The sequence below is a fragment of the Cupressus sempervirens genome, chromosome 9, assembly GCF_028749045.1.
Source record: "Cupressus sempervirens isolate cs-2001-9-10 chromosome 9, ASM2874904v1, whole genome shotgun sequence".
NCBI lineage: Eukaryota > Viridiplantae > Streptophyta > Pinopsida > Cupressales > Cupressaceae > Cupressus > Cupressus sempervirens.
The window spans coordinates 13,877,055-13,949,143 of NC_143126.1; the positions used below are offsets into that span (position 1 = coordinate 13,877,055).

Below are 72,089 nucleotides of genomic sequence, written 5' to 3' on the forward strand. Positions count from 1 at the left end.
TTGATCTAGCGAATCTTTGACTTAACAAATAATATAGCAACTTGGCATCATTGGATTACTAATGCTTGGCTCCTTCTGTGTTACTCGATTTCTATTGTTATTTTACTGGCACTCGGTACCTATAGCATTTTTTACTTGCTCGACACTTGAAGACTCGGCTCTTGTATCTTGCTCGGCACCTGTATCTTGCTTAGCACTTGTATCTTGCTCGGCACTTGATCTTCACTCGACACCTGAAGGCTGCTTGGCACACACTAAATTTTAACTTGCTCGACTTCAACTAAGAATCTGCTTGGCTCTAACTAGCTTGCTCGGCTCTCTCCAATGAACTTAGTTAGGCTTTACAAATGACTTAGTTAAACCTTACATATTTGATGTGTCTCAGTGTGTCCATCCTCTATGTCTTAGAGTATGTCATCAATACACTATTTCATCAATGGCTTAGTTGATCCTTATACTTCATTACAACATCATAACTTCAACCTTTCTCTAGGTACTCTAGTTACATCTTATTGATTGCCACCTCCTTGTCAATCAACCAATTGATAGTACTTGGATCACTTAAGCAATTGTCATTTTTGCAAGTAGCAAGTTTGACATCAATGACTAAACAATGATTGAAAACATTCTTTACCAGTTCCATTATTCATGATCTTTTCAATCATTTCCAATATTTCTTTAATTGGATCCTTTGATTTTTGGGAAAGAAATTTTTGAAGAAAATCTATACTAGACTAGGTAGGGAGAAAACCCTCAAAGAAAATCATTATTATAAAAAAAATTATTACCATGCCGCTTATTGTTGATCTTGTTGCCTTTATAATAATAAATTACAATTATTAGTTTTTGTGTTCAAAGAAAATCTATATTGTAAACAAATACAAAGAACAATATTGACGATGGATGTTTTTTCCTTCATGATAGAAAATCACAATCTTTTTTGGTTTATACAATAAATTATAGTCTTAAAATAATTCTTTTTATAATATAATATTTTCAAAGAAAATCATCTGTCCAGCTTAAGTTTTTATTATTTTTAAAGTCATCATACAACCCAATTACAGGGATTAAATGGAAAACCCATTGATCTTTATCTTTATTATGTTGATAGGCATCCTACAATGGAAGAAGGATCATGAGATATTTTGTGTCCATGATCTTTCTCTGCCTACTTTGAATCCTGCTCAAACACCCAAACAAAGTTGCCGCCATAATCAGAGCTACATTCAACTACAACGAGTTATTTTGATGACAAAAGTAATGGTGGGAAATCCACTGTAGAGGCAAAAATCAGATACAACTACAGTTTTTTGTCTTTAGTTTGATGTCTTCATGTGACCCTATCAACCAGCCGCACATCAAGTTGGATCCACCTAATTGCACAATTTTTGGCATTAATGATTATGTGATAAATATCATAGTTATTCAGTGAGAAATACTTACCGATGAAAACTGTAGTTTGACCTTTGCATTGATCTCTCTATGATAAATATCATTTATAGTTTGACAGTTTGTAATGATCACTTCAGGATGACAACTGTAGTTCTCTATTTTAACCCTCCATAAACTTGCACTATGTCATCATTTTTCAACTACAACTACAGATCAAAATTAAATACTTGTGGCTAACAAGTCCAGTTCTCCATTTTAACCCTTCAACTACTTGTAGTGCATCATCATTTTTCCACAAAATTATAGATGTCATTACTGAAAAAATCTTATAAATGTTAAATCTACCATTAACTCTTCACACACAATAGCCTCACAGAAATCGAGCGCACAACTTAGTGAATTTGTTCTTTCTTTTTATTAGTTGGAATAATTTTTGTTGAAATGTATCATTTTACAATATTTCCTTTCAAGAATCAAATCATCTTGTTATTTTATTTTATGCTCTGTTATATATGTATATAACTTTAAAAACTTTATCATATAAGTTGATTTGCTAATTTATTCTATTCTCCTTCATTTGCAATTCTTTTCCCAAATAAAATTCAAAGCACAACTGATGAGAATATGGATTGCATGATTGAATCAATTTGGCCATTGTTCTCTTTAAAACTATTTTTTTATTGTAAGACCTATGATTTTGGAAAGAAGGATTTCTGCATAAAAATATGTAGAAGATCAATCATATCAGATTTTTACACCTCATAAAATTAGATTGAAATATTTTTGGATTACTCTATTTGATACCTTTGTTAGTGGGTCTACTTTCATAGGTTGTGTCACCGCAAAATGCTTTTGAATGTGACTCCATGAATTTTCCTTTAATAAATTTAAAGAATATTTTGATTTTGTAATGTTTTATATTATCTGAGTAATCATTAATTTTTCTGTGTTTAATTCATTCCAATAAACGGATTGTTAAGTATGATCTGAAGTTGAAACTAGAAGATATCTTATAATCAAAAGCAAATCATAAAATTAGATTGAAATATTTCTGGATTCCTCTATTCGATACCTATTTTCATAGGTTGTGTTAGCGCAAAATGCTTTTGAATGTGACTCCATGAAATTTTCTTTGACAAATTTAATGAAGATTTTGATTTTGTAATGTTTTAAATTGTATGAGTAATCATTTTTTAAAAAAATTTATATTATTGTGATTGACAGATTGCTGAGTATGATCTCAAGTTGAAAGTATAGGATATTTTATAATCAAAATCAAAACTTATTATCATATCAAGATATGTTTAGTTTTTAATATCTTACATAAGATTGATCATATCTTTTCAAAGTTTATTATTATTTATTAATTGAAAATTAATTTTTAGTCATATGTGATGTAGATACAAAATAAATTTAAGATTAATTTTTATTCTTTCTTTTATTATATTTAGTTTGCTAATACTTAGCTTTATTTTGTATCTATTATCGTAAATGGTTTAGGATTTCATAAATCATACTATTTTAAAATTTAACCATTAAATTTTAAATATTTTAAAAATATTTTTGAATTTGTTAATTTAATATAAATGTTTTATTATAAATAAAGCAAATGCACAAAATCACATTATCTTCAGGACTAATACTATATTATTTTCTTTCAAATTGTAGGTATCTAATATATTGGTCATACAACTCATTTGACTACTTTGAAGGTTATTATCTAGGTCCTTTATATCTATTGACTTACTTCAATAATATTTTCAGTTATTATTTAATAAATAAATTTCTTACATTGTATTGCATTTTTGTGTGATTATATAGATATTTGAATTATGAAGTTGACATTATACATGATATACATTTCCATTATATTCATAGGTTAGATATACAATGGACTTGTGCTGCAATGAAAAGATAGTATCATACAAATATCAGATACATAAGACATCATAAATGGGCCACCTCCATCGAGTCCTACAATTTTCATAGGTTCAAATGGGTACATAGAAAAATCCATTAAAAATGTAATGAAATACATTTGTCATCATTTCCAAGAGATGGTAACTGATATTGAGAACCTAGTAGTACATATACATGATGTTGACAAGACTGATGTCAACGTATCAAGAGAAATAACATCCTTCATTAGAAAAGTAGCTTGCAAAATAGGAAGCATTGAAGTATTTGTCAAAGAGATGTTTTATGATAAACATTATGATTTAGGTAAACTTCAAATATTACGTGATGATTTCTTATATTACTTGAACAAGTAGATATTGTAATAGGGTTCTTTGAGTTCATGTAGTTACAAAAACCACAACTAAATAAATTGTTCAACTCTCAAATGTTATGTGATGATTTCTTACATTGCTTGAACAAGGAGATATTAACACCAAGGCTTCTTTGAATTCATGTACTTGCAAAAACTACAAATAAATAAATTATTGATAATGTTTGTCCCACCAAATCAATGTAAATGTACTTTTATATTCTTATTCATTATTTTTGCATGAGTATTACTTAATCAATTAAAAAGTAAACATGTCTTTGATAAGTAAGCATCTATTCTATAGATACAAACACAATATTAAAATAGATAAATGAATTACTTAGTCATGAATTATATAGAAGTATATATTTAATCATATTTTTATCAATCATATTGAAATATACTTTGTTTTTTGATATTATATTTTTTCAATATTAGCTATGGTATGTCCGAACTGAAATTTTGAATCAGAAGACCAACGAAAACTATATATAAGAGAATACCAAAGAGAGTATCATAGAAACTATTGTAGAGAAAGAAGAGAACAACAAATAGGATCTCAAATAGAAAAGCAAAAAGGGAAGAGAACTCAAGCTGATAGAAAATGATATGCCAAAAAAAAAGGAAAATCAAAGTGTAAAACATATGGAAGTTGGCAATAGTGAGGATACAACTCTGCAAATAAATGTTCATCAAACGACACTTGCCCAAATGTCTAATTCTCAATGTCAAGAAAGACAAGAGGATCATGTCAAACCAAATGAGACTGTCTATCCTTACTTGAATGGAAATATTCAGTTTAATAATGAATATGAAAATTCAGTCTCAATAGATTGTGTTCCAGAAACACCTCAACATGGAAATTCATTACAAATGAATTTAGGTGTTCAATGTAGTGTCCACAATGTACACAATTCTAATGGTTCAGTTCAATTTGATTTGAAAAGATTCCAAATGCAGTTTAGATCTCAACTGGATAGTTTTAGAACCCCAAAGATGTGTTATGTTTGTCAAGAATCATATATTGGAACCAAAGTATCCTAAAATTTTGAAGGTCCTATATGCAATAGATGTAGACAAGAAAGATGAATTCATAGATTTTCATCTTCAAATAATATGGATCCTGGACCACAAGCAAAGTATTTTTCAAATTGACATAAGTAGAGGAAATTTTGATTGCACGTGTAAGCCCAATACTGTAAGTGGCCCATGCAAAAGGTGGTCAATATAAATACAAAGGTCACACCATAAGTTTTCCTCAAAATGTATAGTAAGTTTCAAAAATATTGCCATACACAATACAAAATTTGCCCATTATTATTGTTAGAAGAAGGAATCAATGTGACACAAATTATAATTTCACTATCAATAGAGATCATGTTTACAAAGCACCAAAATGTAAAATAGAGCATGACAAATTTTATTTAGATGTTATTATTGATGAAAATGCTCTTAATGACCTACCAAGGAATACAGATGAAAATATATTTAGTGGATTAACTATAGTACAAATGGAATTTGACTTAGATACCAATGAAGTCGCATATGTCGATCTTATATTGGAGATTGATGAAGGTAATACAATAGAGCACACTACATCAATGGCTTTAAAACCACCAAATGCTCAAACAAAAATGGAATTAATCCAAATGTGGATTAATAACCCTGATGCAAAACCAATAGCATTGATTGATTGGCTTGGTATTGGTTCTTCTCCTATCAATGAGTATGTAACATCAGGTTTACTAGAATTGCATTTCCAATACTATTCCCTGATGGAAGTTGTGACTAGTTAGAACCACGAATGAGGCATGTGCATCTACATGAATTTATCAAACATTTATTATGGTATAGGGATCATAGTTTTGGTAAACATCCATGATTTAGATATTTTATGATGAACATGATAATGAGACACTGAGCATATAATTCATCTATCATGTTTGTGAAAAGAAATATGCAAGACATGTCCATTACTATCAATGTGCTACATGAGCATATGGAACTAATGCCACAATCTCATTTAGCTTATAATTTGATTTGGTTTGGAATAATGTTAAGGAGAACATAGTGATACTGGACTAAACATCGTGCAAAATTGACAGACATGCTTCACCAAATTGGCACTCCAACAATATTTTTCACCTTAAGTGCAACAGATATGCAATGGCCTAGTCTACATGCTCTCATGCCCAGAACATGCCCAACTAATATGTTAGAAGCTCAAAATTGGAGAAAACAAAATGTTATCAGCTATCCTCATATAGTTGCACATTACATGCATTTAAGACATACAATATTCAGAAAAGAAATTCTAGAGAATGGAATGGATGTCAAAGATTTTTGGTGTAGGTATGAATGGCAACATAGAGGTTCTCACATGCACATGGATTTTTATGGATCAATGGTGCTCCCAATATGGACATTATTGATTGGTCAAATGAGGAGGAATGAAGAACAACTGAGCAATATTTTCTTCACATTATTCATGCAAGGAATCCCATAGAAGATCCACATCAAAGAAATATATAGGTGTTTTCAAATTGTTTTTCTGTAAAATATCTTGTTATTATATAACATATTCTTTCAAAACTATATTTATATAATGAACATATCTCAAATATCTTTATTTTCTTGTAGGCATTCCAAAAATTTGGTCGAAATCCATGTCTCAAAAATACAACACAACTTACCAATATGGATATTGACAATGACTATGAACAAATACTAAATTGTGTTGAGCATCACACAGTTTGTAGAGTGGGTGCATGTCTATGCAAAAAGCAAGGAAAGATGGTTTGCAAGTAACTATTATAGTTATTAGTATTTTTATAGTATAACATATTATTTATTTAATGAAATAATTAATCATTCACCTTCTTATAGTGTTTTCAGATATCATGCTCCTTGGCTATTGAATCTTACTAGATCTAAATTAGACAAAGACATAGGAATAGGTGAAAAAAAATTGAGTCAGCAAGAAATGATGATAGAATGAACTCACATATTGCAATTATGGAGAGCAAATATAGATTGGCAACTTGTTTTTTCCAAACATGCAGTCATTAAACCCATAGAAAAAGTATGCATCAAAAGATGAGAACATGTCTGAAACATACCACCAGATGTTGATGTGTCTTTCAAACATGGAAAATCTTGATGTTTTAGCTACACATGCATATAGAAGGCTTCTAATAGAAACTGTGATAGAAAGGGACATTGGAGCTCAAAAAACATGTCACATGTTGTTAGAGCTTCTGCTCATGGACTAGTAGAAGATTTGTCAATCTAAATGTCTCACATGAAGTGTTCAAATCTATAACTCTAAGTAATGAGGAGAACAATGATGACAAATAAAAATGTTTCATTGATGGATATAAACAAAGGCCTCTTTGCATGGAAGGCATCACACTAATTGATGCAACCAAATCATGGATAGACAATTCTAAAAGAAAAAGAGAAAATAAATGGGAGTCAAGAGAAAAAGCAACTATAGTTAGAGTTTTTCCAAGATTTACATCCATTCCTCCACATGCTTCACAGAAATGGTCAGAATTCTGTTTTACAAAGTTATTACTATACAAACCATTTCATGACATAGAAAGGGATATTGGTGTGGATATTGACTCCATAGTAGAAAAGTGGGACTCATTTAGTTATAATGCTTGGCATGTACAAAGAAAAGCAATTATAGAGGAAAATGAAAATTTTAATGGTTCAGATATTGAAGAAGATGAAGCTATTGCAAGTAATACTATAGAGAATGAATGGGAAATCATATCTAGACTTCACAATGGTCAAAATATGCAAGTATTAGAAACAAATATGTTAGGAAGAAGAGATATTGATAACAATACAAATTGGTCTACTGAATATCAAGGTGAGGAGTGTACAATGAGAGCAGTCAATTTCATAAAAATATGAAGGAAAATGGATGTCTTGTATATGATGATATTCCTCAATGCTTCAATTATACAACCCTTAGCAATAAACAACAAAGACAATAAACATATTTATGACACGCTACCATACAAATGAAGATAGAGACCCATTGTTCATGATAATTCAAGGAAGAACAGGAATAGGAAAGTCATATTGGATTGGTGTCATTCATGAAGCCCTTCAAAATGCATGTTTTTTGAGTCCTTCTCCCCTTTTTTAACTAGCACCAATAGGAGTTGCAACATTTAATATTGGATCTTTCACTATTCACTCAAAGCTAAGAATACCAGTAAGAGATTTTTCACAACTAGAAGTATCACGTCTTACAAGTTTCCAAGAGGAAATGAAACATATCTTGAATACATATTGATTGATGAAATGAGCTTCATTGGTTAGACTATGTTGGAAAACATAGATTCAAGATTAAGGAAAACATTTCCACAAAGTTCTAAACAAAGATTTGCAAGTATATTTTCAATTCTATTAGTACATGTTATCATATTATGCCATATTTAGTACAATATATAAATAGTAAACACATTATAAATTCAGAACAACTTATAAAAAAAATTATTTTAAATTTGTTTAGGTATATCTATGACTTTTGTCTGAGACTTGGGTCAATTGCCTCCAGTGAGTGACAAATCTGCATATGATAGCAAAAGATGAGCAAAATTATTGTGGAAGGAATTGAAAACTCTAGTAACTTTAGATAAGAGGGGGGAAACATTGAACAAAAAAGATTTTGTCAACTTCTAACAAATCTTAAGAGATGCTAACCCACAAATTGAAGACTAGAAATTACTTATGATGAGAACTCCTATCAATTTAAATGCTTCAACAAATGATGAGTTTCAAAATTGCGTCCATTTGTTCTCCACAAATGACAATGTTTATAACCATAACAAAGATAATGTTACATTCATTGAAGCATCTTTTTGCATGAAGTCTTGCAACAAAAGTAGGAAGTTTGAATGCAATAGAAGATTGCTCAAATGGAGAGCTTGAGATTGAATTATTAATTAGTAACAATTCAAGAGTGATATTGACCATAAATCTTTGGGTAGAGGTAGGTCTTGTAAATGGAGCATTAGGGTATATTAGAAAGATTATCTACAAGCCAAAAAGTAAACCACTAGAGCCACCAACATATGTATTGGTTGAATTTGATAATTGCTCTAGATTACCTTTTCAATATTATCAACCATATATAGTCCCAATAATACCAATACAAAGGGGTGGAACTCTTCAACTACCTTTAAGATTGGCATGGGCATTGACCATTCATAAATCACAAGGACTAACTCTCTCAAAAGCTACAATTGATATAGGTCCAAGAGAGAGAATAGATTTGACATTTGTGGCAATATCTCGTGTGAAGTCTTTACAAAGTCTTAGAATAACACCACCATTCACATATGACCGTTATGAGAAAATGAAAAAAAGGCATACAACTTTCCAAAAGAAAAGCTAAAGAAAATAGACTCAAATGTTTAGAAGAATATTAAGGTATTCATTTTATTTTTGATATTGCTTTAATTACAATATATTGGTCCATTATATATGTTCAAATAATAATGACTTTAAAATGGTTGCATCCATATAAACTTGCATGTATATATAAGTACACAAAATTGAAAAACTACAAATTATTTTTTCCTATTGATGTTCAAATTTAAATTATCTTAAATTATATATACTAACATTGATTTGATTTTGTTTGATTCTTAGGTAACACTTTTCTCTATGGATCTATCAGACAATGAATTTGAAATTTTTGATGCAAGTCCAAACATCTTAGTCAACTCTACTCCATTTGATGAAACACCTATTGATAAATGCACAATGTCAACTTTACAGTGTTGCACTCTAAAATTCTTCAAGCTATTGAAAACACTGCATTATCCATTGATTACGTTAAAGAGATAGAAATAATGAGGATGAAAGATGTTGCACACAAGGTTAAGGAAACATATACAAAGGTGGTTGCCTTCACAAGTTTTATGGAAGAAGTATATCATGATCAATTGCATAATAAAGGTCGTGATACTATTCTAATCACTAAAGAATGTGCAATGTATTTGCACCATTACAATGAAGTGCTCTTTATGTAATTTCCACTTTGTCAGCAAAAACCTTTTAAATGAGAGTTATTTCAACCATTTCTAAACTCTTCAATTGTGATATAAACTACAAGGTTTGACCTATGATTTGTTATGCTCTATAATTTATATGCTTATGGTTGTAGAACTTTTTCAACTATTTTGAATCAAATAATTAGTATGCCTTAAACTCCAAGCTTTTTGTAATGGTTTAGATTGATCATTGTGACTTGTAATATCACCAAACTTCTAAATAACAATTATTTGAAACATTTATAAACTCCTAAATTGTATCAATAAGCTACATAGTTTGACCTATGAAATTTGTTATGGTTTATAATTGATATGGTAATGGTTGTATGACTATTCCAAATTTTTTGAATCAAACAATTCATATGGTTAATTATGAACTATTGCATATGTTATTTTAATTATTTTTGCTTCAACTTCAATCCTTGCATAATATTTTAGATTGATGAATGTGATTTGTGTAGATGCTTTAATATTATATTCTTAAAAATGATCAATAATTATAGATTTAGTTTATATTTCAGATAATAATATGGAAAAATATTTCAATTTTACTTATATATGTCCTCCAAAATATACTCTATTATAAAATATATAAATATTTGTAATTAGCAAAAAGAGGGGTAAAAATTTATTAAGACAAAAAGGAATACAACAAGGAGCTCGATCCTGAGCAACAAGATCATCAAATTCTTGCACCATCTCAAAGGACAGTTGCCTCCTATCCCTAATATTCCAACCCAGATCATGAGGAGATGCCCATTTGGCTAAACAATCAGCAGTTCTATTCCATTCACGAGGAATATACGTGAACCTAATGAACTGAAAAGAGGAAGAGAAGAAAAGCATCTGGTTAATAATAGTAGCCAGCTGCCAACTAACATCCTCAAGCTCTTGCAAAGAAAGCATGTTCACCACTACTTGGGAATCAAACTCACAGATAATCTTACTCCATCCCCGCAAGCAACATTGTTCCGCAGCATATAAAATAGCCTGAGCTTCCATGAAATTTTTAGTATAATCACCCTTATGAACTGAGAAGAAAAATTTAACATCCCCAGAACTACAACGAGCCACTCCACCAATACCAGCCAGACTAGGATTCCCATGGGAAGAACCATCAGTGTTAATTTTCAGAACTCCACAGGGAGGAGGAGTCCAGTGCCCATCCCGATTAACCCGACCCTTCCTCTGATGATGAAGCTGCCTGGACATAGAAGGAAACCTATGAGCTGCAGCCCCATCCTGCAGATGAAAATTGAGGCGATTAGAGATAGCAAGATCAACCGGATCGATACCCCCATCAAGCTCACACTTCATAAGAATAGTTTCCTGAAGAGAATGTGATATTTTCCACCAAAGATGCAAAACACCAAACCAAACATCTTGGAATATGCGACGATTCCTCTCCAACCAAATATGCCAAAGCATGAAAGATGGGCCAGAAATCCAAGCAGCATGGAGAAAAGAAGACTTGGAGGGAGCAGTATCCAAGCAGGCCCATAACTCAGGCAAAGAGGAAGCATGCCGACAAGAGCAACCCCAAGCGCGCCACCAAAGGTGCCATATCTGAGTAGAATAGGAGCAATGGAAGAATAGATGGGAGACAGACTCCTCTCCATTACCACACAAAAAACAATAAGAGGGACCCTGAAATCCACGTTTACAAAGATTATCCCAGGTAAGACAACTGTTGTGAGCCACTAGCCACATGAAAAAATTGCACTTGGACCAAGAAACTTTATTCCAAACTTTCTTCCACCAAGGGACCTCAGCATCCCCAAATAATTGTCTAGTTATCTCCTGATACCTAGCAAAGACATGATATTTACCAGACAAGGTACCGCCCCAAGCCTAAACATCTAGACCAAGCAAAGAAGAACACTCTCTAGAGGCCAGAATTTGAGAAAGCTCCTGACGATCCATGTCTGTACCTCCAGGAGACCAATCAGAAGAATGCTTCCATCTGTAACCAACAACAGGTCCCAATTGATAAGGAGTCTTCTAATGAGCCACTTTATCCCATCCAATGGCAAGAAAAGAGTCACAAAGAGGCTGAAGATGAGGGTATATGGATAAAATGGAAGGGAATCCATCCCAAGCATCAGACCAAAACAAAGCCTGAGAACCTCTTTTACATATCCAAAACAAACCCCTCTTTACCAACATCACACTTGTCTTCAAAGTATGCCAAACCATTGAGCCACGACCTTCAAGAGGAAGTGCAGAAACAGAGCAAGGATCAGCACCATGAAAATATTTATGAGTGATAATACAAGCCCAAAGTTGATGTTGTCCAAAGCACCATCGCCAATAAAGTTTAGTAGCCAAAGCTTGACTACTCAATAGAGCAGATCAAAGACCAAGACCACCCTCCTTTTTAGGCCTACAAATAGTTGCCCAATTAACCAAGCTCCATTTAGTACTACAAAAATTACCACTCCAAAGGAATTGTCAAGAAAGAGCATCAAACTCCTTGAGAAAGTAAATAGGTGCAGCGTGAACCATGCTTCGATAAGTAGGAAGAGCTTGGATAACAGCTTGAAGAAGAATAACCTGGGCAGCAGTAGAAAGCCATCTATGAGTCCAATGATTTACCTTGTCCTGAAGCTTGGTAATCAAATTTTGCCAAAAGAGACATGGCTGCCTGGAAACAACAATAGGGATGCCAAGATAAGTCAAAGGAAGTGATCCTATCTGAAACCGTAGGATACCAACAATCCTGTGCTAAATAGAATCAAGAGTGTTAAAAAAGTAAATGGAAGATTTGTGCTCATTAACATTCTGGCCTGAAGCTGCCAAATAAATGTCCAAAGCATGTTGAAAGGCTTTAGCTTCCTTGATCCTAGCAATACCAATAAGAGCAGAATCATCAACAAATTGAAGATGGGAAAGAGAAGGTAAGCCATTACCCCACCGCCAGCCTTGAATAGAATTCTGGGACATCTGATGCTTAATGAATCTGCCCAAGCCTTCAACCATGATGATGAATAGATATGGGGAGAGAGGGTCACCCCTGTGAAGGCCTCTAGAAGCACCAAATAGTTGAGAAGGTTGACCATTAATAAGAACAGAAAAAGAGGCAGAAGTAACACAACTCATAATCCAACTCACCCAGTTAGAGCTAAATCCAAAAGAAAGAAGAATACTCCTTAGGAAACTCCATTTAACTCTATCGTAGGCCTTAGCCATATCCAGCTTAAAAAATATGGCTCTCTCCCTTGAAGTAGCCATAGAGTGAATAGCCTCAGTAGCAATAACCACCCCATCCAAAATTTGTCTACCAGCAACAAAACCACCTTGTTCTTTTGAGATAATAATGGGAAGCCACCTTTTCAATCTTTTAGCAATCAACTTAGTAATAACTTTGTAAACCACATTACATAAGGCAATTGGTCTAAAAAACTCCAATTGATTAGCACCCTCTCTCTTAGGAATAAGAGTCAAGAATGTAGAGTTCAAAGCTCGAAGCATCTGCTTGCTACTATAGGATTCTTTAACCACCTCCAACAAATCATGATTAATGATGTCCCAAAATTCCTGAAAGAATTCAACTAGAAATCCATTAGGACCAGGAGCCTTCCCTTTAGGCATGCTAAAGACCACCTCCTCCAGCTCTTCCAAAGAAATAGGACGCATGAGATAATCATTCATTTCTTGAGTGATAAGGGAAGGAATACAGGACAAAATAAGATCTTCTTCATTATCAGCAGGAGGAGAGTCCTCAGAGAAGAGGGTAGAGAAGTACCAAATAACCTCCTAGAACAAATCTAGCAAGGAATTCAGTTGGATACCTTGAGAATTAACCAAAGAAGAGATAGTGCTCTGATTTCGGCGAGATTGCACTGTTTTATGGAAAAAGGCAGTGTTACGATCACCTTCCTGGAGCCAATCAACTCTAGCCTTTTGCTTCCAAAAAATTTCCTCTCAAAGTCCCCATTCTTCTAGAGCTCTAGAAGCAAGGGATTCAGCCTTGCCAAGATCCTCTGAGAAACCTCGATCTCTAATCTCCCTTGTGATGACATCAAGATCTTCTTGAGAAAGCCTCTTCATAAAGTGAAGGTTCCCAAAGCATTCCCTATTCCATATCTTGAGCTGCCTTTTAACATATTGAAGCCTTTTAGAAAATGAGAATGTTGCAGTACCATATGCAGGAGCACCATCTTTCCACCAACAGAAAACACAATAATGAAGAGAGGAGTCCCGAAGCCACATCAACTGGAACTTAAAAGGAGGATGCTTCAGAACATAAGCCCCTATAGTGGAAAATTTGATTGGCCAATGATCTGAACCCCTCCAATCAAGGATTTTTGAAGAGATAGTAAGGGTGCCACTAACCTAGAAGCAAGAAACAAGAAATCTATCCAGACATTCTGAGATAGCAGCAACACCAGTCCTACGATTATTCCAAGTATAGAGACCATTAGAAGGCTTAGCATCAGAGAGATGCAAAAGAGATATATGTTGCCAAAATAGAGCAGAAGAAGGCCCCAATCTAGCTAAACCACCATGCTTCTCCTCCAAACTTAAAACTGAATTGAAGTCCCCTGCTAACACCCAAGGATGATAAGGATGACAATTTCTAACATATTGGATATGTTCCCAAAGTTCCTCCTTTCCCACAAGATCAACAGGTGCATACACATTAGTAACCATGATTACCTCTCCTAAGTCTAGAGTAGAAGCTACCATAGAGAGAGCTAAGCGAGAAGACATCTAGCCAAGAGGAGAAAGTGTTTGAGGATCCCAAAATATAGCTAAACCACCCGCACTGCCTGTTGCCCCAACACACTAGCATTGGCCATGAGACCAAATACTAGAGGCATGTTGGACCATAGACTCCATAGAGAGCTTAGTCTCTTAGATACAAAAAACATCAGGGCTATGATCAACCACCAAGTTATGAATAGCCTTTTGTCTAGGGATGCTATTCAACCCCCTTACATTCCATGAGAGAATAATCATCATTGGGTAGAATTGGAAAAATGAGAATCCAAAGGTTTCACTGAACTAGACTCAATCAATATATCTCCTGTGAGTTTAATCTTCTCTTGGTCTATTTTGCGCCCACTCCTTGGAGGAGGAGTAGAAGAAGCTCACTTAAAGGGTCAAGACATCAACCCCAAGGGGAGAGGAGAACCCTTGCCCTTACCTGATGGTGCCACATCCTTAACCAAATCAGCTAAAACAACATCATTATCCTCCAACACTACAGGAGTCACAAGAGCCTCTATCACAGGAGCTACAGGGACCTCACAGTTTTGATATACTGCAACTTGGGATGCCCCACAAGCATCATTAGGAATAGATCTCTCATCTGGGCAAACTGGATCAGAAGAGATAGGAGGAGGAATACCCTCCTCTAGAACCATACTATCCAACACCTCAAAGTGGTTAAAACTTGAATCAGATAATCTTTCATTAGCACGAGGGCGAATAGGGGTAAATCCATCCTTATCCTGCATTTGAGCCTTACCCTTACCTGTAGCATCTTGCGGATTCATCCCCTTGGTAGTATTAGCCATTTGAGATTGTCCTTTCCCTGTAGTATCTACCAAACCACCAGTATTGCCAGCTGTAGAACCATCCACTCCTTTGAAACTTGAGTTACGGGGGCACTAACGCAGTAAATGACCATACTCATGACAAATCCAGCAACGAAAAGGGAGAGATTCATAATCTAACTGTTGCACCCAAGAAAAATCCCCCATACAAATTTCCAAAGAATCTGGTAATGGGTTATTCAAATTAATTTCAACACAAATTCTAGCATAAGAAATAACCTTTTTATCGAGGGATTATGTGTGATCGCAGCCGGCTTCCCCGACAAAGTAGCAATTTGTCGAAGGATGTCTTCATGCCAAAATTCATAGGGAAGATGAGGCAAGCGAACCCAAACTGGCACTGTTGAAAGGAGATCCTCAGCAGAATTAAAACCTAAATGCCAAGGTTTGACAAATAACCCCACATGGTTGTAGAAATAAGGGCCTCCTTCAAAAACACGATCCCGATCAGACATGCAAGAGAATACAACAAAAAAATAACTATTCCCCGCCAACATGATCTCCATATCGCCTTCCACCTACCATGAGCGGCGGATCCATGCTTCAAGAGAGGATAGGAAAATCCAAATTCCAAGAAATTTTCATATCAAAGCATGCTTGGTCCAATAATCAATGTCCTCCATTATAGTCGTTGGAGGAATAACCAGAACAGGGCGATCATAGCTACGCGGAAAACAACCATTAACTTTTTTCAGCTTGGAGCTCTCCCCTGAATAAAATGATTCAGATCGCATTGCATGCATAGTTGGAGAAGAACCATCTGTTCTCACCAACGAAGAAGAAATCCCAGGCCCTGTCATGCAAACAATAAAACCCCAATCCAAAATTGATTGCAGAAGATTTCCAAAAACACCGATGCAAATTATGTCCAGTAGCTAGCAATCCAAACAGAATAGAAAAATAGTAAAGATCAAACACCAAGAACAGGCTAGGGGAAAAACCCTAGCCCAGCCAATAGCCAACACTTCTCCACATTCAATATTTATCAAAAATATTTGTAATTAAAATGTAAATGAAAATTTGAATTATACTATTGTAAAATGTTATAATTTTACTTATCATATATGTCTTCAAAGTAATACTCAATTATACCTAAATATGCATTTTGTTAGTATAATTATCATATACTATGTTTCCAATTAATTTAAACAAAATTAAAATATTGTTCAAATGCTTTTATTTTTATTCATATGTATTTATTTTTACCAATGACGAAAAATAAATATTGTTTAAATACATTTATTTTTATTAAGATGTATTTCACCAAAATATTGTCTAAAATCTTATATATAGAAATTATAGTTATCATCCATTTATGTCATGTATGATTGCTACTAGCTTATATATTTATTCAGATAATATCTATATTAAATACATCCATCAATATCTTGATTGACATATTTAATATAGATATTATCTGAATAAATATATAAACTGTTTCATACATTTTGTTACATATCTTCTATTAACACGTTATTTAGTTTATTCTAAGTACTACCCATTTAGACAAATTATTTATTTAACAAGCATAAATTCATATTTCTTACTCGTCCTGGTAGCTTCCGCATATTATTGCGCTGAGACGGGCTAAACCTTCTGTCTTCTTCAACTCAAAGGCCACTTTCAGGAATTCCAATCCTCTTCATCTTTTAATGATATTATTTAAGAGATAAGAATGAGCAATCAATGCTGCAACATCTCGATATGGATGGCTGAATCTAAGCAGCTTAAATCCCTGAAATCTTGAAAATTATATTTTATCAGTTTTCTTCTGTTAGTGAATCTTGGAAAAAGAGTCTGCGTCATAGTGCACACCAACTTCCAACTAAAGCTCAGTGCATCAATGTTGGAATATTTTGATATGAATAGCTGAACCTAAACAGCTTAAATCCAAAAATATGTGAATGTTATATTTATTCAGTTATCTTCGGTAAATAATCCTGTAGTAGAATATCACATTTTGCTATCCAATCCATATCTGTAATAATTGAGGTAGCTTACTAATTACGGATATCTGATTTATGAGAGCACCACTTCAATTCATTACGAAGCTTACAACAATAGCAACATCTTATTTGTTGCCTCAACATCATGCCCACATCTATGCACAATTAGATATATTTTGGGAAATGAGATTATCCAACTAAAAATGGAACCACTTATGACTGAGAAGAGGAGATACGTATTCTAAACTTGCAAAAAGAGTGTACGACATATTGCAATTTTAAATTATTCAGGGAATTAATATTAAAGTATTGTGAAAGGGATGGTTCAACCAAAAAACCCTAATATCTAAAATACAGTTACGAGTTTAACCTGAGAATAGTTCCATACTGAACTCTACTGAGATCAGGTACTTAGTGCTCAATGTGCACATATATAACACTGCAAAACCTAAAATTTTATGATCCCCCACCTCACCCCCCAAATTGATTTATGAATTGTTTTAGCAATTAGAAACATAACACTTAAAAGTACTCACTAAAATTATAAATAGAGAAAATTAATGATTGACCAATACAAATTGGCACTACAAACTTCTATATCAGCTCAGACACACCCCCTAGCAAATAGCAAATAGCACATAGCATTTATAAGTACTCACTAAAATTATAAAGAGAGAAAATTACTGATGAACCAATATAAATTGGCACTAGAAATTGCTATATCAGCTCAAATAATTACAGAATGATAAACCTACAAAAACATGAAAACAATTAGTAAGCTCCCACTAAACTGCTCCTGAATAGTTGAGGACACACCTTACCATTATATATTGACCTGAGCATATGAACACGTATTGCATAGTTCCTGAGAACTACAACAATCATGAATAAAAATGGATTGGGTATTAATGTGGGAGCTATAGATTCATATTTCAACAAGCAATGAATTGGAAGCTTGCCACGTCTAGAGACAAAGCTTCTTGACTTAATACAAAATAGCATTTCCTTGAAGGATGCTGGAAACTTTAGATTGGTTTGGCTATAATATATGCATTAACATAAAACCAAAAAATTTGTCATTGAATTTCTACTCTTATTAATATTGACTGCTTTTGTTAATGCTGTCAAAAATCAAATTTCAAAAGTTAGGACTGCAAAGTCGCCTAGTTACAAATTTAGCAGATTTAGTAAAGATACAAATTGGAAGAATCATAAGTGGAATGTTTTTTTTGAACAAGTACTAGAGTTGAATTTGGAATTCAAAGGTGAATAGACTCACTCAATTGTTACACAAATTGATTTATCATGGAGAAGGAAAATACATCTAAGCATCTACAAAAAAATTTAATTCCAAGTCAGTTTCGCACATAATAACACGGAGACGCATCACCCCCCCCCCCCACTCTTGTCCCACATCCTAGAGACTTCAATGCGTAGGGGACTTGGGGACTCCAACCCCCTATCCACAGCAGCGACACCAAATTCCACCACCTCCACTGAGGATGGGGGACATCCCGGTGTTGACTATTTGCAAATTCGATTATTTATGTTAAATTTTTTATGTTCCAATTCAATGCAATGTTCAATTATTTACTTTTTTACATCTTTATATCTTATATTGCAATACATATTTTCATAGCTAGCATTTTAAGTACCATATGCATATATATACCCCCTCTCCTATCCCCCGCCGCCGTCCCCCCACCATCCCCAAAGTAAGGTCCCTCTATCCCCCATCCCGAAAACTTGTCCCCCCATCCTCCAGGGTGGTGTAACTATGGAACTTTCGCATGAAATTTGGCCTGAAATTGAACCAGTCAAATAGAAAATATACAGTACATGACTTCTGAGCACGGGCCAGAAGAATCCATTACACAAATTGTGAGATTTTAGCCTATAAACAACCTGAGTTTAAATGCATGCAGCTTGTAAGAGATGGCCATATCAAAAATCATGAACATCCTTTTTTTATGACAGAGAATGAATGTACTATCCCCTTTGCCTCTTGATCTTGTTTGAAAACATTGATCAGGAAGGAACTCTCATCATAAGCTTTGACTTAGAAAAAAAATTCTTGTACAGGTCACAGCCAAGTCCGGTGCAGTAACAATTTTCTACTTAGAACAGAAGTAGTTCCTGTGATGGCTAAAACCAACTTTGCTCCCAACCAGGAGATCTTCAATAACAATTAACTTTTCTAATGTAATTCAAGTATCTGAAACAAAGATAACTTGTGTTATTGATCAGCTTCTGACAAGTGCTTCTTTTGACAGCTTCAAGTTTTAAGTCATACACTATAGTAGCTCCATCTTGTTCTTGGAATATGTTTAGGTCTGCTAGATTTTCCATTGGTATAGCAAGACCCATAAGATCACTGGAAGCATCTGGCAAGTCATCATCCTCAAGGTTCAACCAAGCACTCGAATCTTAGCCTCCCATATCAAAGTTTTCCAAACTTGGTTGTTGCATATGCGACAAATCTGGAGGGCTATTATCATGGGCTCCATCATCAGCAATGGAATATGTTCAGGTCTACTAGATCATCCACTAGAACAGCAAGACCTATAAGATCATTGGCAGCATCTGGGAAGCCATCATCCTCAAAATTCATCAAAGAACTCAGATCTTGGTCTCCAAACTCCAAATCAAAGTCCTCCATATAAGGTACTAAATGTGACAAAGGTACAGGGGAATTATCATGAAATCCATCATCTTCAACAATGGAGATCTATGATGAAGGCAAATCATCTTTCAATTTAACAATTTTATCACTAGTTTTTTCACAATTATTTACAGGTGACATTAGGTTTTTGGCTTCAGCTGACTTCCCAAGAAGGCTATTCCTACAAGCTGACAACTGAGAAGTCTTTTGCAGTAGTTCAAGTTTGGTTTCCCTCTCAACCTTGGGCTTTTGTACTTCAGTCGTCTTATAAAGAAAGTCATTTTCTGCAGCTGACAACTAAGCAGTCTTTTGCCATGGTTTAAGTTTTCTTTTCCTCTCAATCTTGGCTTTTCCTAGATTAGGTCGACCACTCCGAGTGGAACCAAATCTGGTTAAGATCACTTTGGTCTACACCTAGTCTTCTATGTCTATTTTAATGTGTTTTCTTTTAGCCCCCACAAGTAGAGTAGCTTCAAGAGTGGTTGTCTCCCTTAGAATGCCACTACCATTAATTTCTTCAAGTGGCAGTGCTCTCTTTCTACAAAATGTTGACTGCACCTTATCTTTCACAACAGTTTTCTCTGGATAAGAAGCCGCCCTTTGCATTGGGTTACATAATTTCCTATCTTGATTCTTCAGCTTCTCTGTATGTTGGTCAACAAAATGTGCAACTTGCTCTGACAGGATGGTAGGATTAACTGTAAAGACAACAATGATAGAATGCATTTATGTTACTCATAAAAGTTAGAAATGTCACACTTGATCCACAGTCTATGGCCATTTAAAAAATATGATTTCACAGAATGGTAACAAGACTCGGAGAGCTTTTAATGCATAATAACTATAATTAAATATTTATTCATAACATATGTATACATTAATCATTTTTATGCCATTAATAATAAGATAGCAACTACAAGAATTGGTAGAGAATATCCCCCTTATTCTAGAATGAAATGGAAAAATTTAGGACACATGTACAACACCTGATGCTTTGATATCTGAGAGAGCATAAGCATTTTCAGCAAGCATATTTAAAGTGTTTCCTTTGACAGCATACCCACATAATTTTTTAGCCATCTTCTTTGAGGATATTGAAAACATTCTTTTTTCTAAAGGTGTATCTGAAAAGTAGGTCTTGCCAGTGTCTTCAAACATTCTACACTTAGACAGTGCTCGTTTGACAAAATCCACAGTAGCTTTCTTTGTAACTTTTTTTCTTCCATGCTTACCACCAGATGCATTGGTGCCTCGCAATCCCTGTGAAAAAAACATCTCTCGTATGAAGACCTAATAATAAATATAGATAATCATTTCTCCATGATAATTTTCTGAAATCTTTTATGCTACTACAAGTAGCAATTAAAAGTAATTTTGTAGTACCTAACACAGTCACATTTAATATATCTACATGACATTACATTTAGTTTTAATTTAAGAATGTTTTCTTGAAATTTGAAACCCTGTCCAGTCTCCACATGATGCCCACTTAATATACACAATTTTCCTAAACAAAAATATGAAATATAGAAACATCAATAAATAAAAGCACACCATAAAGATCAATTGATTTGCAATTGAATAAGATAGACCACAATTGAGTTCTAAATATGTAAAAAAAGTGTATATTAAAGTTGGAAGAAAATTTGAATTTGGAAAAATTTACTAATACACTGTGAACATCAATTTAACTATTTTATTGATTATCAAATTATTCCACGTAACTGATGATAGCAACCAACCATTTCACTGCTGAGCTCACCAGGCTAAAACCTAGGATACAAAATTTGAAGCTGAACAACAGACGAAGTTAATGGAAATAAGTAAAACTACCCTTCTAGGATTCCACAGTGAAAGTGCCATACGTCAAAATAGTGTCCGACTTGGCTGTCGCATCTAACATACAAGCAATTATTTCTGAGATTACATTGAATGAGAAAGCATTCTGATTTGAGGAAGCAAGCAGAAATAATATTAGGCACCAGTGATTCCATCAGCACATAAAATAAAGTCTTATCATCAGTGGGTAGCATTCAGGTCAACTTGAGCACAACAGGCTTATACTCATTTCAGATCGGTTTTACCAAGCATTTAATAATCTTAACAACTTCTCTTATGGTATATATTTAGCTTATGCATTGTTGATCAATAATTATCCCTTAATTATGATTGAATGTGAAATTTATGTCATGATGAAACTGTTTGAAACCACCAAATGATATGGAAGGTAGGAGGTGAAAGAGGGGAATTATAAGATTGCTATCTAAGTAGGCCACCCTAGGGATGTCCATTTTACCTTCCCTTGGGGCCAAGAGGGCAAAGATCTTCTATTAGATAGGACAGTCAAAAAATCCCTTTACAACCTCCTCTCTATTTCTATAATGATGGCCATTGACCTTGGAAGGATGAGGCATATGTAGAGAAAGCAATTACAAGCATCCGACTAAGTAGGCCACCTCGATGGATGTTCATGTTGTCTACCTGTTAGGACCAAGAGAGTGGGTGTCCACTCTTGTGCTTAGTGTAGAGATCGCTTTGGGCAGACCTATCATGTACCTTCCCTCCAAACCCCAATACGTTTAAACAATAATATAGATATTATAAGAATAATGTGTTATTACCTAACCCTAATACTTGGAAGTATGCGTATGTGTGTTCCTTGGTTATGATTGCAGGATCCAAAGCTAGGACCGTATGATTCAAGAAGATATTTTACTTGGTAAAGATGTAACCTAACCCTAACCCTAACTTGTAATTGTGATTCTAGGAAAGAAGCAAACATCACATAATGATAAATTTGGTGAGAGCCCTTGTAAAATTGTGGAGGGTTTAATATTTTATTATCTATGGCTATCATTGACTTGGTGGTAAGAACATACATGCATATATGTATATGTTTTCTATAGCCAAACATAAAAAAAAATGACGCTAACCCACAAAAAAAATTTGTCTCTTCAATGGATCGAATCTGTGAACACAAAGCAAGATTCAAACCTGAACTGACAACTAATGCTAAATACTACAGTCATTTGAAGATGGTATGTTTAAGTATCACTACTGGTCCCATAGTTTATAAAGAAGTGTCATTAAGTGTTACTTCATTCATTAAGTAAAGCACACATAAAGAGGTAGTGCTAAGTCATCTATATATTATACGTGCTTTCTGGAATTTTTCCAAGTCATTATAGCATAAATGTGCCTATTATATGCTGATTCCACCAGCTTGTTCATGCACAGAGCTTCATGCTCTCTGAAAACATCATTAATAAACTAGAAAATACACTTAAGGTGTAGGGCAATGAAATCAATTATACTAATATTGAAAAGTACCCTTTATCTAAAGGACTCTTTCATTTCTCATGGATATATATATCCACTTTCTCATCACTGTTTATAACTTATATTTATCAACTTTGAGGAAAGCAAGAAATAAGAGAGGATATTGATGTACTTTTAACGAATTTGATGAAAATTACTTGTTGCTGGAGCTCATCTTCAAGCTTGCAAATATATGCTTTTATTTCCTCATCTTCCTTCTGTGCTAGATCTGGCTAAACAAGGGATATTGTAATGTATCAAAAGAATATCATAGAGAAAACTAAAAACCTAAGGCAAGTATTTTTTACGTATAAAATAATCCAAAAAATTTCACACGCAATGATAGAGATAGTGTTAGATTAGAAATGATACCAATGGTTCTAGACTTAATCCAATGCTTTGGAGTTCCAATAAAATTTGCTCATCCAGATCCATATCTTGGTATTGAATGTCAGATGCAGCATTTCTTGAAATTAATCTTAATGTCTCACAATTGGATTGCAAATCAAATTTTCCTTTTTTCACTACATGTCTATATTGTTTGTCCAAGCCTCTAAACTCTTTATTAAAACCTAAAACCTCTGAGTGCACTACAATATCATCTTGCCTGAAACCATGACTGTAAATATTTTCTGCCATATTATCCTGATGCTCATTAACAAAATGACTGTTGTCATTACAACAATCCAACATGTGATGTTTCCCATTTTTCATCTTAATGCCTTGCTCTATCTCTGATTCGTGTTTCCCTGCATTTTTAGTCTCACTTTTAATATGACTACAATTGCCACAAGAAGAACCATTATTTGTGTACTGAATGCAGTCAGCTTGTGGTCCATCATAGAAACTTCTTTTTACTTCCCCAAAATCTTCTTCAGCAATTAAAGCTGAAAGGAGTCTTTGAGAAAGTGGAAGCATCCTATCAAAACATCTAAATTTTTCAAGTCTCTCAATTTCTTCTATTGCACTCAATTTTTGAGAAAGCCTCAAGGACTCACTATCTAAACACTCATTCACAAAACTTATTTTCTTAGTCAAAACCTATATTAACAAATCAAAGGCAATTGCAAACTTGCAAAACCTCTACAACTATGAACAGCATTCACCCTCAACCTTGACACTTAATAAACAATATTTAATGAAGTAAATGAGTCATTTTCAAGACTCGAAATTGTCTCCTAAACTCAGAATCTCATGTATAATAAAATTAAAATGTTACATGAATTAAGTTGTCTTGCACCTTTCCAGTTTGATTACTACCAAGACCCACCACTGTTGCATCTACACCCTCTACCTCTCTGACCTGCATGAACCAATCACATATATATCATGCACATTAGCCAAAAAAAGAATCCAATCAAAGGAAACAATATAATTATGTGACTTTTCAAAATGTAACCCTTGAATATATGTATTGGCAGCAGTTACCAGTTGATTGAGAAAATCTAGGTCATCCTAAATGAGAAATGCAAAAAAGGGTTCCACTTGCTTCCAAAAGGTTCCCTGCAATGCAACATCTGCCACAAGTACTAATAGGTCAAACAGAAAATTGCAAATAGAATTATCCTAAACAGCAGATTTGACTTTCAGAAACTTAGTCAAATTATGACTGTATTAACCTCAGAGACCATGTTACAATAATTAGATGAAACTTCCTCAAAATTTTTGATGAAACTAACTCTATTGAGAAAATTAGGAATTGAAACATAATCTCATATAAGGCTTTTACTTTCTTCTTGATGAAAGAAAATTTTGACAAAATCTTGGATCATGACAATTAACATTTTCAAATTCAATCTAGCTATGTATCAAAAATTTTGAGTTCTGAGCTATTGCCAATTTTCTGATCCTAATCCAACAATACTAGAAATCATACCACTTATATTAATAGCAGCATTTGCAGCTGCCAGTAGTTCCTCATGATCATCAATCAATTCTACTACAATATTGTCAGCCAAATGTTAACATCACATTCCACCATACAGAAATGATTCTGAAGATCCACAGAAAGAAAATATTCAATTTTTAGGGTATAAAAACAGCATGCCTGTACAGTCTGAAAATCTATCATTCACACGATTGCTTGGTCGTGTAACAAGCTTTTGATCCAAAGGAGATTTCTTGGTTGGATGTCGACCTATCTTACTGAAGAAACCAATAGGTTACAATCACTCATACTCATATAATAGGCATTTCTTTTCAATGATTCTTGATCATTTAATCATGAAAAACTAGAATTCTATATGTATAACACTGTTCACCATGCCCATTTTTCAATGTCAGATTTTGTCTTTTTCAGATGATTTGTTGTTGCAAGATTTTCAAGCTTTTCATTTGTAGGACCATTCACTCTAAGGCAAGTGCAAGACCTCCCACTTTCTTCTTTAGTGACAGTTTTTGTCTTCTTTGGAAGCAATGCCAACAATTCAACATTTTGATAAAGAGGTGCATTTTTTTCATCTGCATCTACTTGTCTCTTATTCTTGTCCTTAAACTTATCACCAACTCCTGATTCCTCAATTTCACAAAATGCAGCCAAAGAAGAGATCTTTTTAGATGTCAATCTGCTCTATTGGAGAACATCATTTGCAAAAGAGTGTCTTAGAAAACCTTGACCTCTCCTTACGATTGAATTGGGTTTAGCAACTAACTTAGGATTTAAAAACCTCTCCAATAAATTATAGCCATTTGAAACTAGTGGTACTAAGTTTGTTCTTTTTGACCGTTGATGCTTTGGTGGCTTTTTCTTACCCCACTGGGCAAGAGGAATTGATGAAGATACTGTTGAAAAAAGGAGCTTGTGACAATTAGAGACACCAACAATCTGACTATTTAGATTTGAAGTCTATTCCAGCTATCTTAAGCATAGTGGCTATGCAAAGTAGTTTTAGTTGAGACCCAAAATGTACCTGACCCTAAGGGAGGTGCACAAGAAGAATTTCCCTTTGTAATTGTGGCTGGTCTTACTACATGATTTTGGTCATGAACTTTTGACCTACGCATAAAATAACATAAAGTTATTGAATTCTAAGATAGTAACAAGATAAGCTCAAATTTTAGCAATAATTATGGACATTTACAAAGGAATTGGTAAATTATATCGTTAGCTATTGCATATATTATATGTATGCATACATGACCTAGGCTTTGTGAAGATATGCAGGAATTCAGTTTCAAAATGGAATGAAGTTATAAAACTTGACCAAAGTAGACCACTAAAGAAAAATAAGAAAGGATAACAGCTTAAGAATCAAAATGAAAATTGCTCTTACTAATGGTTTGATCCTTCTCTGAACCAATAAAACAATACCACTTCTCATTTGCAGAAAGTGCACAATCAAATCTATATCTAGTCATGGCATGCAGACTTAGAGATAGAACTTGTTCATTTTATTCTAGCATTCACTTATCCAAGAGCCAGTATTCTCTCAAAAGGAATATTACTTCAAGAAATATCAAAATAGAGTGTCTCAAGTATAGATATTTCCAAACAAAGAACAAAATAAAGCTTAAAAGATGAGGAAAATATTTTTTTAATTCTAAATTTTGACAACCCAACTTCAAGAAGGCAATTCTAAGAAAGCGTAAGTCTAAAGATATGATTTTCCTCAGCCACAATTTTTAACAGAGCAAGTTGTTCATGCAAGTTTTCTTAATTTTTCCAACAATACAAAGTAATGCAGATAATCAAGCTAGCTTGTTCCAAAAGTTGGCAGATCATAGATGTGAGTCAACTACAAATAGATTGATTTGCAGAAAAATGAATCATTTTTTGAATTCAATGTCTCTCTGTTCTCCTTGATTACCACATGCTACAATCCTCTTATCATAATTCTGCATTATTTCAAGTTTTTTCCTCTATTTTTCTAGATCTTTATTGTAATAGCTTAACGATGAAAACAAGTCATGAATTGTACTCACAGCTCGTTGTAATTTGAGATGTTGGAGATTAGTAATGATCCAAAACTATTCTTCTAACCATATTGTCCTGCTTTATTTGTGAGAACCGGTTGACATAACTATCATATTTTAGGTGTTCTCCTTTCCTTGTTTGGGATTTTCTCATTTCAAATTGCTTATATATATGGATGCAAATATATATCTTTTTTTGCTTACATTTATATATTCTATGATGCTCTCCTAAAATGCTTTTTCCACCAACCATTTTATAAACATGGTTTACGGCTCCCTTATTTATATCAAAGGTCCATTTTCTCTATTTTGTCATGCCAGCAACGAGATTGAATAGATGCCCAAGGCATTAAACTGTGTGGACTAAACACATCTGTTAGTAACGCCCTTTAAATTCTCTCAAGATCTTTGCATATCTATTGTGAAATCTGAGAAAATTGCACGGTTCCACAGTTTGACTGGAAATATTCTAAGAAGATCCAAAAAGGATGCCATCTCAACCAGCCTCAACCCTTGATCCAAGAAGTAACATGGCCCCACTATTGAGGATTCATCTCCATTGCAAACAAGTATTCCATTAGGTCAAGTGTAATATTTATTTCAAATGCCTCAAAACTTCAAAGCGGTTTCCCTTCCTCAATCCATGAAAATCAAAAATATTAAAACAAAAGAAATCAATTGATTTCTAAGAGATGAAGATGATAAAATTTGGTAGGAAAACATAATTTTCTTTTATGGGGTAGCAACATGTGTAAGTGTGAGAACCTCTCTGTTGCTACTGCAGAAATCTGTATTGCATAGTAAATTATTGCTAAGGGGAATTCTATTTAAGTCTAATTTGATCTCTTTCTTTGTTTAAGCCTTCATTAATAATTTTTAAAATGGTACAAACTTACAAACATTAATCAATAATCAGCTTGGGTTGTAACAGAATGTTCAAACAGATATTCTTTTAAATAAGTTGAAACCATGGTTTGAGTTTGCTTATAGCCTTATAGCATACTATCCATATTAAAAGATAAAATCATTCAAGTGAATTGGCCTGGTGGACATTAGCAAGTGATTTCTATGCTCGAAGAGGTTTGAAATTTGAACAATTAATAGAAATATAATGTCCTTATTTTTGTTCCATTTTGGGTCAACAAATGTGAAGGGATGAGATTAAACAAAGTTGCTAGTTCTGGTTCGAGTTCAAATCAATGGTTCAGATTTGGGGGTTCAATTACTGCTGAGAAGAATTCTATTTAAGACACATAGGATCTCTTTTTCTATTTAAGCCTTCATTAATAATTATAAACTAAGTTGCTGGTTCGGATTCTGATATGGATGTGATTTCGAGATTAGGGTTCGAAATTTGTCCTAATTTTTTAGGGGTTGGGTTTGGATTCATTTTGGGTTCATTCGTACAAAAACATAAGTATTAAAAATATATATGTATGTGTATATATATACAAAAACAAATAAGTCCATACATCACTATGCTAATAGTAAAGTAACATAACAAAATTTAAAAATATGTGTGTGTATATATATGCAACAACAAATAAGTCCATACATCACTATGCTAATAGTAAAGTAACATAACAAAATACACCACCATATCCATGTTTCAATTCAACAAGATATTGATTGCAGCATTTAGCCATACATACAACATGGTACACTTGCTTGGTCACATGCATGGAACATATTTCCATATCAAGGGGACAGGTGAGAATGAAAGTAACTGTCAAAAGATAAGTGCAGTTATCTGAATTTTTATTTTGTATTGGTCAGAGGATTTCTAACCAGGCTAGATCAAAAGTTGAGATTCAAATTTTAAGCCCTGGATTCAAAGATATCATATCTTTTTAAAAGACATTCCTCTATAATTGTCGATTTGGATGTCACCTATTATCAATTTGGATTTCCTCTATAAGCAAGTTTTCATTTTCATTCACAAATGCATAAATAAAATAGAAAGTGTCTTTTTTGGTTTTTTTAGTGGTCACTTTAGGGTTGGGAGAATTGAATAGACCAAATTATGCAAAAAAATTAAAAACACTTTAAAAATGTCCAAAAAAATGTTTTGAGATCAAATTCAGCCCAGGTCTGGCCACTGGGCAGCAATTTCTTCAAAGTTCGCTGCAAATTCTACCAAGGTTCCTCTCACATAATTCGCAGCAAATTTGTAGCTCTACAAGAGAATTTGGACAGAATTTGACAAGGACCAGACTTTGTATAGAATCGAACCAGACTTTGAGGATTGCCAGAGAGAATCTGGTAACTTAGATTATAAAAATGCTATAAACATACAAACATTAACTGATTATTAGTTTGGGTTGTAACTGAATGTTCACAGTACATGTGGACGTTCTTTTTTATAAATTGTAACCATGTTTTGAGTTGGCTTATAAAGCATATTATTCATATTTTTAGATAAAATCATCCAAAGGAACTGGCCTGTTGGACACAAGCAAGTGATTGTAGTGCTCATAGAGGTTTGAATTCTGAACAGTTACTAAAATTTTAGTGTCCTTATTTTTGTTCCATTTTGAGTCAACAAATGTGAAGGGATGAGATTAAACTAAGGTGCCAATTTTAGCTCAGTTCAAAATTGGGGGTTCAATTCGGGGGTTCCATTTGGGTTTGTTCTGTACGAAATACATATAAATATATACAAGAATATCATGATAAATATAAATATGATAAAATATTCGTTACTCAAACTTCAACGTAGAAATATATTGTCAAGTTCAACGACCAGCTTCTAGATCAAACATCATCATCAACATTAGATATGTAAGATTATTTAAAGAATCACAAGTAGTGTCATTTCACTCACACTGATAGTGTGCTTGCTATCTAGCTTCTCCAAATTATTAGGGTTGTGGATTCATTTTAGTCTATTTTAATCAGTCAAACACTGAAAATTATTAGAAAAATAAATAAAAAGAATTAGAATTTCTATCAAAAAGATTGGGTTCTAGCTTGCACTACTGAAGCTGCTTGAATTTTGTCTAGGTTCACTTGGGTTTATTTAGGAGAAACCCAGTCATATTTCCACAATGCCATAATCAGAAACTGCACTGAATCAAAAAATGGCTACAGGGTCAAAATCAGCATTTTCAGTAACTTAAATAATTAAGTAAAAGTAAATGAGGAAAATTTAGAATCTATCTTAACATAATGATTCTTCTATGAGTAATTCAATGCTTAATTGTATTAATTTGTTAAAACTACAGAAAATTTTGATTCTTGTATTATTTGTGCCCATTCCAATGAAATTTATGTCATGCAAAACATATGCATCTTTTTTTTCGGCAATCATTTGAAATGCAACCTCACCATGAATTTTAATTTATTATTAGATCTTTCCAAATCAACTATCAGATGCATATAAGTTTATCTTAGGAGTGGGACTGGTAAAATCTCCTCCAACAAAGGAGTTGTTTCAATCTTTCAAGATTCTCAAAGAGTAATATGAGAATATTATGGAATACATCTGCTAGTGAGCTTTATGCAAGTACTTAAGAAATTAAAAACATTTGATAAAATTATATGGAAATCAAAACAATATAGGTGATGTAGCCATATCTGATTATGGATTGGAAGCAATATAAAAATCAAACTAAAAATTAAAATGTGTCAATCATAAGTCCTACCTGAAGCCATAGCCTTCAGTTGGCCTTGAGTGGCACTCTCTGCTGGCCCTTTACTCCATACCATTCATAAAATTATTGGTACACCCTTCTACCTGAGACCATTCATCAAGTATTAAGCAATATATCAAAAATTCAATGTACATATTGCTTTTAGTATAGCCTTTCCATTGATGGCAACATGGGCCCATTCACTGCACTATTAAGAATAATATTCAATTATTAAATTGCAAGTAGAAATCCCTATCACAAACACTAGAAATTTCAAGAGAATATCATTATCTATGACATGAATGAAAATACAAAAGAAAAAATTGAAAACCAAGTCAATCAAAATTGTTGTTTACTGAAATTTCTAAACCTTCTAACCAAATTTTTGATCTCCTACAATCAATAGATAAGTAAAACTAGTACAATTGAACAAGGGAAAATAGAAAAGAAGTGAAACAAAAAATATAACTACCAAAAAGTATTATTTTGGAGAGGCAGTTATGATACAAACCTCCATATCCATTCTGGATGTGCAGACTCATTTATTTGAAACAACAAATTCCCTCTTGTCTGGTTCATGGGAACCAAGATCTGCACAATCTGAAGTTGTGTGATTATGATGCCCATCTTTTATCAAATATCCATCCTCAGTAGATCGATCAACTAAAAATAATAGATTGGGTGATGATAATTCTGTCTAAGACCTCTTTCTTGGCAACAGTGGTCTATGATATTTATCTAATTTGTATATGGCTTCATTCAAAAAAACTATTCGCTCTCTGCATCATAGAAGATTCACATTAAGTATGATGAACAAAAATGTAGACCAATGCCGTTAACAACCAAACCATGATAAACATTTTGCATGGCATCTAGGACAAAAACAAATGCACTAAACACTTCTATATTATGCTTGAAAATGTTTAACATATAACAAATGGAAATCACTACAAATTTTAAAAAACAACCTTGCTATAATCATCCATAATGTAATATTGTTGTCTTTGGAGGGTATATTACCTCGCCCTATGAGAATTTTCAGCGACACTACTCCTTAATCACTTCAGCTCTTCTACTCCAAGAGAAGAAAGAGGCTTAGACTGCACTGAACCCAATGATGGGTCTTCTACTACAATTCCTGCTACAGCATTAGTTGCCCTTTTCAATTTTGGATGATGACAATGTTTCTTATCTCCCAGTGACAATATATCCAGAAGTAAAATCTATGACAGAGCCAAATTTTCTCCATGTAATGATGAACTAGCCCTGGGAGAAATCGCTTTGCTTGTTAAAGTTTGACTTTTAAGGTTTTCCTGAGAGCTGCTTGATCTTTCCAAGTTTGAAGCAGTTAACTTTCTATGCTGCCCATTCCAATTAACAAGAGATTTTGATCCATCTCAGCTACTAGAGGATATTTGAAACCTTGGATTCCTGTCATTTTTCTCTGCTCTGTTCAAGAACTCAATATCTTCAAATTTTAATCTACACCATATAAAAGCTCCCACATATTTTTAGTTAATTAAATGTCAAAGAAACATTATAATGATTAAATCATCCACCAAAAGCAATGAAATACATAGACAAGCAATCAATATCAATTTCTTCTTTTGTAAATGTGTAAAGAAAAACATATCAAGGAACTACTATCAATCACCTCACTTGAATTATTGCCATATAAAGTGGTTTCCCCACAGTAGAAGGTATAACTATCAAACGAGACCTTAAGTAAATTGCTTAATAAATAATACAACAATCCATCCCTTCCTTACTTTATGCATTTCAGAGTCTGAGGCAAACAAATGCCTGTTTCACAAGCTTGTAAGCCTACGTGTGAACTTAAATGTCAATGATTCCAAGATCTTTGATTAGTAGCCTCATATCTCTCTATCTAATAAAAAAATTTAATGAAGCATAAATGAGTAACATATGGACATATGGGTAGCTACATTTATTCCCAAAAGGAGCTAAAAATATCCAAAAGCCAATGTATCCAATCATACAAGCGTTTAACATAAATTACAATTGATCAAAATGACAATTCAGGCATAAACCTCATAGGCACCAAAGACCTTTTCTAATCAAAACAACAAGCTATGCCAGCTATTGAATACTCTAGGCATAAACCAGGATCAGAGAAGGAAAATAGTTGTTGATGAGCTTCGAGAAAATAGAGGAATCATTAAAAAGAGCTTCCCTTAATAAGCTACAGGAGCTGCTAAAGAGTTCCTACCCTTAAAAAGTAGTTGATGAAAAAATAAATTATAGTGACGATTCTTTTGGAAAAATGGCTGTTAACATGTAAGGTGTTGTCAATGATTGAACATAACTCAAATTGGTCATAAAGCAGCCACATTGTACCTGTTAATAAGGACATGAAAAATATCGAAGACAAATTATCAAAACTAAGAATAGCAGCAGCCACTGCATGTTGTAAGTAGTAGCCGAGCTCAATTACTAAGAAAGATTCAGTTCAACTCATAAAATTGGGAATCAGTATTTTAGTGACTTCCATCTTAGCCAGTTATATTGGGGATATTTACTCTGTTTATTGGATTGATAGGAGTTCCCTTTTTTCGAAGCAGAATGAGTTATGACATATTATCTGAATGGTTTACTTCATCGATGACCCCTTTTGATAAGAAACATCTGGAAAATTGGCCCGAATTTTTACTAGACGCAATCCCCTCAGTTGGTATAGCATTTTTCGGTATATTGATTTCCTTTATTTTCTATATACCTATTTACTTCTTATCAAAGGATGTATATCATAAAAAAAATCCTAATATGAAGATTATTATGGACCAATCGATTAATATTTTCTATAATTGTTCTTTTTATCGAGCTTATATAGACATATATTATGACATAATCTTGATTAAAGGTATACGAGGATTAGCTGAAACAAGTAATTCATTTGATCAATGGGCAATTGATGGATTCCCAAATGGAATAGGTTTTTTAGGCCTTTTTGTAGGAGAGGAAATCAGATGCTTAGGGGGGGGATGTATATCTTCCTATATATTCTTTTCTATATTTTGTATATTAATATATTTATTTATTTTCATAATATAAATAATGAAAATTATAAAAATAGAAAACTAGAATGTTATATTGAAGTTGTGCTCTTTATCAGCATTGATGTTTATAACATCATCCTATTTCAATATCGTTCCCTAAATAATATTTTTTATAGATTGTTAAAATTCAGTTATTTCATCAACTCGTTTACGTTTACATAGAACAATATAGAGATAGATAAAAAAGAAATGAAAGATTATGAAATAATTGATTGAAATGCTTGCTTAAAAATGAAAGACTATGATCGCTAATATGAAGTCCATTTTCATACTTTACCACTTCCTGATAATTCATTTCAAATCCTCGAGCAGATCGAATAAGATTTCACATATCCTATCAACTAGCCCATGATTCAAAGGTTATACAGTCTGCATAAGGTATAAAGATGAAAAGGCCAAGGACCTTCTCTTGATCGAAATCAATTCTCTCGAATTGATGAATATAGCTCGCTCATAATTTGAAATAATTGAGCGGGCTAACCCTAGGTTTTAGATTATTCCCAATCTACACAAAGATGTTGGTAACATTGCTAAAATTATCAATGAAGTTCTAATTAATAGTTCAAAAAAAGAATGTGTCAGAGCGAAGAGAGGTTTACTCCAATTCAGCTAAATTGGGCAAATTTTGAACTCTTTTTATGGTGGACCTTACTTATAATTATGGAACCAAGTACGAATACTATACCTTATATAAGTTAAATGAGTTATTTCTGTACCTTATATGATAAGTCAAAGATTCGCTAGATCAGTGATGATATGTTTGTTACATCAAATTTTGTGAATTAGTTGGATGATAAGGATGACAAGTAGATGTCACAAAATTCTTTGTAAACTATGCAAACCAATTCAAGGTGAAGGCTGGTGGACTTATCGTGAAGTTTCTAGAAGAAATAATTTGGAGGGAAAACAATACCATTTTCCCAAGATCAAATTAAGATTTGAGCAAGAAATGAAGAACAAAACTTCTTTATAAGGAGTTACAAGTTAGAGATCAAGTGCGCATGCATTAGAGGGAGTTGGTCTTAAGTTTGGCCATGCGAAGAAGCCAAGAAGAGTAAGAATGGAGCATCAAGGCTCTGAATTGATCAAGTGACCATAGAGAGTATTTTCATAACAAGTGGAAGAACTCAACGAGACAGATCTTGAAGGGTGAACAAGCTGTGAGCACTACAAGGGAGGAAAGCCAAGTAAAGAAAAAGACTAAATAGCGATCTTAAACCTACAACTAAGAGTATTTGATATTCTAATCTAGTATCCATCTGGCTTCCATTGGTGATTTAGAATTGAAATATCTTAATGAAGCATATGTAACTCCTTCTGGTACACTATCTATCAATGATATTACTAAGAAGAAGACTCATAACAGCATGATGATAGACATTGCATCTGCCCTAAGCTATGAAGAATTTGATGATGTCAAGGACTGCAAAACTACCTTTGAAATGTGGAACAAGCAGAAAGATATCTATGGAGGTGATGATAATGTGAGAAGAGCCAAAGTAGAAAGTCTAAGAGGACAACTTGATCAGATGACGATGAGAGAGGATGAAAACATTGCCAAATATGTTGAAAAGTCAAAGTAGTTATTAGTGCAATCAAGGCTTGTGGAGGAGACATTGAGGAGGAAATAGTTGTAAGTAAAGTTCTGATAACATTACTTCCCATTTATGCAATTAGAGTTTCTGCAATTCACAAAAGAAGATGTGAAGAAAATCATAAGATAAATTTAGAAGCAATAGTAGGAAAATTGATTGCATTTGAGCTAGATAACTATGACAACTATGTTCCAACTTCCAAGAACATTGAATCAACATTTGAAGCCAAGCTTTCACTCAAAGAAAGGGGCAAGAAGATAAAGGAATCTCAGTTAGAAAGTGAAGAAGAATTAGAACAAAGTTCTAATAGTGATCTTGATGTGGTTGAAGCTCTTCTAGCAAGGAAATATTCTAGAGGCAAAGGTAAATACAAAGGTAAAGTTCCTCTAATCTATTTTTCATGTGAGGAAATTGGACATATTACTGCTAGGTGTCCAAATAAGAAAAATAAAGATGAGAAGAAAGGTCACAAGTGAAATGGCAAGAAAGATTTCAAATCATTCAAGAAAAAAGGTAAGAAAACATGTTTCATGGCTAAGAATTCTAATAATTCTGATGATGGTGAAGATGAAATTGTTTACATTGCTATGAAAGATGAATCTGATAATGATGAGGAAGATTAAATGACACTTATCTCTCATATCAGCAAAAATGATACATGGAAAATGGATAGTGGTTGCTCTCATCATATGACTAGTGACAAAACAAAGTTTGAATATTTTGAAGACTATGATGGTGGTAGTGTGAGATTTCGTAAAAATGAACCTTGTTGCATGAAAGGAAGAGGAAGAATCTCACTAACCAAAGAGCTTGCATGTGATAATGCCTATTGGGTTGAAGGACTAAAACACAATCTTTTGAGTGTGGCACAACTAATCAATATTGGATTCAAAGTGGAATTCATGCACGAAAAAGTAAGAGTGTTGAATGACAAAGGAAAGCTGATTGGATTAGGCATACAAACAAAAGGTAACTTGTTCTATCTTGAACTTGGTGAATGTTCATGCTTTATTGCTCAAGTTGAAGAAAGTTGGTTATGGCACAAAAGGTTATGGTGAAAATAAGCAAATTTAGGAGTAAGAGGCATTCCTAGTATAAAGAAACTTGATGTTGGTCTATGCAAGAATTGTTAGATTGATAAGATTGAAAAGACTAGCTTTAAAAGTAAGAACTATTATTCTAAAGAAGTTTTAGAAATTGTACATACTAATTTGTGTGGACTTATTAGAATTGAAAGCTATACGAGGGAAAAAAAATTCATTTTTTTTTTATGATTACTCTAGAATGATGACTATCATGTATTTGAGAGAGAAATTAGAAGCATTTGAGAAGGTCAAATGGTATTTGGCTAGAGTAGAGACGGAAACATGGAAAAGACTAAAATGTTTGAGGTCAAATAGAGGTGGTGAATTCATCTCCCATGAGTTCAATAAATTTTTCATTAAAAGAGGAATCAAAAGACATATATTAGAACTTGGAACTCCTTAGCAAAATGGAATAACTAAAAGGAGGAATAGATCTATCATGGATTGTGCAAGAACTTTAATGATTGAAAAGAATATTACTATCAAATACTAGAAGGAACCTATCAGCACTACAATTCATACGTTGAACCGAGTACAGCTGAAGAAAGACTCATTCAAAACCCCCTATGAGTTATAGTATGGCTATAAACCCAATGTAAATTAACAAAAATTATTTAGAAGTAAATGTTATATTTTGAAAGAATCTAGAAAAGTTAAATTTGATGTGAAGGGTGATGAAGGAATATTTTTGGGATATTCTTGCAAAAGTAAAGCATATAGATGTTTGAATTTGTCTTTTCACAAAGTCATAGAAAGTGCAAATGTGAAAGTTGATGAGTTTACAGAAAGGACTAAAGAAGAAAGCAAAAAGGAATCAGAAGATTACAAGAGATTTATTTTCATTGAACCTGATACAGTGCCAGATACATTTGTCAATGAAGAAACTTCTACTCCCAAGTCTTCAATCACTCAGTTGTAAGAAGTTCAAATTGAGCTATAAGAACCTGAGTCGCATTCAGATGCTACTAAGCCAATGCCTACCAAGTCTGAAGAACTCGAGTAGTAGACAGGGTAGCCAAAACCTGAAGTTGAAATACAAGAGGATGACAATGCAATTCATTAAAAAGGCAAGGAACCTATATTAGCCAAGTATGTAAGGAGACATCATGCTCCAGATCAGATCATTGGAAATAAATCTAAAGGTACTATGACAAGAAGTAAGCGAAAAGGTACTTGTTTACTTGCTGATTTTGAACCTAGAAATGTCAAAGATGCATTAGAAAATGAAAGTTGGATTGAGGCTATGAATGAAGAGATAGAGAAAATAGAGAAGAAAAAAATATGGACTCTTGTACCTAAGTTTAAAGATAAAAATGTGATTAGAATTAATTGAGTATTCATAAATAAGTTGAATGCAGATGGTAAGCACTAGTACACTTGGGTTCACAGCTTGCAAAGATCACCTACATGAAAATAACCTATTGAAGGGAAAGCAAAGAAGGAAGAGGCGGAGCTTGGAAAAACTAAACAAACTGAGTGAGAAGATATTGCAAACAAAGAAAAATTTATTTCTATACAATACACCTTGAAAATGAATTATGAAATAAAATGAGAGAGCTTAAATATAAAGCCCTCAATGAAGCTTGTAGAACAAGCTAGAAAGTGCTAAAAGATAAGGTTGACAACTAAGCATATGTCCACAAAAGGTGGGATATCCTCAAATAAGGTGAGATGATAAGAAAACCTTCAATCTTGTCCGGGACCGAAGTCCTATACTATACAGAATAAAAGGGACATACCCCAATTTACATCATCTCGTTTAATTTACATAAAAGTGTTTTAATCAAGATATTTCCTTCAGAAGATGGGAAAAAATGAAACTCTAGCACTAACAATAGTTTTTTAATACTGTCAATTTCTAAATAAAATGAAAAAAAAATAAATTTAATAGTTAAATTGCTAGCAAAAGTTTTTTTAATACTATCAATTTCTAAATAAAATGTTAAAAAAAATAAAAATTAGTTAAATTGATTATCAAGCCATAGGCCAAAATTCAATTTCAGATTAGCACAAAAAGAAAATCCCTCAATTCTTGTCACCATACAAATGACGTACCAAAGACCCTAGATAAAAATTGTCAGGTCCAGATATGTGTAAGAAAATAGAACAATAACATCTTGCAGATATAAAGGCCAACTGAGGCATTATTTTGCAGTCCTGTTCAGCATGCATTGTTACATTTTTTTTAAAAAAAATTAATTTTTTTTCTGCTTTGGTTCTTGCACCTTTATCTGAGTTGTTGATTTGGTTGGGACTCTACTCCCTCTAATTTTTGATTCTCACCTTTATAACATATATTTATGATCAGAAAATCTTTGCTTCCATTAAAAATATGTATGTTCATAACAATCGTAATAGTTATTTAATACTGGAAACTACTTCAGAAGATAAAAGCAATTTGTACAATCAATTCATAGACCTATATTTAATTAAGCTCATCTAAGCCTAGAAACAACTAAATTATCCCTATCAAGACACCCATGAAATACTAAAGACCCTGTACCAAAATTATGAGCGACACCAAACAGCTTCAAGAAGCATCTAGATTCTAAAATCAGCAAAAGAAAGCAGTCAATGATTTCATGAGGTGTGCAACTTCCCTCTCGCGAGTGAAAATAAATGCCACCACAAGAAAAGAGAACAATAAAAACAGTAAACTAGAAATGACAATTGCTTTGGAAGATAAATAAATAAGTAGAACCATGTCAACCACCATATAATAAGATTAATCTAATATCAGCTAACCACTAGATTAGACTTGGCAGGATATAATGACAAATAACAAAGACAATCAAACTATTACCTTCAGTAGCCTATAATGGCTTTATGAAGCATCTGCATTCGGATAAAGAGAATCATGCCAATTAACACAAGCAACGCAGGGAAAGAGCTTCCCTTTCTCACCAATTTGAGGGGAAAAAATTTTCCTCCATAAGAAAATAATAATATAAGAAAAAGCAATGATCAGCAGCCATGAACTAGGTTTCTAGGTTACAGAAGATTAATGCTCTCTCCACTACAGAGGCAGAGTATGTTGCTGCTACAGAGGCAACCAAAGCGATGATATGGCTTCAGTTCTTCTTGGAAGAATTGGGACATCCTCAGAAGGATAATTATTTGTTCATAGATAGTCAGAGTGCCATACATCTTGCTAAGAATTTAGCTCTGCATTCTAAGACCAAACACATACAGTTGCGGTACCATTTCATTCGGTCAATTTTGGAGGATCGACAGTTAAAGCTGGAGAAGATACATACCAATGACAATCTAGTAGATATGTTGACAAAGGTTGTAACAAGGGAGAAGCTGAACTCCTCTTCAGCTTCGGTTGGTCTTTTAGACTGAACATGAATAAAAGAACAGTAGAGTCCAGGATGGTTTGATCTAGTGGGAGCCCCATGTGGTAGTGGTATTGCTACAGGATCAGTCTCCAAGTGGGAGATTGTTGTTTAGTGTGGAGCCTAATCAGTCCCCAAGTGGGAGATTGTTAGATTGTGGTGACTGATCAGGAAAGTACTGTACATACTTCATAAATAGTGGGGTTGGCAGTAGCCGACATATTATGGCCGACATATGGCCAACATGTTATAACCCTAAAGTGGTTTAATACTTGTATAAAAGGGCTTAGGGTTGGGTATTTTTTATAATGTTGTGATACGAAATTGGTTCTTGCGGTGGTATTGAGCTGTAAGGGATTATGGATTGTAATCAGGTTGTAATCACTGGATTATAATAAGATCGAACTTGCTGTTTGGTGGACATAGCCCAGGGATTGGGTGAACCACGTTAAATCTTGGTGCCTTGTGTTCATGGTATCTATCGTGCAACTCTTAATAGCGACATGACGCCAACCATGGATCAAATTCACATCTACGACGCTCAAACTCTTTGTAGGACTGCATACCTAGTTAATTGGATGGGCCAATAAGATTCGCCTATGTACTCTGACCTGTCTGACAGTTGCTATGGAAGACAAGCCACATGTTCATCCTGCAGCCCACAAGACGAAAACGAACCCACATGCCATGTGTCACCGAGGCGCTATGTCGCTATGGTTAAGATTCTCGCAGTTCTCCATAGCGAGATAGCACCCATCGTTGATCTGAACTGATCTAACAACGAGCAAAATAGATCTAACTTCTCAGTGCATAGCCAATAGGAACTGGCCACGTGTCAATTGTCTGACAAACCCCTGTCTACGGCCTACCAAGGAAAGTAAGACCTATACTCCACGCAGTTATACTTAGCCAATGAAAAGATGAATCCACCGCCAATGTGTCTGACAAATCCTCATCGATATCTGACAGGGCACACCTGGGACCCACCAGACACGCAGCGAAAGGGCGCTATGTCGCTAACGACGAGAAGCTCAGATTTTGATAGCGCCATGGCACCCACTGTGGAACTAGCAAAACTTGGCACCAGAGAAACAATCGAGGAAAAGGGAACCTACCTAACATGCGACAGAAGGGTGCTATGACGCTAATGTATCCACCGTGCAACTTCCCATGGTGAGATAGCACTAACCATAGATATTCTTTAGATTTGACGATGGAAGACTTGCGGGCCGCAGAACATATTATAATGTTTGATCGAGTATTTAAAATAATATTAACAATGCACACTAGCTGTTGGCTGGTAAACATTTGAAGTTTGAATCTTGGCGGGGCGTAAAAAATGATAACAGCTATCAATGCCAAAGGGGGAGATTGTTAGCCCCAATTGATAATGTTTTTAATGTATGTGAAAGAGTCATATCAATTGTTATGTCATCATTGTGTCAAGCCTTAATTGGTTAGACATTATGCTAATTTTGTAGGTGCCATATCATTTGACTGATGAAGAGGATTTGAAGAGAGTATGATGAGTTAAAGTGTTGATAAGTGTATGGTATTCAATAGGTATTGAAATGAGTTAGAATATAATAGTATAATATTGGTTTGATTATTTTATATGAATTGATTAAGTGTATGAGGTCATGTATAAGAAAGAGAGTTTGGTCAATGAATGAAGGAACACAATATTAACCAAGCTACTATAATTGTTATTGAACACTTGGTAAAGAATTGATGAAGTTTAGGGTTAACCAAATAATTTCAATGTTAACCAAGTCAAGTATTGACTAAGCAAGTTGCACTGTTATCCGAGCATGAACTAGAAGAATAAGTTTAGAAAAGATTTAATCTAAGGTTGACATTTCATTTAAATCAAGATTGGTCAAGAAGTTTCAAAGATAAAGATGAAGTTAGTTATGAGATCAATGACTAGAGAAATTCAAAGAAGATATGATGAAGGAGATTTAACAATTTGAATTAAAGCACAAAAATTTAGGTGGAAGTATATTTATCAAGCATCTAGATTGATTGAATCTGAAAGTAATGAAGATCTAAAAATTATGATTAAGTGACAAAATCTAGAAGATTTTGGAATGACAAAAAATATATATTTAAGGGAAAAAGTGCAAAGTTTATTGTTTCTGATGCAAATAATTGTTAATTATTGTTGAGGTATTGTGAAGATCAAGCAGATGAAGTGCTAAGTTGAAGTGTGAGTGTGTCAATTCGCTAAAAAGGGATTAGAGGAAAGTGATTGAGTGAACTAGAGATATGAATATGCAAGGTATTACTAAAACCTAATAGATCATGTCATTGTTACTTTCTTAACATTATAGCAAAAAAATCTCTTACTAGAGTGAACTTAACAATCTTTTTAATCCTATATGGTAGCAATTTTTTGAATGTTTTGTTAGTCCTTTAGAGCATACCACTCTTTAGAAATATCAAGGAGAAAACCCTCTAATAAGGTCACACTAAAAATGTGTGTGTAACCTTTAAGAAGGTTGGCTTTCAAAAAAACTCACTTTAGAAGAGTAAAATTATTTGGGTTGTCAATTCTCATGCAATTTTCCTTGTACAGGGTTCCCACTTGTATCAAATGTGTGCATGTTTATTGTGTTGCATGTTTAATTCATGTTAACTATTTATTGTTGCAAATTGGTATAAGTTGGATTTTTACTCTAATACACAGTATATTAAGGAACAATAAGTTGACAATTTGATGCAAAGTTCATATCAATTTGAATTGTGATGTTAGATTTGGTTATAGAGTTATTGATTTGAAAGTTTAAAAAGCTAAAGTTGGTGTAAAGTATTTTTAAGGCCTATAGGATAACTAGTTATAACTGATTCACCTCCTCTCTTAGTTATTTAACACTTTCTCACATCGATAACTCGACCTTTTACACCTTTAGGGACTCTGAAACAATTTTCTTTTCCAGTAGGTGCCTTAATATCAAATAAAGCTTGTAATAATTTTCCTTCTGGAGTATTTATTAGTGAGTCTTCTTCTGCTTCCAGTATTAATTTACCTACTAATATATCACCTGTTTCTATCCAAGATCCTATCATTACAATGTCGTTTTCGTCCAGATGACGGAGTAAGTAAGCATTTAAATGAGGTATTTCTCTAGTTATTACTTTAGGGCCCTGGTCCGTAAAATAAACTCCAATTTTGTATCTTACGATCTGAAAAGAAGTAAAAATGTCTTCATATACCAGACGTTCACTAATAAGTATTGCATCTTCAAAATTGTATCCTTCCCATGGCATATAGGCCACTAAAATGTTTTTTCCCAAAGAAAGTTCTCCCCCTGCTGTAGCTGCACTGTCTGCTATAATTTGTCCCCTCTTTACATATTCCCCTTGGCGAACTCGGGGTTTTTGATGCATACAAGTATCACTATTAGAACGTTGATATAGAATCAATTCTGTTTCTATATTGTCTCGAGCAACAGATGAAGTTATGATTATATTTTCACCATCAATATACTTTATTTTTCCCCCTTGCTTGGCTATAGCTACACTTCCTGAATCTAGAGCTACTTGACCCTCCAATCCAGTTCCAACAATACACTTCTCAGGTTGAACAAGTGGAAGTGCTTGACGCTGCATATTAGAACCCATTAAAGCACGATTCGCATCATTATGTTCGATAAAAGGAATAAGACAAAATCCAACGGAAAAATATTGGGAAGGGAAAATACTTCTGAAATGAATTTGGTCCCATGCAAAAAATAAAAATTCTTGCTGAAATCGAGCTGCAGTCAATTGTTCCTCTGGAACCCCTTGATTTAATGCCAGAGAATTTCCTATAGCTATCTGATAGTATTCATCTTCTCCCGGTAATAGATAAACCATATGGTCTTTGTTTGATCTCTCAGATAGCCTATAGAATGGACTTTTTAAAGAGTCGTAATGACCAAGCATTGCATAAATAGATAACGATCCAATAAGCCCAACATTTATTCCTTCGAATGTCGTAATCGGACAAATACGTCCATAATGACTAGGATGAATATCCCGTGTATGAAAAGTAGACGTTCGACTTGTCAATCCTCCAGGGCCCAAAGAGCTCACTTTTCGACTATGAACTATTTCTGCCAACGGATTAGTTTGATCCAAAAATTGTGATAAGGGATGTAACCCAAAAAAATTCTGAAAAGTACCCGTTAATGAAATGAAATTTTCCTATAACCTATTAATATCGGTTAGGAATTGAAGTTCCTGCCTTTAGTATAGAATAGGAATTTAGAGTACCCAATTAAGTATACTAAATCCACTTTTTTCTGTCAATAACTAGAGAATTTACAACTATAGAAATATTTACATCATATATCATTTGTTTAATAATAAAAGAAAATAGCTTCCTTTTTTTCTTTTTTCTTTTTTTCTTTTTTTGATATAGTGAACAAAACATGTCAATTTTTTGTCAAATTTATTCGTCTAGATTAATGGGGAATACAATATCGAAATATAAAATTGACTATAGAAATATAGGATAGCAAACATTCAATGCGATTAGAAGAAAATAAAGGAATATTGACAATTCCCCAATTTGGTAAAATACAACTTGAAGGATTTTTTTGTTTTATCAATCAAGGCTTAATAGAAGAAATCAATAACTTTTCAAAAATTGAAAGCTCAAATAAAAAGATAAAAATTATTCTTTTTGGTTTTGAATATAAATTAACAGAACCTTTCATTAAAGAGAGAGATGTTGTATATATGTTTGTTACATATAACTGTCAATTATATGTACCAGCAAGATTGATTAAGAAAACTAAGAAAACTTGTGAAATACAGGACCAGATTTTATATCTGGGAGATATTCCTTTGATGAATTCTAAAGGAACTTTTGTAATAAATGGAAATTACAGAGTCGTGGTCAATCAAATAGTAAGAAGCCCCGGTATTTATTACACTTGGAAACGAAAACTGTCGGGAAACATTATCTGGATTGGCACAATAATTTCAGATTGGGGAAGAAGATCAAGATTAGAGCTTAATTAAAAAAAAAAAAAGATATGGATTCGTATAAACAAAAAAAAAATATCTGTTTTACTTTTTTTATTGGCTATGGGTCTAAATTTCGAAGAGATTTTTAACTATAAGAATGTTAAAGCGTTTTTCCGATATTCGAAGGAGTATTATACTTGGTATGGCGGGAAGCGGAAAGCTATTTTAAAACTTTATAAAAAACTTTACATAAGTGACGAAAATGAAGAAGGAGAAGAAGAAGAAGAAGAAGAATTGGATTTTGAGTCTATAGATGAAAAAGTAACAACAACCTGTTGTATCAAAATCTGATTTGAATGAATATTTCTTAAAAGATTTTGTATTAAAGGATTTAGAATCGTTCCAGAAGTATTATTTTTTGGAATACCATAAATACTATATGGAATTACAAAGATACTCTTTGGAATTACAGAAAGTATTGAATAAGAATAAATACTCTTTGGAATTACAGAAAGTATTGAATACGAATAAATACTATTTGAAATTACAAAAATACTCTTTGGAATTATAGAGAGTATTGAATACGAATAAATACTATTTGAAATTACAAAAATACTCTTTGGAATTACAGAAAGTATTGAATAAGAATAAATACTATTTGGAATTACAGAAAGTATTGAATAAATACTATTTAGAATTAGATAAGGCATTCCATAAATACTCTTTGGTATTTCATGAATACTATTTGGAATTACAGAAAGTATTGAATAAATACTATTTAGAATTAGATAACGCATTCCATAAATACTCTTTGGTATTTCATGAATACTATTTGGAATTACATAAAGTATTGAATAAATACTATTTAGAATTAGATAAGGCATTCCATAAATACTCTTTGGTATTTCATGAATACTATTTGGAATTATAGAAAGTATTGAATAAATACTATTTAGAATTAGATAAGGCATTCCATATATAATCTTTGGTATTTCATGAATACTATTTGGAATTATTGACTAAATACTCTTTGGTATTCCATAAATACTCTTTGGAGTTACAAAAAGTAGTGAATAAGAATAAATTGGAATCACAAAAAGTATTGGATGAATACTATTTGGAATTACATAATTATTTTGGATATTTCTATGTGGAATTCCATAAATACTATATGGAATTACAAAGAGACTATTTAGAATTCTGAATTCACATTAGAGTAGGTGATGAGTGGAAGACTACTTTCAAGACAAAAGAAGGATTGTACAAATGGTTAGTCATGCCTTTTGGGCTAACCAATGCACTGAGCACTTTCATGAGGCTCGTGAATAAGGTATTGAAGGAGTTTCAAAGGTAAGTTTTTTTTTTTACCTGGATGATATTTTGATCTTTAGTAAGACATTGGAGGAGCATTTGATCCATATTAGCAAGGTATTTGATAAGTTGAGGGAAGAAAATTTGTTGATAAACCTAAAGAAGTGCAATTTTTTAAGGAGGAGTTAGTGTACCTAGAATTTGTAGTTTCAACAGAAGGTTTGAAAATGGACCTAAAAAAAGTGAAGGCTATCCTTGAATGATCTACTCCAAGGAGTACAATAAAGGTAAGATTTTTTCATGGACTAGCTAATTTTTACAGAAAGTTTAGAAGAGGTTTTAGCAGTATTTGTGGACCCCTGACTAAAACAATGAGAGAGGATAGGAAATAATTTAAGTGGACTATAGGGTTAAATAAGAGTTTTAAGCTGCTAAAACAGAAAATTATTGAGCAGCCCGTTTTAGCACTTCCTGATTTTAACAAGGTGTTTCAAGTAGATTGTGATGCTAGTGGTACTACACTAGTAGTTGTTAAGAGCCAAGAAGGAAGACCTATTGCTTACTTTACTAAGAAATTGAATGATGCCAAAAGAAAATATCCCGTTTATGATTAGGAATTTTATGCTATAGTTCAAGCATTGAAGAAGTGGAGACATTATATTCTTCCTAAGGAGTATGTTTTGTAAATTGATCATCAAGCCTTGCAATATTTAAATAGTCAAGGAAAATTGAACCAAATTCATTTGAAGTGGGTTGAGTTTTTTCAGAGTTATACATTTGTTTTGAAACAGAAGAGTGAGAAGTCTAATAGAGTTGCAAATGCTCTTAGTAGAAGATAATTTTTGCTAACAAAAATGCAGATCGAGGTGGTCGGGTTAGAGGAACTCAGTATTTTGTATCCAGATGATCCTAATTTTGGTGAAGCATGGAAGACTTGTATGTAACCTATTACACTTAATAGGAAAAAGTGGTTGGATTTCATGATCTAGGATAGTACATTGTTCAAAGGAAGCTAGTTGTGCATTCCTAGAAGTTTAATGAGAGAGAATCTCATCAAGAAGAGACATAGTGGAGGATTGGCTGGACATTCTGGCAAAGATAAGACCATTTCTTTGGTTGCTAAGAATTATTACTGGCCACAATTGTAGCAAGATATGAAGAAGTTTGTACAAAGTTGTAGACTATGTTAGATGGCGAAATGAGTGAAGTAGAATACAAGGTTGTATCAGTCATTACCTATACCAGAGAAGCCATGGGAGGATGTTAGCATGGATTTTGTTCTTGGTTACCGAGGACTCAACATGGGCATGATTTTATTTTTTTGGTGGTTGATAGGTTTTCAAAGATGACACATTTTATTCCTTGCAAGAAGACTAGTGATGCTATTCATGTAGTAGAGTTTTTTTTCAGAGAAGTGGTAAGACTACATTGTTTTCCAAAGAATATAGTTTCAGATCAAGATACCAAATTTGTTAGATATTTCTAGCATACATTATGGAATAAATTGAAGATAGAGTTAATGTTGACATTATAGTCAAGTTTGTTTATTAGTGACACACACACACACACACACTTATTCAAATGGTTAGTAGTTATCAAACTTATTGTACAGTAAATAGTGTTAACCAGTAATTCAGGCTCTATTGAGCTCTATAGTTGTTACCAAGTTCCAAGAACATCATTCAGTTTGCACCAAGCAATTTCTATCGAGTTGGTGATTATCAATGTAAACCTAGCTTCATAGTGTTTATCGAGTTTCTTAGAGCAAACCAAATTCTACAATGCTTACCAAGCTTGTAGTGATAGTGCTGACCGAGCTATGTAGTGTCAACCAAGTGATTCAATTTATATACTAAGTTTTGCAGAATTCACTGAGTCACTAGTGCAGACTAAGTTCAAACTACTTGGAAGTGATTAGTATGAGCCGAGCTTCTATGTCTATTGAGTGCATGACGATGCCAAGTGTTGACAATGGTTGTCAACCTCATCGAGCTTGTCTTTAAAACCCGAGTACCTACAATTGGGCCGAATTTGTGTATTTTGGTGAAACTTGCATTATAGCCAACATTGTTGAATTATAATTTGGATTGGTAAATATGTAATGTATTGTATCACATCCAAAGCATGATATTTGGAATATTGAGAAGATACATAAAGAACAAAAGTGCAAAGTAAAAGGCTACAACAATATAAGGAGCAACAAATATTTATCTATCACAACAAGGTGATTATTACACTCAAAAGAATCTCATTCAACAAATCAAGTTGTAGATCAGAGATCATCCACTGGTTCATGCTAATAGGTGGAATAGTTAAATCCTTTCACAAGGTAGACTTAACAGTCTTTTGTAAATCACTTTACCAAATGCATACTTCATTGTATGTTTATAAATCCTTTTGCAAGGTGGACCTAGCAATCCTTATTTCTCCTAACAAGGCAGATCATCAGAAGTGATCATTATAAGCCTTATGTGAGGCCTTGCCTCGACCCATCATAGCATAGTTGACACTTTATTATTTTGATACTCATGACTCGATATGTCGAGACACTATCGGATACACTGAACATATTATGTTATTTCATGTTGTGAGATGTTTACTTTCAGATATTTGACTTCGTCATTCAATGCTTTATGAACATATATGTTGATGAAGGAAGAAAATGTAGAATTAACACTTTGATTATGCAATTTTAATGATTGAGAACATGAGTAGAACGAGATAAACCACTAATTATTTGAAAGATGAATGTTTTAATTTATGTGATTTTCCTGATAGGTATATACATATGTGCATGTGATTTTATGGAGCTACTGATGTGTGCAAGATATTTTAGCCGAGGAACCTAACAGAGAAATAGAATTGAACCCTATGTGCCATTGTGGAACCCCCGTTGTTCGTATCTTAATTGTATTGTGAGATGTATGAATGTATCAATCTATAATCAGTAAATGTTAATGTTTCGTAATAGTTTTTTTATAGTGTCGCTTGACACTCATGAATTGTTTATGCATTCCAGCATGCTAGTTAGGGTTAACCAAATAGCCTTTTAATCTAAGTTGGACTAAGTTGGTGACCCTTTTTGCTAATCAGTTTATTATCGAGATTACTTACCCCTAATCCAGATTAGTGTTTAATATGATTTTTGAAGGTTGTTAGATAGTCCTAAAATTTTTAGTATTTGTTAGGTCCCAAATTAATCCCTAAGGCCTAAAATCATGAAATCCTCATACCCAAGGGGTATGGGTATGGGTTGGGGGCATTTTGCACCCACCTAGCCCCCTTTGTTGACTTTTATGGTCACTCAAAAACTCCATTTTTGCTTTGGTGCGAAAATTGAATGATTTCTGTATGGTTTTAATGACCTTAACTCCACCTTGAGGTTAGCCTTAGGTCTAGTTGAGTTAGAAGCCTCTAGAACTTTTGGGCAAGTGGGGGGAGTTATTGCTTTGAGAGGTGGTTGGGTTGAGGATCTTATTCAGAGGCAATTTTGAGGAGGTTTGGGTTGTTCACCCAACCTCTAGTTTTAGAGGGATTTTCAGAATTAGAGAAGAAGGAGAGGAAAGCTAGCTCTACTCAAACTTGTTCATTTCCATCACCTATTTTCTTGAAGGTTGGAATACTTTACCTCATTTTGTTTTTGTGTTGTGCTTCATATTTCAGTTTCATTGTTTATGTATGTATGTGTGTGTGTTGAGTATGTTGGGAAGGATTGAAAACAAGTTTTTTTCAACGTGTTTCCTTTGTGTTTGTTTGAATTTTGAAGTTTTCTTTTTATGGGTGTTTTGGCATTACTCACCCTCAGATAGCGCAGAAGTGGCCATTTTCGGAAAGGTCTTCAATTAGACTCCAACAATGTAGAGTTTCTTCTCAGGATGAGAAGAGGGAGATAGGGTAGGGTGTTATGGGGCCCCTATCTGTCAGCACAAACCATGTATGAATTTTGGCATTTAAGAATGGAAGAACGGAAGTTCTTGAGTTATAGCCCCGATAGGACACCTATTTTGGTGTTGTGGCCGACATCTCCTATTAGAAAAATCCACCTTCTCCATAGTTGAGTTTAATGTCGAACCTGTTGTGAAAACCCAATAAGGGAATGAATGTCTAATTTGCCTCCTTGTTATGGTTGTTGTCACCTAGTCGGTTTCATTCTCTCCACGATCTTAGCAATGTATTATAGAAAATGAAATGGATCCCTTACCAAGGGCCATGAAGGAAATTTAAACTGATTGTTGAAATTCAGTTACGTTTAGGATTGAAATCCTGTGTAAAATGTTTTTAAACTTTTTGTTGTAGTTGCAACAATGTTGGGTTTTCTTCCTGGTTCTTTCTTAGTGGAGCCTTTGAATCAGGTGGTCAATAAAATAATGAATGAGTAATATCATTGCTTTTGAGATTTTCATACTTTCAGTTACATGTATGTGTATCAAAAAAAATGAGATAAAATGGTGATGTGCAATTATGCAAATTTCAAGTTCAAATATGTTAAGGCAAAAAAATTATGTTATGTTTGGAACGTAAATTCATTTTCATTATTATAGGGAAATCAGAGCAATCTTGCAATGTTGTTAAAATGAATTATTCAATTTGTTGGTTCAACTAGGTATTTAGCAAATTCTATTGGAATGTTTAAAAATATATATATATTACTCCCTTGTTACAAAAATAGATTGCATTGAAAATTTTATACTTTAGCATAATTGAGGACTTAAAAAAAAAAATTACGTGTGTTTTTGCTTCTATATTTTGGGCATGACATTTTGGTATCAAAACCTAGTTTCAACACTACGAACCTTAAACCATTATGCTTCTGAACATAAACTAAATGCTAAATTGTGTAGGATGCCTTCTGTTACTCATAGCAACCGATGAGGCAGAGGTCGTAGGGCTAGAGGTGGTGGAGTGAAATAGGAGGATGGACCACCACCTCCACCTCCACCACCACCGAACCTGAATCGAGACATTTTGGATGCCCTTCAGACAGTGATTGGTGTAGTTCAGTAGAGAGTACTACCTATGGTATAGCCAGGACAACAGATTCTTGTAGTGGAAGCAGAGGGACCTAGAGGAGACGGGGTTGGAGATAGAGAGAGGAGTAGGAGTCCCCCACCAAGGCATATAGATGGACAGGGTGAGCATGAGGGTGAGTCGATACATCAGAGAGGACCACCACTAGATAAACCTCCTAGGCATATAGAAGATGATATCAGGGAGTTGATATGACTCAGACCACCAATCTTTACCGGTTCCACTGAGGGAATAGTAACATAGGCCTAGTTGCAGAGCCTACAGTAGTGCTTTAGATTACGTCCTTATGGGAGTAATCTAAAGGCATGTCTAGCAATCCATTAGCTGAGAGGAGATGCCTCCAATTGGTGGCATTAGGAGGAGACTATTGGAGGAGTGAGGATGGATACCCTTACATGGGAGTCATTCTTGGATATATTCTGAGAGAGGTACCTATCAGAGCACTTCAAACAAAAGCAAATAGAGGAGTTTCATTCTCTATATTAGAGGGGTCTTACAGTAGCTCAATATGAGAGCAAGTTTCTTGACCTCCTTCCTTATGTTGAATACATGAAGGACGAGAAACTACGAGTACATTGCTTTATCATGGGTCTAAATTTTTCACTTCATTCAGATAGGTAGTGGAGATAACACTAGTTGCTGAGGATACTCAAGGTAGACATGAGTCTCAAGATTGGTGTCAGAACCAAAACTCTACCCAGCAGAAACCCACTTGGCAAGGGAATCAGAACTATATAGTAGGGTCCTCTAAGGGCCAATAGTCTCAGCAGTAGAAACCATAATAGCAGCAGCAACAAAAACCTTCACAGGGTTATCAAGACTCCAAGCCCAAGTAGTGGTAGTCTCAGAGTCCCAAGCAAGATGAGAAGGTACAGGCCCCATAGTCACAATCAGTGAAGACTCAACAGTCTTCCAGGGATGGATACAGTGGATCTAGCAGGTCAAGAGGCCCACAATAGTTTGGATCATAGGTTGCACGATCTTATACCCAAGGACCATGCTACACTTGTGGTGGCATGGGTCATATAGCTAGAGAGTGTTTACAGGGACAAGCATCTGGTGGTCATAGATGGGCTTTTTTAGAGCTGACAGTTGGTGACATGGGCAGATCCTATAGAGTTTTTGTAGTGGTTGACAATCACTAGGCTGAGCATCAGGCCACAGTTATAGAGGCTACAGGTATTATACAGGGCCGTATGGTTGCAGTTTTATTTGATTTCAGAGCTACTAACTCTTTTATATCTCCATATGTAGTGAAGCATTGTGGGCTAGTGGCAGTTAGACAAGATGTCAGTTGGGAAGTAGAGTTAGCCTCAGGAGCCAGAGTGTTAGTTAGTTCTTTGGTGCATGATTGCCAGATGTAACTTGGTGACATGTCCAAGATGTTTGATTTGCACATTACCCCTTTAGGCTCTTATGATGTTGTCCTTGGAATGGATTGGCTTTATGCCCACAGTGCCAAGATGGACTATCGATAGAAGAGGGTGGAATGTGTGGATGATGATGGTATCTTTAGAGAGATCTTCAGAGTAAAGAGACTAGTATCCCTTTGTATAATTTTTGCTATGTAGCTTAGGCGATGCATGCAAAAGGGGTGTCAGTTGTTTTCTATTACCTTTAGTGACAGAGAGGAAGATTCTGAGGGAGAGCTATCCCTCGACAATTTTCCAATCCTGCAAGAGTTTGCAGATGTGTTTCCTTCAGAGCTCCCTGGTATGCCTCCACCTAGAGCAATAGATTTTCATATTGACCTTGTGCTAGGAGCCAAGCCTGTATCAAGAGCACCATACAAGATGACTACTCATGAGCTCAATGAACTAAAGGCTTATTTGGAGGAACTCTTGGAGAAGGAACATATTCAACCTAGTGTGTCACCTTGGGGTGCACCAGTGATCTTTGTAAAGAAGAAGGATGGGTCACTTAGGTTGTGTATTGATTATCAACAATTGAGCAAAGTGACCATCAAGAATCGATATCCTCTTCCCAGAATTGATGATCTCTTTGATCAGTTGCAAGGTGCTCGTGTATTTTCAAAGATTGATCTAAAGTCGGGTTATCATTAGTTGAGGATTGTGGATAGTGATATCCCCAATACTACTTTTTGTACTAGGTATGGTCACTACGAGTTCACCGTGGTACCATTTGGCCTCGCGAATGCTCTAGCTATATTCATGAGCCTCATGAATGGAGTATTTCATACCTTTTTGGATAAGTTTGTGATCATCTTCCTTGATGAAATTTTGATATTTTCTCGTGACAAGAAAGAGCATTAGGAGCACTTGAGACAAGTATTGCAGAAGTTGAGAGAGAACCATTTGTTTGGTAGCTTGTCGAAGTGTGTGTTCTATAGACTTGAGATACATTATTTAGGTCATGTCATATCAAGTGATGGTGTCTTAGTAGACCCATCAAAGATTAGGGCCATCATGGATTGGCTAGCACCCACCAGTGTCACTGAAGTGAGAGGCTTTATGGGACTAGCAGGATATTACCGATGCTTCATTGTAGGATTCTCTAGATTGGCACACCCAATCACATCTCTTCAGAAGAAAGGGAAGAAATATGAGTGGATAGAGAAGTGTGATAGAGCTTTCAAGAGCTCAAGAGAGCCCTCATGAGTGCACCCATTCTTACAGTACTAAATCCTTCTGCAAATTTTGTGGTGTGCACTAATGCATCTTTAGATGGTATAGGGGCAGTCCTTATGCAGGATGGATGACCTATTTCCTTCGAGTCTAGGAAGTTGAAGACTCATGAACTCAATCATCCTACTCATGATCTAGAACTTCCGATAGTGGTTCATGCCTTGGTGAGGTGGTGACACTTCCTTCTAGGTCATAGATTCAAGCTTCATTCTAACCACCAGAGCTTGCAGTACATATTTATGCAGCCAAACCTTAATGCTAGGCAAAGAAGGTGGATGTAGTTCCTTTGTGAGTATGATTTTGATGTTCATTACATCAAGGAAAAGGAGAATGTGGTTGTAGATGCCTTAAGTAGAAGGTTCCATGAGCTTTCATCTATGACTACTTGCACTGACTTGAGAGAGTGGATCTTATAGCACTTACCAACAGATGAGCTTTATACATAAGTGAGTTAGATAGTGCATTCGCAAAGACCCTTGGAAGGGAAGTATTCAGAGTATTCCTTAGATTTTGATGGACTCTTATAATAGATGACATATGTATGTACCTTCCATTGGGGGTTTGCACAAGCTCATTGTACTTGAGGCTCATAAAGCACCTTATGTAGCGCACCTCGGTGTTAAGAAGTTGCATGTAGATCTGAGATAGTTATATCACTAGCCAGACATGAGAGTGTAGATTGTTGACATAGTCGCGAGATGTCTTGAGTGTCAGAGGGTGAAGGTAGAGCATCTTCATCTCGGTGGGCTCCTTCAGCCTCATAAGATTGCAAAGTGGAAGTGGGATGCTATATCTATGGACTTTATCATTGGTCTCCCCATGTCATCTCGTCGCCATGATGCTATTTTGGTGACAGTTGACATGTTGACCAAGGTTTCCCATTTCTAACTTGTGCATGCATGAGACATAGCTCAGGTGTTCTTGCGAGACATTGTCAGACTTCATGGCGTTCCTCGTAAGATCATCTCTAATAGAGATTCTTTATTCACTTCATCATTTTGGAGAGAGTTGCAAGCAACTTTTGCCACTAGGCTCAATTTTTGTATAGCATACCATCCTCAGACCGATGGTCAAACTAAGCGAGTGAATCAAGTTTTGGAGGACATGCTACGTATGTACGTGATGGACCATCAGGTCAAATGGGAGGAATACCTACATCTTGTCAAGTTTTCCTATAACAATGGGCACCATTCCTCCATAGGTATGCCACCTTATGAGGCCTTGTATGGAAGACCGTCCAAAATGCCCTTGAGTTGGGATAGGATCGAGGATCGAGTATCCATTGGCCCTCAGTTAGTAAAGGAGATGGAACAACAAGTGACTCTGATTAGACAACGCTTGAGAGAGGCATAGGATAGATAGAAGAATTATGCTAATGCGAAGAGGATAGGTTGAGAGTATCAAGTTGGTGATAGAGTTTTGTTGAGGGTGTGACCGCACAAAAGTCCAATTTGATTCAGAAAGGGCTCTAAGTTGGCACCCCGATTTGTTGGACCGTTTGAGATCCTAGAGAGGATAGGACCTGTTGCTTACCGTTTAGCTTTGCCACCTAGCCTGTCACACATCCATGATGTGTTTCACATTTCAGCACTTAGTGGATACATTTATGACGAGTCTCATATTATAGATTGGGATGCTTTGCAGGTGGAGTCAGACGGGCAGCTAGCATTGGAGCCTATCTGTATTATTGCCTGACAGACCCTAGCTCTTTGAGGCCGAGAGCTAGACCAGGTTAGGGTCCAGTGGGATTGTTATGATGAGATCAAAACTTCATGGGAGGATGCAACATAGATGCGATCTCAGTACCCATATCTTTTTGATGAACTCCAAGAGGAAGTTCATGCCTAGTGGGGGAGGATGTGAGGCCTCACCCTAACCCATTGTAGCATAGTTGACACTTTATTATTTTGATACTCATGACTCGATATGTTGAGACACTGTCAGATACACTGAACACATTATGTTATTTCATGTTGTGAGATGTTTACTTTCAAATATTTGACTTCGTCATTCAATGCTTTATGAACATATATGTTGATGAAGGAAGCAAATGCAAAATTAACACTTTGATTATGCAATTTTAATGATTGAGAACATGAGTAGAATGAGATAAACCATTGATTGTTTGAAAGATGAATGTTTTAATTTATGTGATTTCTCTGATACGTATATACATATGTGCATGTGATTTTATGGAGCTACTGATGTGTGCAGGATATTTTAGCCGAGGAACCTAACAGAGAAACAGAACTGAACCCTATGTGCCATTGTGAAAACGTTGTTTTTTCGTATCTTTATTGTATCATGAGATGTATGAATGTATCACTCTGTAATCAGTAAATGTTAACGTTTCGTAATAGTTTTTTTATAGTGTCACTTAACACTTGTGAATTGTTTATGCATTCCAACATGCTAGTTAGGGTTAACCAAGTAGCCTTTTAATCTAAGTTGGACTAAGTTGGTGACCCTTTTTGCTAATTAGTTTATTATCGAGATTAGTTACCCCTAATCTGGATCAGTGTTTAATCTGCTTTTTGGAGGTTGTTATATAGTCATAAATTTTCTAGTATTTGTTAGGTCCCAAATTAATCCCTAAGGCCTAAAATCATGAAATCCTAATACCCAAGGGGTATGGGTATGGGTTGGGGGCATTTTCCACCCCCCTAGCCCCCTTTGTTGACTTTTATGGTCACTCAAAAACTCTATTTTTGCTTTAGTGCGAAAATTGAATGATTTCTCTATGGTTTTAATGACCTTAACTCCACCTTGAGGTTAGCCTTAGGTCTAGTTGAGTTAGAAGCTTCTAGAAATTTTGGGCAAGTGGGGGGAGTTATTGCTTTGAGAGGTGGTTGAGTTAAGGATCTTATTTAGAGGCAATTTTGAGGAGGTTTGGGTTGTTCACCCAACCTCTAGTTTTAGAGGGATTTTCAGAATTAGAGAAGAAGGAGAGGAAAGCTAGCTCTTCTCAAACTTGATCATTGCCATCACCTGTTTTCTTGAAGGTTGGAATACTTTACCTCGTTTTGTTTTTGTGTTGTGCTTCATATTTTAGTTTCATTGTTTATGTATGTGTGTGTGTTGAGTATGTTGGGAAGGATTGAAAACAGGTTTTCTTCAATGTGTTTCCTTTTTGTTTGTTTGAATTTTGAATTTCTCTTTTTATGGGTGTTTTGGCATTACTCACCCTTGGATAGGGCAGAAGTGGCCATTTCAGGAAAGGTCTTCAGTTGGACTCCAACAGTGTAGAGTCTCTTCTCAGGATGAGAAGAGGGAGAGAGGGTAGGGTGTTATGGGCCCCTACCTGTCAGCACAAACCACGTATGAATTTTAGCATGTATGAATGGAAGAATGAAAGTTCTTGAGTTATAGCCCCAATAGGACACCTATTTTGGTGTTGTGGTTGACATCTCCTGTTGGAAAAATCCACCTTCTCCCTAGTTGAGTTCAATGTCGAACCTGTTGTTAAAACTCGATATGGGAATGAATGTCTGATTTGCCTCCTTGTTATGGTTGTTGTCACTTGGTCAATTTCATTCTCTCCACGATCTCAACAATGTATTGCAGAAAATGAAATGGATCCCTTGCCAAGGGCCGTGAAGGAAATTTAAATTGATTGTTGAAATTAAGTTATGTTTAGGATTGAAATCTTGTGTAAAATGTTTTTAAACTTTTTGTTGTAGTGGCAACAATGCCGAGTTTTCTTCCTGGTTCTTTCCCGACTGAGCCTTTGAACTAGGTGGTCAGTAAAATAATGAATGAGTAATATCATTGCTTTTGAGATTTTCATAATTTTAGTTATATGTATGTGTATAAAAAAAAATGAGATAAAATGGTGATGTGCAATTATGCAAATTTAAAGTTCAAATATGTTAAGGCAAAAAAATTATGTTATGTTTGGAACATAAATTCATTTTCGTGATTATAGGAAAATAAGAGCAATCTTGCAATGTTGTTAAAATGAATTATTCAATTTCTTGGTTCAACTAGGTATTTAGTAAATTCTATTGGAATGTTAAAAAAAAAAAAATATTACTTCCTTGTTACAAAAATAGATTGCATTGAAAATTTTATACGTAGCATAATTGAGGACTTAAAAAAAAAAATTACGTATGTTTTTGCCCCTATATTTTGGGCATGACACCTTAATAGGCAAACTTTATATTGTAGTACTAAAGCTCATGGGTATCATCCCCATCCTAGTTTTACTTTCTATTTGGAAGGTTTTTGGGTTACCATATTGTGTGTCAAAATGTTGTGAATGTTTTAATGCTTTCAATTTTTCATGCATGCAATTAGATCAGAATACAAATGAAGGATTAATTGGTAAATAAAGTTTTTTTACTTACTGATTCACCCCTCCTCTCTCAGTAACTTAGCCTATCATATATTTCTAGTAATTGGTATCAGAGCTTTGTGGTTCTCAGAAGAAAAAAAAGTTTAACTCCTCGAGCAAAGATCAGAGGCAATGGAGGTATTTAGACTTGATAAGGCTACTGATAATGAAAAGATAGTTTTGGAATTGGCTATTGGGAAACTTAAGAAAGAAAAGGAGCAACTGTCTCAATCTTTGAAAAGAATAAAAGATCTTGTAGTACAGATGAATGAAAAACTCTACATTGAAGAAAGATTTGAAGATATCCATTCAGAAAATAATTTAGATGAAGCTAGTGAAGTAATCAAAGAACTATTAGAAAAGAATGGTACACTTCAGGAAGAAATTAAAAAGCTAAAAAGAGAACAATAAATTCAGTCAGTAAGATTGTGTGAAGTCATGGAAGAGATAAAAAAGATAAAAAAAGAGTTATAAGGAAAGAATAATGAAATTCAACATCTATCCCTTCAATAGGCAGACTTCATTAATCAACTTACTAATGCAAATGAAGAAATCATGAATTTAAGATCAGAAAATGAAAGGTTGCAGAATGATCTAAACACTAAAAGGAAAACCAATAAGAGGATGATGAAATATCAAGCAGACATTGATCAATTAAATGAGAAAATCTAATATAGACAAAAGGGAAAAGTAGGAATTGGATATACAAAAGAAGGTGAATCATCCAAGCAAGGAGCTCAAAAGAATCAAAGATCTACTTGCAGTCATTGTGGTAAGTTAGGTCATACATCAAACAAATGTTGGAGTAATGGTAAATCTAAATTCAATGGAAAATGCTACAATTGCAATAAGCATGGTAATAGCGCTAATGAATGCAAAGAAAAACCTAAATTTGAGGGAAAAAGTCACAAATGCAAGAAGCATGGGCACAAATCTTCTAAATGCAAAACTAAGATATTGAATCTAGTAGAACGAATTGTAAAAGCTATATTTGGTTGGGACTACAACACTTGGTGCAAATGTCATTATCATGGAGAATTTGGACACATTAGAATAAACTGTGTAAAACATCACATGAAGACAAGAGACTCCACTAGAAGATGTTTCATTTGCACAAAACTTGGTCATCTTGCCAAGAACTGTATGGACACTGGAAGAATTGAATATGAAAAGAAAGCCAAGGATAATAACATTAGAAAGAAAATGAGAGAAAAGTGGATTCCAAAATCTTATGAGAATTCAAGTCCAAGCAATGAAGCACATGTCACTCAAGAATTGGGTGACTCAAGCATTTCTACTTGATCTACCACAGGGATAACTAGAACTAAGATTCTAAAGTAGACATCCTACATCAATTCCAGTTAGCTAAAAGGAAAGATCCATATCAACATTTAAGATGAAAAGGGATCACCAAGTATCTAAGGAAATTCTGGATGTTACTGAGCTAGGTTGGGTTGCAAGATCCTACCAAGCAAGGTCGAGAGTAACTAAGTTGTTGTATGGACACTAAGTCATGAATGACTCTGTTGAGCAATTAATGCAAGCCAAGTGGAAGACAATCTATCATCAACCAAGCGAATGTACCAAGCATTTATGGAAATTAAATGGAGAAATTTGATAAAAAGGGAGAAATCAAATTCATTTGTCACTGTGAATTTTCAAGAGCTATTTGTGAAGAGCAATTTCTGTAGATCCGAGCAATCCATTCAAATTTTTGTTGAAGTTTTCCATGTTCTCACAAACCCTACCGAGTGATGGAATCCTCCAATAGCAAGACAAAGAAAGGGTCCAAGATGTTAGTTCGAGGAGTCGAATGGAAAGCACTAGATTTCAAGTTGAGTCCGACTATTGCAAAAACTCTTGATCCAATTGGAGCCCAGCCTCAAATTCCATCAAAGGTACTCCTAGTAAATGATATTTGCTCACATTTTTTATGTTCGATTCAAGATATAGGAACCCTACAAATGGATGAAACTTTGGAAAAGTTGTGCATGACTGATGTGTTAAAATTGGAGCATGAACACCTGGAAGAAAAGGGTTTGACCCACATTCCACACATGCCCCAAGATGTTTAGATAAAATAGATAAGGTTTATCCTTAGCCATGTGCACAATGGGCAGTTATGGTTGGAGCAGCCTATTACCATAATAAAGAAAATGATTCATCGGATCACAGGACTTCCAATGTTGACAAAGACAAAAACCACCAAAACCCTAAGTCGGGTGGAACTGGAGAAGAAAACCCTTGTCGAATGGGATGGAAGGGGTATGAAGATCAGTTGTTTTATTGATATGGAGCTGAAATTTGGAATTCATATAATTGCACACAAGATATACAACTCTATTCGAATCAATACTATATCATGCGAGGCTGTGGATCTCACTTTCAAAGTGGTCAAGAATAATATGTCCTTTGACCTTGTCGAATTGACGTTGAACCAATTCAACAAAAAAGTAGAAAGCATAAGAACTTCAAATAATAACCCTTGTAAGTTTGGTTCACTTTTAACCTATTTATTTTTCTTTGTACAAAAGTTTTTCCCCTCAAAAGGTACAGTTGTATGGAGAAAGATGTGCCTGTTCTTTATCAAATCAATGAGTATATAGCAGAAATGGGTGAAAATTATGTCAATATCATGGAAAACTATTTTGGTGCATTCAAGGATAAGATGAACAACATATTCAAAATACCAAAGAAACTTATAGAAGACTACAAGGATGATATTTTTTTTATGGTAGATTGTGACAAAGTGTATATATAAGCAGTCAAACCAAGAGTTGTATGGGTCAAGCCTCTAGGTTATAAGGCTAATATTGATGACACTAGGAATATTATTGAAGCATTGTTGAATGAACCTATTGATCCAAAGGCTACATATTTTGGAACATTTAATGAAGCTAACGCCAGAATTGAATTAGAGATAAAATTTCCTCAGGCTGTTAGTAGAGGTAAAAAGAGGATAGGTAAACTAAAACAAACTAGCTCTACTCTCTTGTTGATAGAAGGTAAAGGAGATGATATAGAAGAAGATGAGGCAAAATCAGAAGAAGAGGAGCCGGTCAAGAAGAAAGGTAAGGTTATGATAACCAAACTTGCCAAGTCATCTATTGCAATTTTTATAAGAAGATCATTTAGAAAGAAACTAAAATTGGGTGAAGAAGCAGGAAATGTGATTTTCAAACGACCTCCACCCACATTTCAAGAGAAACTGAAAGAAATTGATTTTGGAGCCGGCATAGAAAATTTTAAATCGTTGAGGTATGAAACCAGAACTACAGAAGAGAAAAAGAAAGTTGAAGACATGGTTATGTAGATAAAATAGGTAAATGGAAATATCTCCAAACCAACTTGCACAATAGATTCCTAATAAATTAATGGAGAAAATTAAGCCAAGACAAGAACATGCCAAGAAAACTATAAAAGATATATATGAGCAAACTTTGAGGCAACTCATGCCAACCTTATGTGATAAAGAAGTGAAAGAGTCCATCAAGAAGAACAAAGAAAAACTTACGTTGAAATTCAACACTTGTCTGATATTGATCAATGTCAATGAACATGTGGTAAAGAATGCCACTAACACATGGAAAAACATCTACAATATTCATAAGCAAAGTGATTTTGTTGTTTATGTCAGTAACAAGGATGATGATGAAGATGGCAAGGAAGAAGAGGACAAAGATGATGAAGAAGAAATAATTGATTAGAATAAAGATGATGAAGAACAAGAACAGGAAGCCACCGAGGAGAATCTCCCTAAGATTTAGAACATTGAGGAGACTGACCCTGAAAAGATTACAATAGCAAGTACAGCCTCACTTCCTCACTCTCCAAGAAAAGATTCAAAGCCATCTAGCTCAACAAAAGCTACTACTAAGTTGGTTGTGTCAAACATTGCAAATCCAAGCACTCAACCAATCTTTGCACCTGTTCAGCTCAGTACTTCATTAACTAAAGTGACCATCACTTCATCTACCAAGCAATCAATGCTTCCTCCTCCATCAATTTTGGTCACTCAGCAACAAGGTATTTCTTCAATCAGTGCAATATCTACTTTTACTATTAGTCCTTCCATTTCTACTATTGTTACTATTCAGAGCATGCAAATAATAAGTACTAAGATAGTTGAGAGCATGCCTTAGTTGAGTACAAAAGTTTCTAGCAAAGGAAAAGAAAAGGAAGAAGACATTGATCTTGATGAGGATATAGTTATCACCTATTGGGATATCTCTATTCAAAATCCTAATCAAATGCATATAGTAGGATAACTTCTATAGAAGAAAGCTAAGCAACAAAGGCTTAGAGAAGAAAGGAACAGAGAACATCAAGTGCTTGAAGATGCAAAGAAAATTCTTGTAGAGGCACTTAGCACTGAGGTTGACACTTCTCAACCTATTTTGGTTTAATTAGCAGAAGTGGTCCATAAATTCAATGAAGATCTGAATGGATAATAGAACTTATTGCAAAGAGCATAGAAGAAATCTGAAAACAAAGTATTGAAGCTAGTTGCACAAAAGAGAGCCATATACCAAGTAGACTTGTCTGCTATTCTAAGCTCATTGGAAACCTTTGTCAACAATGTCACTTCTTTATTTAGTAAACTCCATGGCACATCCATCTTCACACAAGAAATCAAACAGAAACTCTCCAAAATAGATAAAGATCTGAAGGTAAGTGCACACCAGTTGTCACTTGATTTGAGCTACAATTTTGCTCATTACTCAAAGATCAGATTTTTGACTGATATGCAAGCATAATTGCTAAGGGAAAAAGCCAAGATAAGGGCTACACTTGTAGATATACAAGGCATGATTCTTGCTAACATGGATGCATTGTAGAAACATATTACATGTGTAAAAACTCTCATCGATGATAACAACTTTTCCATTGCTAATCACATGATGGAATTATTAGTAGAAGTGTAGATTGCATTGCATGCAAGCAAGGTGTTGCAAGAAAACTGGGACAAGACAATGTCACTAATTCTAAAGGTACATTTTGATTTCTTGTCACATTTTAGAATAACCATATAGCATACACTTTGGCATTTATGTCAAAAAGGGGGAGAAGATGAATGTAACATGTAAAGCATATTGTGAAGGGGGAGAGGATTTAATATAAGATGCAATAAAGGGGAGAAGATGAGAATATGTATATAATGTGTAAAGTATATTGAATATATATGTATGGGGGAGCATCATAATATTATATACATGTACATATATTCAGATAAACATCTCTTACAAAAGCAATTTTGAAAAATCTCAAAAATAGAGTATGTCACCGAGTTGAAGACACAAGATGAAGACTAAAGATTATTTGGAACTTTTTGAGAATTCAATTTTGATTGATAAGTGTTTTTGTCAGTAATGCCAAAGGGGAAGATTGTTAACATTATAGTCAAGTTTGTTTATTAGTGACACACACTTATTCAAATAGTTAGCAGTTACTGAGCTTATTGTACAGTTAACAATATTAACCAAGTAATTTAGGCTCTAGTAAGTTCTACAGTTGCTACCGAGTTCTAGGAACATCATTCAGTTTGTGCCGAGAAGTTTCTACCAAGTTGGTGATTATCAGTGTAAACCGAGCTTCATAGTGTTTACTAAGTTTCTTAGTGCAAATCGAGTTTTATATTGCTTACCAAGTTTGTAGCTTCAATAATGTGAATCTAGTGTTGACTGAGCTATGTAGTGTCAACCAAGTGATTTAGTTTATACCAAGGTCATAATGATAGTGTTGACCGAGCTATTCAGTGTCAACCAAGTGATTTAGTTTATATTCCAAGTTTTGCAGTATTCATCAAGTCACTAGTGCAGACTGAGTTCAAACTACTTGGAAGTGATTAGTATGAGATGAGCTTCTATGTCTACCGAGTGCATAACAATGCCAAGTGTTGACAATGGTTGCCGAGTATTAGAACCTCACCGAGCTTGAATTTAGAACCTGAGTACCTGCAATTGGGTCGACTTTGTGTGTTTTGGTGAAACTTGTATTGTAGCCGACTTTGTTGAATTGTAATTTAGATTGGTATATATGTAATGTATTATATCACATCCAAATCATGATATGTGGAATATTGAGAAGATACATAAAGAACAAAAGTGCGAAGTAAAAGGCTACTACAATATAAGGAGCAACAAAGATTTATTTATGACAACAAGGTGACTATTACACTCAAAGGAATCTCATTCAACAAATAAAGTATCATCCACTGGTTCATCCTAATAGGTGGAATAGTTAAATCCTTTCATAAGGTAGACTTAACAGTCTTTTGTAAATCTCTTTACCAAGTGCATACTTCATTGTATGTTTATAAATCTTTTTGCAAGGTGGACCTAGTAGTCCTTATTGCTCCCAACAAAGTAGATCATCAGAAGTGATCATTGTAAGCCTTAACAGGCCAACTTTATACTATAGCACTAAAGCTTGTGGGTATCATCCCCACCCCAGTTTTACTTTCTATTTGGAAAGTTTTTGGGTTACCATATTGTGTGTCAAAGTGTTATGAATGTTTTAATGCTTTCAGTTTTTCATGCATGCAATTAGATCATAATACAAATAAAGGGTTAATCGATAAATAAAGTTTTCTTAGTTATTGATTCACCCCCCCCCCCCCCCCCCCCCTAGTAACTTAACCTATCATATATTTCCAATAGTTAAAGTTCAGTTCATCACATCATCCATAGACTAATGGGCAAATGAAAGTTGTGAATCACACTTTGGGAAACTTGCTGAGATATTTGGTTGGAGATAAGCCAAATTGATGGGATCTAATTTTACCATAGGTAAAATTTTCATATAATAATTCTGTGAATAGGAGTACTAGTAAATCACCAATCCAAATTGTATATGGGAGTAGTCCTAGAAATGCTTCTAAATTGAGGTAGTTGGATAAAGGAGAGATAAGTATTACTGAAGTAGAAGAATTTGTTGAACATTTGAAGAACATCCATGAAGAAGTGAGGAAACACATCATAAAGATGAATACACGATATAAAGCTAAGGCGGATGTGAAAAAGAGGTATATGAAATTTTATATTGGAGATGAAGTCATGGTTCATTTGAGAAAAGAGCATTTTCCAGTGGGGACATATAATAAGTTGAAGATGAAGAAGTTTAGACCATGCAATATAGTGGAAAGGCATGATTTTGGAAATGCATATGAAGTGGAGTTGCCTGTTGAATTAAATACTTCACTAGTATTTAATATTTCAGATTTGATAGAATATTATGAAGGAGGTGATGGAGATGAAGTTGCTGAAGTGTAGTGGAGTATTCTAGCAGCTAGTTCGACTACAGAGGAGATTGCAAAGATACTGGATAGTCGTGTTCACAAAAGTACAATGAACAAAACTTATGAGGAATACCTGTCAAAATGGCAAGGGAGACTAATGGAGGATTCATCATGGCTAGCAAGGGAGGAGGTTCACCATCTTGGTTTTCCTCTGAACACCTAAGACATGATAGAATCACTTCTCAAGTTACCTTGAGTGTCTAATGTAAGAGCATCTTGGGTGTAAGAGCAATCTTGCATCACCCAAAAATATTTTATTTTAAGTCTTTTCTATTTTAATAAGGACTAGTAGACAAGGTGGCTACTATTAATGAGAACTTGCTATTTTTAGTAAGTTTGTCATACGAGCTCAGAATGTTCTCATTTTCTACATGAAGGTTCATTTTAGGGTTATAAGCCTACCATAAAAATTTCATTGCTCCAACTGAAGTATCAAAGAAGTTATTGCAGATTTTTGATGAAAATATTTACAGAAAAATCTTCAGGTTCACTATTGGAGGCCTTAGAGTGCCCAGATGAGGTCCAAAAACTTGAGGGAAGGGCACTTATGCCATTTTGAGCCTATAAATCAGGAGTTGGCATTTTCAAAAAGTGGTTATAATAGCCAATCAAAGCAACGGTTCATGAGTTATGACCTTTCAAATTTGGGCTACCTGAAATATGTAAAATAATTGTCAAAGATGTATTTGGTCGACTCTATATGTATTGTTAGGGTTCTTTGGCCCTAGGTATTAAGTTTCAATGTCTAGAACCTTCCCGAGCAGCATAAAATTACCTATTTAAGAAAGACACGAACACTGTCTAGAACAAGTCTAGGTGGTAGTTCGCAACTTAGTCTTGCAGATTATTGTAATGAAGGTGCCCATGTGGGTTAACATTTTGTACTTGTGAATTTTGTAATTCCACATTTGCAATGCAAATAAGAAGTCCATATTTTATTCTCCTATTGATGTTATTTTTTAATTTATGTAATGAGTTTATGGTTTTAAGGGGAGCAACCTTCATCATACTAGACATCGACTTCCCTGAATTGCTAGGATAAGCGTGCCTTATCTCAATAATTGAATGGCAAGAATGGGGAGATTATGTTTAGATTCAATCTTAGTCATAGCCTAATTACTTGTTCTGAGGAGGACATGTATTTGACTTTCCACCCTTTTTAAACCCATGAGTTTATCTTTGCTTGTATTGTTTAATTTTGAGTTTTGGTAATGTTGTTCTTATGTGGATTTGACTATGTAATTTTTTTGGTAAATGATTTAATTATAATAAATATAATATTGAGAATTATTAAATATTATCTGACAAAAAAAATTTAAAATATGAGAATATTTAACTAATTAAAAACCAAATTAAAATGTGTTTTAATTTAAAAGGCTTAATTTGGAAGTCTAATTTAGAAAATTGGTTTAAGAGAAATTACAATATGATGATATTTAATTAATTAAATACATGCTTCAATTTGAAAGATTTAATTTAAAAGTCTAATTTAAGAAGTTGGATAAAAAGAAAATTAAATTATTAAAAGATTATAGATTTAGTATTATTTTATTATGATTATTTAATTAATAATTAAATTGTAGTTATATTTAAATAATAAAATTTAATTATTATTAATTTAAATAATAAACTATGCTTTAAATAGTGCTTGCACTAATCAATAAAGTGGAGGAAAATAAAATAAGAGCATATTTTAATTAAAAAGTTCTCTAAATGTGCATAAAATGATTAAATAATTAAAGTAATTATTATTTAATAAAGTCTATGGCTTTTAGTAATTAGAGAATAGAAACCTTATTTAGGGTTATGGTTCTTTATTAAAGTGTTTGGAGTTCATTTGAGAGACTCGTAGGTTTTGGGGAGCAAAATTTGCAATTGGAGCAAAAGAATTGTTGAAAGTTTTGGAGGGTTTAGATTTGTATGCAATCACAAATTTTGAGGTACGGATTGAAAATTCATTGTAGAATTTTATTGAAAGATTTTTTGACTTCCTGTCTTCTTGGGTGCTTGCATAATGCTTATTAATTTATTGTATTAATTTTTGGACAAAGAATTATGTTGTAGATTTTAGAAAAGGAAAACTTTTTAATCAAGAAAATTTGACCGGAGAAAAAAATATTGAAAATTTTAGAAAATTATTATGACTGTATTATCTTAAAACCCTTTCTAATATAGGGAAAATTTGGTTATAGAAAATTGGAAGAAAACAACAAATTGAATGACTAGGGTTTTGACTTTTAAATTTGTCATTAGAACCATGTGATTATTATGAATTTTCTAAATAAAGATAAATATTCTTCTTATATCTACAATAATTTGGTTGCAAAATTTATTGGAAAAGCAAAAGATTAATTGAGAGGAAAGCATGTTGGAACTAAACTTATACATGCATGTGAAAACAAATATACTAAAGATAGACAACTAAATAGATTATGGTTGCATGATTTGAGAGATCAAAGACATGCAAAAATACTAATTGTGCATTTAATTTAATTTTATGAAAATATAATATAATTTTCTATTTAAAAAATAAATAAATAAATAAAAATTTAATAATTAATTATTAAATTCATAAATTAATTTTTTTTATAAAATTATTTATTTATTCTTTTATTATTATTATCGATAAACGACTGAAGCCTAGATTAATTATTATTTGTTGGAATTAATTATTATTATATGTTAAGCGAAGGTAGATTTGAACCCAAGACCTCCCACAGGAGAGGCTTGCAAGTTACCATTGCATTGTAGGCTTTTGCCTAATTATTTATTTATTCTTAAAATTAGATAAATAAATACTATTTATTTACTTATAAGTAGGTTCTTAATATCAATTCTTTTTAAAATTTTAAGTGAATTATAACTTGTTATATAATTATTAATGTAAGTGGAGTTATAAGTTAATTAGCCAATATGCTTTCCTTTTGGAGTTGCCTCCAATCGAAATTTAGCTCATGTTGGAAAACAACTATCGGTAAACCATTTGTCGACTGTGGTTTGGGGAGATTTGCACAAATGTTGAATGTTAGAATCGTATTGTATTCAACCTGCTTTTACTATATCATGTCATTCGCTACAACCTCTACATGTTATTTGTCTACTCTTCCTGACATTTCAATAATACACTTGTGATTGATTGGGGCAATGCTTGCATGGATCAAAAACTTTACAAGCAAGATTTGTACGAGCACCTATAGTTTTACTCATATGGAATAAGCTTCAAATTTTTATGGAGAGAGAGAAAATCTTGTGCAACTTCGATTCAATTGTTGGATCTGCTTAGCATGCTCCAGCATATCTGCATTTAGTAGTCTCACCAAGCCTTTCAATTACTACTCTACTATCTTCTCATTCAGATCCTCGAGTTGCCATTGAGCCTCAAAGAAGAACTTGACCTGACGGATATCTCCTTCACCAAATGCACTTCCACAATGTTCAAATAATATGATAATTTCTCATGTTACATTACATTTTGTGGAATGGACGAGAATGAAGAAGCCGCCTGAAACATGCCCCCTTCCTCCAGTGCAAAATCTTATTCTCTTAAGTGGGCAACCAACACATCACCTTGAGTTTTTGCAAAATATTGTAGGAGGAATGTTTGGAATGATTGGCCCAAATCCACTCTATAAACTCGATGGGATTTGATTTAGTAGAGATTGGCCTTTGTAAGAAGTCGAGTCGATATCGAACCCCAATCAAATCGAAGAGCTACTCTGAAATGACAATGAGGGTGACCTTGAATTTGAGCCAACTAAAACTTTGTGGTTTACTTATGTGCTCTTTTTTAGGGAATTGCTATTTTTTGCACACGAATCTGAAATTTGCACCCAAGATTTTCTAGCTTTGAATGGTCGCTAATTGAGAGGGCTTTGACTGTAGACTGTTCAATTCTATCCTTAGAATATGCCCAAATTTTGATGAGAAAAAGAGGATGCAGGCCAAATTTTTGCATATTTGGTAGGATCCATTCAAAACTGATGATCAAACAACTCATATGCTCTTTACCGTGTCAAAGAAGAATAAGAACAATCCATATTATAGAAAGTTTTTTTTTCCCTATTGTATTGAAAAATTAATTTTCTTACAATCTTGAGTTAGTAATATAACTTAAGCTTAAACATGACATTAATTTCCATATTTTCACATATGCTTGAAGTTTCTATCAAGTATGAGATATGGGTGTTGGTCCAATATGATCTATTCTAATAACTTAAATAGATTTAGAATGATTAGTTTTAGAATAAGGCAAATTAAATTGTCTATCTTGTTGCTCTTTTTGATTAATAATTTTGTATAAATATCTTAATAATTATAAATTTAATTGTTACAACTAAATTATTTATACAAATGTTCTAATAATTGTGTACTATTGAATCAATAAAGTTGCACAATTATTTTAATTATTACTTTTTCTCATCTACTCAAAATATGAATGAACCAATATTGACTCACTTGATAATAGTTTAGTTCCAATTTGATTGGTGAAATGCAATGGATGGATTATTCAACATGCAAGGGAATATCAAACAAGATTGCTTCCCTTATCATTTAAAATTTTGATATATTTGTTCTACAACTTAACATTTGACACCTCTCTTTACTCTTTATCATTTATAATAATAAATCATAAAATTTGATAAAAATTGTTGATGAAATGTAATATAGACATTATTCACGTAACACCTCACTAGGGAACCCAAAAGAAATTAACCTAAAGTTTCATTAAATTTGCAAACAATTTTTTTTAAATATTATAAACAACAACAAATACTGCAATAGAAGTAATAACAACAACAAATAAAATAACAAAAGCAATAACTCACATACATACAACCATCATAAACAGATTACATCCCCTAAGGGTCCCATGACATTGAATCACATTTAAGTTTAATTAATACTAAAACCAATACATAACAAATCCACCAACAAATAATAAGTACAAGTACAATTCCAATTAAATAATATACAATTACATAGGATGCCACTTGGCATAATTAGAATGCTTAATCATCTACTATACAAGCGATAGGGTATGAAAAGCTCAAATAATACACATCATGAATATAATACATCATTTCATGAGATCTTTGATAAACAAATATATAACAACAGAACAAAACCATCCAATAGAAGTATAAGATCAGATAGAAAGGAACATCTACCCAAGCACATCTAGCAACAACATCCAATGGTTGGATCTCAATGGTATAAGAAAAATGGAATACCACCTGACCTCATGGAGCCTAAATGGCCCACTCCCACTGCATTGAGGAGATAAACTCAAGTCCCATATAGATATTAAAACACAAGTCATAACCAACATCCAAGTTCAAGGAATCGCCTAAAAGCAAACTATCTCAAAACAGTACCAAGACACAAGTATCAACTAATCCTAGAGGCAGCATAGACACATAGGAAATCTACTATGAAAGAGGGCAAGTATCATTGCATGAGACAACTCTAAGGTTACCCTAGTAGCCTTGCCAGACTCTGACCCTCTAATGTCTCTATACGATATCAATATCATTTTTGGTGCAGAGGAACCTAAGGTAAAATAAAAGTGGAGGTTAAAAATATTAATGTGAGAAATCTAAATTCATTTCAATCATAATTTTGGTTTATGTTTAGTTTATACAAAAGTTGTATGTGAAAATGCATAAAGTGCATAAATGTTGTCAAAGTTGCATAATGATCAAAAGAATGTAAGGGGATGTTTAAAAGGTGGTTTGGAAGTTATAATCAATTGAAAAAACTATAAAAATGTATGTTTGGTTAAACCAAAGAAATAAGGAAATGAAGAGATACATTTTGAAACAAATTTGGTAAAATTTTGAGTTGTTATTTTGATTGGTTTTTCAGCTTTAGTGTTGGTTCTAGGTCTTGTACGACATGTACAACCTGGAAACCATGCAAAATTTGTATATGTGGATAGAGTAGTCAATAAAATTTCTTTTGGCTTTGGTTTTTATTTATTTCATGCAGAAATGAAGAAGTTATGCAAGTTTTGGCAAATGTTGTAAATTGCAGATTTGAGGATGGCCAAATACAGTCACATTGAAACACTTGGTAAAGCCACATTTGAATGAATCAAGAATTCTACTTATATTAATTGGAAATATATGTTAACTAGGTTTTATTTCCAATTAGTTTGAGTCATTTTCATTTAGATTTGTGTAAGTTATGTTCATTTTAATGAAGACTGGTTTTTATGGATCTCCATTGAAGTTACAAGAAACAATTGGTGCTTGTAGAATGATTTATGCATTTTAATAATTATTGGATTATAGATTCAAAAACTAGAATCATGCAACATTGAGTAGAAATTGGTTTGGTGTTATTTGGATAAATTTTGAGAAATTTATTTGATGCCCTAGGTAGGATTATTGGTTTTTCTCCTGATTTATGGTAGAAAATATGGGTCTTGGTTCAAAGCACATAATTTGTAATTTGTTGATTGGATTGGTATCAAATTTGGATATGTTTTAAAAGGGATAATTTGGAACAAATACTCCAAATTTTTTTGAAAGAAAATTTCAGGATTGAAAGTTATGAATAATGTATTCGGGTATAGAAGTCAAACCATGTGAATGGTGAAGTATTGTAAAGTAGTGTTGGAAAGAGTTTTGTTTTGCCTCATGATATGTCTAAG

At 33.9% G+C, this 72,089-nt stretch overlaps 1 protein-coding gene across 1 annotated transcript; it reads right to left on the bottom strand.

The window, feature by feature from the left end:
• Positions 1-19,754: 19,754 nt before the first annotated feature.
• Positions 19,755-40,915, bottom strand: LOC149537401 (uncharacterized). Its single transcript, XM_089802324.1, has 10 exons — positions 40,841-40,915; positions 25,487-25,794; positions 25,273-25,370; positions 25,085-25,164; positions 24,466-24,528; positions 23,598-24,266; positions 23,384-23,458; positions 20,894-21,167; positions 20,466-20,605; positions 19,755-19,973 (listed from the first exon to the last, which is right to left on the bottom strand). Exons 1-10 carry the CDS (start codon positions 40,913-40,915, stop codon positions 19,755-19,757), a joined length of 2,001 nt encoding a protein of 666 aa, XP_089658450.1.
• Positions 40,916-72,089: the final 31,174 nt, after the last annotated feature.

What these genes read in the sequence shown, in the direction of transcription:
- LOC149537401 (XM_089802324.1), bottom strand. Translation starts at nt 40,915, where the DNA reads ATGGCGCTATCAAAATCTGAGCTTCTCGTCGTTAGCGACATAGCGCCC. An exon ending in GACATTGAAAAATGGGCATG is followed by an intron (nt 25,371 to 25,486) that starts GTGAACAGTGTT and finishes TGGTTTCTTCAG; the next exon opens with TAAGATAGGTCGACATCCAA. An exon ending in GTGGTATGATTTCTAGTATT is followed by an intron (nt 24,529 to 25,084) that starts GTTGGATTAGGA and finishes TGGTTCATGCAG; the next exon opens with GTCAGAGAGGTAGAGGGTGT.